This window comes from Lutjanus erythropterus, chromosome 9, assembly GCF_056507025.1.
Source record: "Lutjanus erythropterus isolate fLutEry1 chromosome 9, fLutEry1.hap2, whole genome shotgun sequence".
Lineage (NCBI taxonomy): Eukaryota > Metazoa > Chordata > Actinopteri > Lutjaniformes > Lutjanidae > Lutjanus > Lutjanus erythropterus.
The window spans coordinates 38,970,113-39,042,201 of record NC_139325.1 but is presented as its reverse complement, the minus strand read 5'-3'; the positions used below and the strand labels follow the sequence as shown (position 1 = coordinate 39,042,201).

Here is a 72,089-nt window from a genome sequence, read left to right as displayed (position 1 = left end):
TTTTACTCGCAGAACAAAAGTGCTTCCAGTATCAAACAGACACTTTTTTTTCCCGCATGACCTTGTGAGGTGAGCTACATCATGTGTCGCTGCGATGAATGTCAGAGAGCTCCACAGCTGCCTCACCATGTGCTGTTTTCTGCAATTGTTTGCTTGCGTTTGATGGATATGATGCCGTAATCCTTGTGACAAAACAACTGCTGCGGTGGGCCCCAGGGGGGTTAGCTCCTCACGCACCCTGGCTCGTTTTCATGGCCGAGTGATGTAAGTGGTTAAGACAAAGCCCTGATGACGAACACATGACGAGGTCACTGGACAACAATGTCTAGACATGCTCCTTAACTGACAGGCAATATGAATGAGAACCTTTGTTGTAGTTACATAAGAGAAACCACTGCCTGAAGAGTTGTGTTTTCTCCCGTATCAAACAAAAAGTCCTCATTATGATTGTGAGGATCAGACTAGGAGCAAAGCAGCTGAGATAAAAATAAAAGTCCAGGGCTGGAGATCATCAAAGTCAGGGGACTCGTCACAAGTGCAGATCACAAATGTCATAACAGAGTTGTCTCTAATCTTGATGGAGCAGACTGAGGGCCTTTTCACACTTGATAGTCCAAACCAAAGTCTGAGCCAAGGTTTACGGTTTTCTTACATTGTAAACATCTGATCTGGTTAGGTTTGGAATCACACTGCAATTACGCAAGAGCACTAAAGAACTATCCACGACATACCTACATCCTATCACTGTGTGAGCTGCATCCATGGTTCATTTTGTTTTACATTGTTTTTCCTTTATCCTGGTTCTTATGATAGCCTTCCTAAACTTCCTATAATTGGCCCAGAAGTCCGAACCACCAAAAAAATGATTTCACACTGGAGACAAACTGAATCATGGTTCAATTTAAGACCACCTCTTTTGATCAGACCAAGGTTTCAGCTAATCTGTGGGATGTTTCACACCTGTAATTTCTGAAAGTCCAGACTGAACGAGAGGTGTAAAAGGGCCCAAATAGCTCATTTATGCCCCCTTACGGAAAGAGATACATCAGTTTCAAATGATCTAACAGTCACTGCTCACATGCTTCCATGCATCCTTTACGCTGGCATGGATGTCAAGCAATTCATCTTTTCATTCAGAAAAGTTTTTGACAACAACAAGGAGGCAGCATTGGAGGAGGTTGACTATGGTTAATAATGTCTCTTGACAAAAAGGCAAACACAGAGGCAGTGTTGTAGACGGGCGTGGCGTGTGTTGCCATCAAATACGTTGAGACATTTGAACAGATAATTCTTTTCGCTAATTGATTATGACTGTCGTTTTCAGTGTTTGTCTGTTGTTCAAACTATTGGCTACACTGCTTCCCTGCCTCCATGATTACTGGTCTTGCTGTTCTGTTTTCTCCGTACTTGTAAAGTTTCAGAAAACTTGACGAAATACTGACAAAATGGATGCAAAGTATAGACAGAAGGCTGCGTCATATATGTATAACATAACTTTAAGCATAAATGACCCTTAAGTCACCAGTTGCAACAAATATTTGACAAAATGACAAAATTAGCAAAATGGTTTTATGGTTTTGACTTGCACTTTTAATTAGCAAAACAGCCTCTCCACATGGTACACTAACTTTCGTCTGAGCCACTGAAGGACTTCTCCTCCATGTTGACTTTAACTCTGAGACTGAAAGTTCATTCTTGACCTTGGAAACAGCCTTTGGCAGAACATTCTCGCCACAGGGTCCACTCAGTAGCTGTTAAGTAGCTGTTCTGGAGCTTTTGATTGTATCACACAAGCGACTGAAACTTGTGGTGTGACTTCTTTTCTAACTGCTGTTTCCAAGTTCGAGACTTGCCAAGATCTTTCAACTTGCAGTTTATCTTGTTAAAGAGACGGGGGCCAAGGCTGAGGTCGCAAAATCCTCGCTGTTGTGTGTCTGTAAAGCCAATGGAGACATTGACTGTGATATAAAGCCAGAGGCACAAAATCAGGAGAGGCAAACCATCCCGGCAGGTTTGGGGACCCCCTAAAAAATTGAGAAAAGGGGCTGTAAGTGGCCACTCATATAGTCACCTTTTACACTGACGACAAATCCCCTTAAACCTCCCCTAAAGGCACTACGCAGCGCCATGAGGCCCCTAGGAGCACTGGCAGGGAGAAAGGAGGTGAAAGCAGGACTCGGCTCGTCTACCTAATTTATTGACAGCTGACACAAGTCAGTGACTGGACTGGCAGTCAGCTGTACACTTGGCATTATTGTTATGCCAGCACTGGAGAAACCATACCGTATCATACACACAGATATTTTTGCCATTGCTCTCCTGTCCATCGGAGCAATGGGTCGATGCTGCCGCCCTGCTGTGTGAGTGAAGGGAAGCTCCTGATGTATATTGTGGAGACAAGAGGTCTATCCATGATTAAAGCCATCATAAGTCTGTTAATTATCAACCAGTTTAAAGTTGTTTGGTTTGTTACAAATACAAGAACTGTATTTATGATGTAGGATACTTAAAGGAGCAATATGTACCAATTGCAAGTGCAAACGAGTGCAGCAGTTCAAATAGTGAGACTGAATGAGTCCTGTTTAATATACGATCTGAGCAGTGTTGGAAAGACACAAGTATTTCAACTTCCTTGATCTCTGATTACATATCGTTGTCATTTTATGATTTATTGCTGCAAATATATTACATATTTCTCCTTTAAATTAAAAATTCTGGTTTTCATAGCAACATTCTTTGTCCCATAGTAACAGTAATATTTCTACAATATAATATTTGTTTCTAAACAATTTTAACTTAGGTTTTATGTGATATAAATGTAGAAATACACAATTTCCTTGGAAGAAAACCAGTTTTTATTGTTCACTGTCAGTGTCTTCTGACTTGAAATGCAGATGTTGGCTGTGTCGCGTTAGTGTCACAATCAAAGAGTTGCAGGTTTGGACCCAAATGCAGACACCGGAGACAGACGGGAGCAGTTCAGTGATTTATAATGAACAAAAACCAACACTATAAAAAGGCTTACCTGGGTGTAATGCAGGGAGAGTCCTCAAAAATAAAGCAAGGTAAAACCAAACAATAAATCCAAAATATGAGGAGCGGAAAAAGTACAAAAATGCAAAAATCCAAAAAAAAAAAAGAGCACAGAGGGGAACCAACAGTGTGGCAAAAGCCTAAAAGGGAAATTTGAGGAGACTGCATGATGAGACAAGGACGATCAAAAAGAGCAGGAAAACAGACAAAGAAAGGAAGTAGAACCAACAAGGACACACAAGGGAACAGGAAGTGACCATGAAAACCCAAACTATTATAGTTAGTGCCATGAAACAGAAATCAGGATAACTTTAGGTGATATATTAAAAAAATATTGACGTGTTAATCCCTGTTGCTTGGTTTTGGCATCTCTTTGCACAAAAGTCCGAATCTACTGCGGAGTTACTGTGGCCTCAGTGAGCTTCCCCAGAGTTCAGGGTCGCCACCATATGACACTAAGTACATAAAGTTTACTCGAACTTAAACTCTGGAGTTTCCAGTCCAGAATATGTGGTAGTTCAGTGTGTGTTTGTGTGTCTATCTGTGCCTGTGTATGTGTTACATGAAAACTTTCTGCTGTGTGTGCAGGTGACGCGTTTGTGCACAAGATCAGCCCTAAGCTACTGCGAACTCCCCGGCAATTCTCTGAGTAATAATCCCCGAAATCCTGAAAACCATCAGGCAGATCCTCCAGCTCACACAATAAACAGCGGGGATGTGAAGATAGCTGCTCCTCTTCCTCTTCTTCCATCTCCCCTTGCACGCTTGTTTTCTTTCTGATGGGTAATGATGCTATTTGGGAAGACAGCCTTGGTAACTCTGCTGAGATAATCTGGCATTGTAATCCTCTCCTCTGTAAATTGGGCCCTTCGACTGCCAAGGCGACGGTTCTCTGAAGTGCTTTTGAGAAACACTCTCCCACAGATTACCCCACTCGTTTCCCATCTCGTCCCCCATTTCAGCCACTTTCATGTTGTCATTTTTCTGTTTTGTGTATTGCTCTTTTTTACTGAAAAGATTGTGATCTTTTTAAAGCACAGCAGTTTTTTTTTTTCCTCGAAAATCCACTTTGAGTGTTTTTACCCTTATCGTTTCATGGAACGGAAGCTCTGCCAAGAATCGTCTGCAAAGTTAGGGACACTGCATGAGGTGGCTGTTTGGAAGATTATGATTACTCATAATAATCAGTATGCCTTCAAGCAAGACTGTGTCTTTTGATGCTTCATAGGAGACGCAAGGGTGAGGACGGGCTTTAGAAAGAAGTCGTATATTGTATTTTGAGATGATGATGGTGGAATAGCACAAAATTTACTTCATGGGTGGCAGATGTAAGAGGCTACAACCCATATGTTGTTATTATGGGCTCTTGTGCCATATGGTCTAATATTATCTTCAAGACCCGAAAGAAAAATGCACACATAGAGAGGTGCTCATTCAGGTAGACATCAAAGAAATGAGGGGAAAAACTGATGCAATCTTTTTATTTTAAATTCTATCAAGCAATGTCTCTTCAGCGTGGAGAAGGGAGGATGTGCCGAGACTTATCTATCTGTTGAATTTAAAATAATAAGAGCAGCTTCTCCCTTCAGTCTGAGCCCGTTAAAAAAGAGAAAAATCCGAGAAACTCTGAACATTTGTGTTAAAAATATGAAAACATGTTGTGAACTTGAGGGTTTGTTTGTGTCTGGCATCTTGTTTTGTTTTTTTCTTATTTTTTTCAGAGGATTTTCTTCTTGTGCTTTTGGAACTGTAAATATTTTTTTTCAGTGAATACATACCACAAAATGTTGGTGTTAAAATAAACTATGCGGGCAGCCTCAAAATCCAAAACAACTGATTTTACAGCCGTGTTTTCAGAAATCCTTGAAAACACTTCCATATTTTGGATAAAGTGCTCGACACTCTTTGCAATTGTAATTACTTTCTTAATAAATTGCTCTCTGACTGAATAGTTTGAATTTTCGATGAAGAAATATTCTCAGTTGAATTTTTCAGTGAATGGGAGGCAGAACAATGACAAATTTCCGGGAGGTTCCTGTTTCAGCATTTGCTTGAAAATGAAAACTTTTTCATTTTAAATTTAAAATTTTTATTTTTATTATTATTGCATGAACACATTATTATTGTTTTATACTGACTTTACTGATTTTGAAACTTTGTTATGTTTTCCTTTAATCTAAACATAATTTTGGTTGGTTAGAACACAATAATATCTAATTTAATGTGATGAAGAAATTAAATCTGAGCGTATATATATGGCATTTCTGCAATGTGCTGGAAAAACTTGAAGATGCACCTTCAAAAGTTTTTGAATTTGACTTTGTAAAAGCAGGAACCTGTGACGTACGCAGCGGTGACATGAAGTATGCAGATGCGCACGTGAACGTGTTGGCATCAGTGTAACATTTCTCATATCTGCTTTAATTACTACCATGACAGTTTCTTACTTTCCTGTATTTAAAACTCTTAATTTCAAAGTGAAATCACAAGACAACATATATAATATAAAGCTTCTGTACTTTTCTTGTACCACCATTGCACCTCTTTCCTCAGGCTGTGATACTTTTATTTTTATTATTTATTATTTAAAGAAATTAACCTTGCAAAATAATAAAAGCAGACAAAAGTAGTAGGTAGTCATCAGACATTGGTTTAAACTAAGGTCGCACATCTCACTGGACAGATAACCAATCATTCATGAGGATAATGTGGTGGCATTTGGGGTGGCCAATCAGATTTCAGCGGTGGCCAGTAACCCTCCATGCTCCAATAAATCATCACTGACATCTATCTATCTATCATCTTCTTTGATAAAATAATCTTTCTTGGCAGGAGATTCCAAAAAAAGCTACAGACTCGGTCATGAACTCCACTTTTTAGTCTTGGTTTTATTAAGAGTGTATGGAGCCTTAAAGAAAGCCCTTACTTTGATTGACAGGCCTCTCATACAGTCCATCACCTTGAGCTCCAAATTTAGATTTGACACATTTACATATAGACAAGAAATAGCAGGTGAGCATAAACAAACTCCAGGCTCCATAATGTGCAGCATCTAACATGACTCAGGCAGAAATTATGTTCAGTGGCAAGGTAATATTATTATTTAGTCACATTTTCAGCCTGATGTAGGTGATGTATCTCATGTTTTCCAGGATGTTATAGCAACTAGCAGCTAGCTAGCAAAGGCTACCAGGAAACACAAAGTTACTTTGAATGAAAACAATTACAGATTTCTCTGCATTTGAACATTGCTGGAAACACTTAGGGTATTGTAAATACACAACTCAACAAAATATTTAAAATCTGTGTTTTTAGACATTTTAATACAGAATTGTTGCATATTACAACTTTAAGTAAAGGTTTTTAAACCTAAAATCTTTGTTGATCTTCCCTGATCATCACCTCTATCATTTTGATGCTACATCTAGTTTTGTTTCTGCACTCCTTTTTTAGTCAGTGCCAGTTTTGGCTGCTGTTCAAGGTGCACACATGCTGCTGTTAATGCAGTCAAAATTAAACAGTGAATGTTGTCAGATCATGGACAATCTCAATGGGCTGCAAGTGTCTGATACAGATTTTGGACGGAGATACATGGCAACACGTCAGGATCTGGCTGTTGTTCGGTTGTTGACATCCCTTGATTATTCATGTTCGGCTAATTTGTGCACGCAAATTATCATTTCAAGGGTATGAATGGCCAATTTGCGTGCACAAATTGTCGCTCCGATGCCTGGTTAGGATTTGCACCTACCCCCAGCCCACGCACCCCAACCTTTCAGCTTCTGGTGCGAGCCAACACCCGATCCATGTTCTGTATTCTGCCTGTCCTTTCCTGCACCTCCACAGTCATCGATCCACACAGGGTCGACTGCCTAATGGTGGAATGACCTTCCTCTTCTCGTCATAATAGAAGAGTCACTCCCTGCTCTCCTTTGTAAGAATGAAAACTCATCTCCTCGAGCAGCGCCACACACAGACCCCTCCTCCAAACTCTAAATCTTATCTCCTCTCCACATCTCCCTCCTTTGCTTATTCTCATATGTTCTCATCGGAAATCCCTCCTCTTGTTCCCGCCACCTTTCTTCATTCTGTCACAGTGGTGTTCTGCGGGCGCCATGGTTGTAACCCTTGACCTTCTTAGTATTGACTTCTTGTAATGATCCTGATCTGCTGAAGTCGAGTTCATTCTACCGCGGGGTTTCCTGGAGTTTGTAAGCTACAGGCCTGTACTGTAAATGAAAGTGGATGACTGAAAAAAAAACCTGCAGGGTGAAGTATACTGTACCATATAGTATTTTATAAGGTGGAACTTGCAGCACAATAACTGATGTATAATGCAGGAGCACTTTAGAATGAGGGATGTGCAGAGTAGACTGTATTCCTTTTAATGGAATTAAGAAATACTAAATGAATAAAGTCTGCACAGTATATCCGTCATTCTAATGTGCTCCTGCTTTTTACATCAAGTTATAGTACTTTGTCACTACCCAGTGAAAACCATATATCTCTAAATCTCCTTTTACTCCAGAGCAATCTGTAAGTTACATTATGGATTACTGTTTTGCCTGGTGCCACCGACCATTAGGGACCTTGAAAGCCACATAAAAAAATAACAATGTTTTTTCTCTTTTCACCAAGAATATGAGCCTGTGCAGGTCAAATCAGAAATAAAACGGGCCAGAAACCTACTGAAACAAACAAGGACCCCAGTTCAAGAAATATACAAGACTTCAGATAAATGCAGCTATTAATCTGGGTTCATTTTTTCACTTCCGAAGGCCTCTGCATGCCTTAAACATTGAATGCCCGGAGTATTAATGCCAAGCGGCAACTTCCAGGGCTGAAAAATGAAACTAGTGCAAAGTGCCAAAATCTGCAGTCCCTCGAATGGCCACTTGAGGCTGTAGAATTCTATATTAAAAAAGCAAAGTTTACAGCCGAAATAAATATATTTAAGGGGCTCTAGAGATCGCAGTAAAACACCATCTGAGACCAAAACAAATGCACTCAGTAAAGTTGGGGGCAAAACATTTTATCTGCTCATGAGACTCAGATCAAACTGTCAAACTAGACAGTGGTGATGATCAAATATGGATTAAAATTCTGTTAATACATTGCCTATTTCTCACTTGAAATGTTTTCAGAAACGTAAGATGAGGAAGATTGTAATGAGGCTATAATTTTGGCTCATGTGACTAGAAGGAAACCTGCAAAAGTTCTGAAGAGTGAACTATGATCTTTCCCTAACTCTAACCAAGTCTTTCTGTCCCTAAACACGCCTCGATCTTCAACAAAGTGTTGTCACATTATTAAAACTTATTCATTTGTATAATGAAGAACCAACACATACAGTTCTCATGAGAGTTTCACACATCTTGGAAACACTAGATTTCTGAAACGAATCAACTGTTTCCAGTGGAGACTGTTAAAAACTCAAATTAAACTGTCAAACTTAGCCATGTTGCTCAGGAAATGCTCAATATTTTCTTACTCTATCACCTAGTCCTCACCTAAAAAGTTTTCAGAAACATATCTACATGGACCTTGTAGATAAAGTTAGGTAGGTGTGACAGTTTATGGATTAGTTCGATATTTTGTGAATTACCAGACGTGTCGTCCGTTTGTCAGTCTATGATTAATTTCAGGAATTGCCGCACTTGGGAGCTGCAATCATAACTTTCCCGCAGCTGCATCACCTGTTTTATCTGTTTCTTTTGTGTGTCTTTGTAGTCCTGACTCAAATAATAGCACACATGGAGATACTCCAGACTTTGTCCCCTGGAAAACATTCATGTTATTGAACTCAGTTGTATGAATGTGAAAAAGAAGTTGAAACTCTTTGCTTTCACACTTCAACACACCTGGCAAGTCATTGTGTGAAGTGGGCATTATTATCAGATTGTATGATAGGAGACACCCTCAGATCATCCAGCGATTCAGACAATTCAACAAGCACTTCTTTTGAAGCAGCTTTAAAGCTAGAGCTTCTTCTTTGTGGGGTTTTTCCAACCATGCCTTAAAGTATATACCTGTACAACTATTTCATGATGTTTGTACCATTAACTCTGAGCATGGCTGCAGCTAGTTTTATCTATCAGTGCAGCGCGATAGCAGCTGTAGCAGTAAGTTATATCTAAAAAAGCCAGAAAACAGCAACAAAAATAGTGCTCTGGAGCCAAAAGTGCTGCAGATATGACCACTTCTACAGCACAGTAAAATTAAAGCAGTACTTTCTATCATTGTCTTCGCCGTCTGCTTTATGTTGTTGAATTTATGGGCTGCGATGAGGGGCAGGCGGGGACAGCTGAAGAGAGGCAGAGCAGGACAACACATTTCCAGGCTCAAGGTGAAATTTGAGGATGTGCTCAGCGGTATTGAAACCCATTCATCCAGATAATGTCGGTGCCTGTGTGGTGATGGTCAAGAGGCCAACAGCACCCGAGGTCCCTCGGGGCAGAGAGTCACCCTCACACACAATCAAACACTCATATTATCTGCGTTTTTATTAGATGCTCTTGGGCAAACCACAACGCCAAATCCATGTGCTAGAAATGCCATGTGGACATTTCTGTCCTGATTTGACTCATTAATATAATGATTGTCACAAAAAAAATCTTATTGGCATCAGTGGTTTACAGCAGTGGGCAGTTTTGTACACATACTTTGCTCTCTCTCAGCCTGTTGCAGTAGAACCAGGAGCAGGGGTGAAAAAATAAAAAGGCACCAGTTGCACAGGAAACTGGAAGGGCACACTTCAAGGAACTTTATCTGATCTTCTCCACTAGGGGCGTCCTTAGAGCACTTTAAAATGTTTTATCACCTGGAGGGTCACCTCAAAATGAACTTTATCACAGTTTCTCTTCTGTATTGGTATCCCACAAGGCCATTCATCATATTTTTTCCACTAGGAGGATATCTTCAGGGCACTTTAAAATGTTTTCTCCACTAGAGGGGCACCCTACATGGCACTTAACCACATTTTCTCCACTGGAATATCATCCCAAAGTGCACTTTTTCATGTTTATTTCACTGGAAAGGTGCCCTATAGGGCATTTCATTAGGTTTTCCCCAATGTAGGAGCATCTAACAGGACACTTAATCACGTTTTGTCCACTGGAAGGGCACTATAGAAAGTACTTTTTCCTGTTTTCCTGCACACTTGGTCACTGCAGAGGACACTTTATCATGATTTATTTAACATAGGAGTGTCCAAGAGGTTGATGCATTTTTGTTTCCAACACCCCTGAGCCTGTCACACACAATATCACACAGAGTAACAGAAGACTGCAGTTAAGCATAAATCCATCCATGTGTTCTCCACGGGCCAAAAAGAAAAAGAAAAGAAAAGAAAAAAAAAAACATAAACCGCATGCATCAGGCCAGCTACTGGCTGACTGTCATGAGGTTCCTCAAGATGTGTTCACTGACACGAATGTTAACCACATGCTCGGTGTTTTAGCCACAGAGTCGACTAGTGCAATTCAGGGGCCTCGTGGTCAGAGAGTGCGTCCTTCAGCCGGAGTGCAAACCGCAGCGTCAGCAAGTGTCCACTCTGCTGGAGTGTCCTTGTGTCAGACAGTGAAACTCTACCAGCATGAAGCACACTCAGATTCACTGTTAAGACAAAAAAGATAACATGGACTGAATAAAACAAACACTTCTTATGATTCACAAACTAATACTTTTGTGTCGGCTCTAGATTTAATCGTTGATTCCATGTTTGTGAATGCCGTAACAGTTGTGCTGTGGCTTGTATGATGTTGGATATATAATATCCCATTCATAAATAAGAGCAAAATTTGACTGATTTCCAAAACCCACCAGCATGTGGCCTGTTACCTGTTGCTGGAGGCTAAGGCTAACTAATTTTCCTGGCAGCGATAGTGACAAGACAAGATCCCGAATGAAACTGCTCCGGTTCTGACTCAATAACAACAAACAAACATATTTTGTGTTTCATGCTTTACTGTTATTTGTACATATTTTATGATAAATCTTCTCTTGTATACAATATGAGATGGAAGCTGTTGTGTGTTTGGCTCTTTTTTATGAATTTAAAATGTATCTGTTTCTTTTGGTTAGAACTTAATTTAGGATGAATTTAATTTTGGAGGAACTTTTGGACAGTAAAATAATCTATAAACCCAACACTGATAATATAACCTGAAGTTGTTATGGTGAACCTGTTGGCAAAAAGTCATTTATACTTCCGACAGATGGCGAGCATCATTAGCATTCATCCTGAGTTGTGTTTCTGGCCACCTGGCAAACTTGAAACTAATTTTCACTCTCCATTTACCTCTGCTTCACCGGCTTCGCCAGCTCTTGAGACAAATATTATGCTCTACAGCTGCTAAATGCTCCACTACGTTCACCGGCATAAAGCATAATGTAGCTCACTCAAAATGGCAGCCTGCTGCTGCTGTTGTAAACGAAGTTGGTAAGAAAAGTAAGTCTGAACCAAAACAGTCAAACTGAAAGATGCTAAAATGCTCCGTAGAGCTGAGGAGAACTGCAGAGTGAAGTGATTCTTTTCTCTTTCACATCATTTGCTCCACATTATTCATATAAAAATATGAATCAGTGTAGCCTTAAAGTTTTGGGGGTGTTTATATTCAGTTTTTATTGTTTCTTATTGTATCATTTTGCATTAAAGAGAGAGTTTAGATTTTTGAAGTGGGGTTATATCAGCCGGTTCTCATTTCAGAAGTCATAACAACATTTTGTCACCACCCCTCTGAGACGCATTAGTGGCTTTAAGGGATAGTTCACCAAAAAATGAAAAGTTAGTCATTATTTACTCACCCTCATGCCGATTGAAGGTCGAGTTTATTTCGTTGGTTCGCAAAACACTGCTGGAGTTTCACAGGCAAACAGCATTGCAGATGCTCCCAAACAATGGAAGTGAATGGTGGCCGGTTTTCCAACATGCCATTTGCAGTTCAGACATGTGTAAGTGAACATAGCTCCAAGCTAAGGATCTACAGTGAAGATTCAGCCTAAAGACATGGAGTAAATCATGTATTTCATGTCAACTTGGGATGTCTTGGCTTTTGGAGGCTTGGATTACACCAGATGAGCAATATGGAGGCATTTTATGCTTTTGTTTTGTTATTTTTTTTACATTTGAAAACCATTCACCTCCATCGTTTGGGAGATTCTGCAATGCTGTGAAGGATGATATTTGTCTTATATCACAGTGACTTCCCATCGGAAAAGACTGTCTGATGTTAAAGGTGAAGCAGTGAAAATATTCTAAACATAGCGTACACTTAAGCTGCCATTAAGTTTTTTAGGTGGCTAAAATATGTTTTGCTGTTGACCCTGTCCACAGCAGCACACCGCTTAGCTTCCTACTCCTGCTGCCATCATGTCATGCACAGGTCTTTATGATGTCGGTATCAAAGGATAATGAGAGGCGGTTGTAATATTATATGCATATAAACTGTTTCCTCTGAGATGTATTTCTCTGTCAGGGCTGAGAGGAATCACTCCACAGTGACTTTCATAATCCATGAACGAACAATATGAGCCTGATGTGACATTTAAAGTTATGATCACCACAAAACAATATTTGATACTAAATATCATCATAATTAAATTGTTATCTTGAGATGCCAGGCTTTGGAAACAAACACGGGCATCATTTGTAATGTTGGGATAATAGAATAATGATGATGTGCTAACAGCTCGATGTCTGGAGATGATGAGATAACTGAGTCATAACCTCCACATCATGGACATAAAACATTATTAGCAACAGCTACTACAGATTCTCTCGGGATGAATATGTTTTTTAGCCTATTACTAAGATTATCAAAGTATTACTAGTAGTATCAGCGGGAGTATTGCTGAAACAGAAGGAGCTTAACGGCCATCTCTTTCAGCCATATGCTACTGTTTGATGGCTTAACACAAAATCATTGGTATGCAACAGTGGATACATACACTGGAAGGGTGTCACATGTGTGCGCCGAAGCCCGTGTGAGTTGCTGAAGTGCGTCAAGTTGAGATTTTGTGACAGCAGAAGATGTCTGTCTGAGGCTTAGTGTTGTGGCAGTGATGGAAGACAGGAAAGAGAATTAAATCTCCATTTCTTCTGCTTCCATTTGTCCTGGAGCTGACCTTTCGACATTCATTCGGATGATAAACAAACAACCAAAGCTCTCTAAGCTTTGTTTAGTTGAGAAACCTGCTGGGGATTATGAATCCCAGTATTGGATTAAGATCACACAGACACCAGATACACACGGCGTATCGCTAATACAGCCAAATGGCTAGACATGTTTCCAGCCTCTCCTTATGGCTGCTCGTGTTGTGAAGTCACCGCTCCTTCTCTGCTCTCTGAGTCATAAATACATTAAAATAGATATTTAAATCAGGAGCCTGAGGTATTTATTTTACACTCACTCTGTGTGGAAATGTAGCTTTGACATTAGTGCTGCCTAATCTCTACATGATGTGATTACTATAAGATGTGATCTGAATACAGTGCAGCCGGATGTGTTTCAGTTTCTCTTCTGCACATTTGTCATTTGATTTGAAATGAAACGATGACTATGAGGTGTGTGTGGACTTTAAGGCAAAACACTAGAGGTTATCAGGATATAAAACTAATTAACTTCGTCAGCTGATCACTTGAAAAGGCTGCTGTGTAGGATTTAGTGGCATTTAGTGGTGAGCTTGCAGATTGCAGACACGTTGTTTCACCCTCCCTTTCTTAGCAGCCAGGAGAACCTGCGATGGTCATATCTAGAATCAGTGTTAAGTCTGTTCTGCAGTGATGGAGAACTGTTATATTACTGAACTGTTGCAGTACATAATCACATTTGCGTATCTGTACTTTACTTGAGTATTTAATTTTTTTATTTATTTTTTTTTTGGAAACTTCTGACTGTCACTCCACTACATTTTAATGACAAATATTGTATTTTTTGACTTTTCTAGGATGGTTTTCTAGGATGGCTTTAAAGTCAGCTGTTGCTGTTTTTCCTTTTCTAAAATGCAGTTGGCCACACACAGAAGGAAATCAATCACAGCACCCGCTCGCAACTGGGACTGATGTAAAGCAGAAATACGTCATCCAGACGCTCTGTAACAAGAACAAGCAAATTCTCCCTCCTTCATTCAAATCTCAAGTTGTTATTACCAGAAAAATAGAAATAATTCCAGGTAGGTTTTTAGTATTGGATTGTTTTTATTTTTTATGCTTGATTGCATTTCTATGCTGAAGTTTTTATTGGTGTTTCTATAGGCTTTGTGTAGCAGAGTGGTTCTACAGCAGGTCAGTGCATCATTGGTTTCAGAGAGTTACAAGGTTTTGTAAATGCATCGTGGATGTACTGATATTAGAAAATGTACTTTGTAATTTGTACTTTTGAATACTTAAATGTTTTGAAAAGCAAGTACTCTAGTACTTTGACTGTACTTTGAAAGTTTGACTGAGCAACTTTCACTTGTAGTTGAGTAATATTTGACCAGGAGGTTCTATACTTTAACTCAAGTACTGGGGTTGGGTACTTTTAATTTTGAAATTGAAGCGTGCGTTGAACTGTAAAAACAATGTTTTTGCCTGTCATATCTTTACGGTATGTTCAAACATTCAATCCCAATGCAAGAATAAGTGTGTTCTTATTGTAGGAAAGTGCAAAATAAAAGTGATGGAGACGCTAGAGATGACCCATGAGACTGGGGTTTTCATCCGACCATAAAGCCATCATTAAGTTATTCCACTCTGTCTGACAGTATTATATTCTGTAAAAATGTGTTTCAGCTCTTTAGATTTTCATTTGGTGAAATAGTGCAGCAATAAAAACGTGGAGTCTTTGTTGTGAAGACTGTAAACATCATATAGCTTTAATACTCACTGTCTTCTGCATCATTTCTTCTTCTGCAGATTTCCTCCCCAAAAAATTCACCCTGATATATTTGATATCTGTGGAAACTTTGAGATTTCCACTATAATTTGAAATAAACCTCTGGGAGTCTGAACAATGTGAAAGATTAAAAAAAAAAATCTTGGGACTGAAGTTTTTTACAATGTTGTCACTGAAAAAATATGCAAGCTCATGTTTTCATTTGCTCTGGCAGATACCTCCTCCCTCCCCTCCCCGCCAGTAGCAGAAGTTACATTTGGTGTTTAAATAAATTGGACGGTGTATTATCTCTAAAAAGAAAGAACTTTAGTTAAAGCTTGTTAAGAAATGTGTTTGTTGTACCCCCGGCAGGATTTGGTAAATTTAATTTGCCAACAACACTGTGTCACTGGTTTTGATGTTTTTATTTGTCAGCCTATCCAATTGCTTCCAGAGGCATTTTGGTCTGTGCCTGTTGTTCTCATCCCTTTTTAACTGAAAATGAACTGAGAGGTTGCAGACTAATTTACATTTGCAAATTGGTCTGGCGATGCTATGCTTGTCGAGACCAGGCCAAAGGTGAGCATCACCTGGGAAGATACCAACTGAGTGATGATGCCTGTGGGTTACAGATTTCACACATTCATAAACTGAAATAAGTTATGACCAAATATTAAATATGATGACTCTATAGGTTAAACTTAAAATAGTGAATTTAAATTTATTTTTAATTGCATGCATTTTATCCCTTGTCCCACATACTGAGACCATGTCCTACATTTTTATTGGCTCAAACCACTGCAGGACAGACACTAACTAAACTCTGGCTTGCGTCCAATGGCTGTGAAGAAAAGCAGGGAAGGCTGTCATCACAGGCTGTGATTGATGTCAATCAAACTGTGCACTCGTGGGTCAAGTGCATAGCCTGTCACCAACATCAAGACTATTTTTACAGACGAGCACAGAGGACAGATAGAGAGCTGAACATTATGACGTCACAGTGAAGCTGACCGTTGACCTTTTGGATATAAAATGTCATCACCTCATCTTTCTACCCTATGAGATATTTCTGTGAAATTCATTCATATTTCATAATTATCTTATGAAATTCATTATGAGCTTATGAAATCTTGAGTTATGTGTTTACGTGTTTAGTGAGGTCACCATGACTGTGACCTCTGACCTTTGAGCACCAAAATCTAATCAGTTCATCTTTGAGTCGGAGTGAACATTTATGTCAGGTTTGAAGAAATTCCCTTAAAGGGATAATCCATCCAAAAATGAAAATTTAGTCATTGTTTACTCACCCTCATGCTGACTGAAAGTTTTGTGGTCCATAATTCTCTGCTGAAGTTTCACAGGATAACTGCGCTGCAAAATATCCCAAACAGTGTAAGTGAATGGTGACCAGTTTTCAAACGGAAAAACCCAACCAGCCATGTGAACGAAGCTCCAAGCTAAGAATTAAAATACAGTGAAGATTTAGGCTAAAAACATACAAACAATGGTGTAAATGACATCTTCCAAGTCAACTTGACTTGTTGGGGCTTTAGGAGACTTGGATACATTTAAAAACTAGTCACCATTCACTTCCATTGTCCTGGAGATTCTGCAACATTTCTCAACATTTAAACTGAGTTTCAAAACCAGTTAAAACCTCCTTGTAGCAGCTTTAACATTTCAACGCCGTGGTCATTTTTAAATCAATCACGCTGATGTTCTGAGCTAATGGCAAAAAATGTGTTGCTGTCTTCACAGACTAGTCAGATCAGTCCATAATATGGACATTTCAAAATGGCTTAAAACTCCCTACATGATTCACTCCATTGTACTGTAAGAGAATAACACTGTCACTCTGTTCAGCTCCAGTAAAAGACACAAACAGTATGCATTACCATACAGTATATGCATACCCTTCACTCACATACACATATTCAAAAGATCCAGAGTGGAAAAAGACAAATTGCACATAATTTTAGTCCATTTGCACACACCATCAATCCAAGCTACCTCATATTGTATTCTCCCAGTGGAATAGCATTAATACATTTACATATATTAATGATTGTTGACAGGCAGGGATATGCACAGCTTCCTGGTAAATACAGGTAGGTATTCTCTCTGGTTTACACTCTGTCTTTGTATCTCTGCAAGAGGAGGACACTAAAGCCTCGTGGAACATTGTCATCATTATGCTGGATTCGCAGCCCACAGCTCTCCCTTTCTGTTCTTCAGATTTCAGTGCTTTTGCTTCCTCAAAGAGACCCATGGGACCAAACACAAAATATATAGCTTGTGTGTGTTTCTCATAATTGGCTCTAAGGTGACGCAAGTTTTCGAGTCGTTCCAGCGGACTCTAAAACAGGCTGTTTGAATTCAGCCATTGTGCTCACGCGCTCCTCCCTCAGCACAGGCATGTGGGGATGTACTGCAGAGTGATTGTCAGTCCCAACTCAAACTATAGGTTGCAGAGTCTTTTCTTGAGAATCTTCTCAGGGTCACTAGAACATCTTGTATTTGTTAACTTGTTTGGTATTTGGGTTACAGGCTCTGTGCATGAGGGTGGATTGCAGAAGAGTGGATGCAAGCATTTCAGAAAAACATGTAGTGGTTTGACCAGTGATTGCATCATCAGTATATGGCACGTTCATCATTGTAATAATAAAGTCATAAAAACAGCAATGATCATTTACGAACAGTTAAAGACAATCGGGAAAAATACTCACAATAATACATGAAATAAGCACGACATTTGTACCATACTAAATCCAACTGTATTTATAGGAAGAAATCTTGTCTTTTGACATGTCTGTCCATATTTAGTTGTTTTATGCTGTGTTTTTCCTACTCATGTGCATAATGAAGACACTTGTCAATGGCAAAATGACCTATATAAGCATCTTCTGATCTGAGGTAGGCTTTCAAAGGGACAGTTCTCCCCAAAATGCATATTTTTCTGCTTAGTGCTGTTTATTCATCTAGATAGTTTGGGTTTTAACTGTAGAGTTTTTGAGATGTCAGCTGTAGAGATGTCCACCTTCTCTCTAATATAATAAGACTAGTTGGCACTCGGCTTGTGGTGCTCGAGGCACCAAAAAATATATTTGAAAAATTCAAAAACAGTTTCTCTTTCCAGAAATAATGACCCGGTTACTCAAGAAAATCCACAGACCTTGTTAAGAGCAGTTTCATGTGGATTCTACTGCAGAGAGAAAGAAGGTCCTGTAGACTCTATCGTAGAAAGAAAGAAGTTCTTACATGAAATTGCTCACAACAAGGTTTGTGGATTATCTTGACAAATTAAAAGTTTTTCTAGGGTATAGAAGTTGCCTCTGTACTCAGAAAAGAGCGCATACAAGTTACTCCTGGTAGCTTAAAAATCCATTTATAACTTACTGTATAGTTGTATATTGCAATATAAATATATGGTTGTCATGAAATTCCACAGCACACTGTTTGGGAACCACTGAGTTAAGATACAACTAAGTATAAATATTTTAATTGAACTGTACATTTGCTTTTGTTCAATTCACCGGAGGGGGGTCTCAGTGTTGTTTGTGCCATCACACAAGTTTTCCGTCTCGCTCTGCAAACAATTGAGCAGCAGTTTGAACGTTGATGACAGCCCACAGCGTCGCCACCCTTTTTTTTTTACCAATTATTGTGTTCAGATTTTCTCCTGTACCTCTGTTGTTTTTGCAGGGTGTGTGGTTTCGTGAGATAAGACGGCGAGAGGCAACGAGTTCAATCCCCTCTGTATGCGGATGGTGATGAATAACAGGTTGGAAGTAAAATAGAAATCTTCACCAAATAACACCTGGTTTCACAGATTGAGAGATCGGTGATCAGAAAAATATTAAACGTCTTAACAGTTGTGTTTTTTTCAGTTAAGGGTTTTATTATTGGAAGAGTATTTCACAATTTTGGGGAAGTTTGATGATAAATTTGAATCTATCTATCTATCTATCTATCTATCTATCTATCTATCTATCTATCTATCTATCTATCTATCTATCATCTCCTGGCTGTAGCTTGATATTTTTATATTCACCACACAGACATGAGAGTGGCATAAATCATCTCAGTACTGTTGTAGTGGACCTACTTGAAATCGGTCTTGCTCTCAAAACCACTTTTTGAAGGTCTCAGCCTCGTCTCTGGATCAATTGCATTTCTTACTTGGTTTTTTCTCCGTCTCAGTCAAAATCCAAGACTGCAGCTGCGGGGATATCACCTTTTCTGTGCATTGTCTAGATTTATTTGTTAACACCATTGCTGTGATTGGATGTAAAACATCTTGCTTCAAACGCAACCGATAACTTGACTCTATTTTGAAATTCTTGTTATGGTTAAAGGCTGTCACCCTTTTTTTTTACTTTGCAAGAAAGACCAGGCCTATAGATTTATGCCTCAGCTGCTGTGAGCATGTTTGGGCCAACAGAAGTTGCTGTTCACTATAGCAGCTTCATAACGCTCTTCTATACCTAACTTGCTTACGCTCTTTTTAAAACTGCTGCGGGAGAACTGCAGGTAAAGACAGTCCACAACAAATGGTTTAGTATGCTGCACTAACCAGTTGTAGTTTATCATAGCTCCTCTCACTATGGTAATGTAAACTATGATGTTCTGGCACGGCTACGCAGTAATAGTACTCAGTTTTATCAGTCTGTTTGCCCCATAGTTTATTACAGTACAACAGTTACTATGGTCAAATGAAACCAGAACTGGTCATCAAACTGCATCCAAAAGTTCTGCAATGCAATGTTTTCTGAAGTGACTGAGACTTGTAGGAACTTTTAGCAGCACTTCAAAAAGAAGCATTAAGAAAGGTAAGCTACGTGTGAGTGATGCTAGCAATGCTAGTCATGCTTTTGCTTGTGATAAACGAGAGAGGCCAGCGCCAGCTAATGTCAGCTCCGCCTTGGCACTGCTCTCTACGTTTGAGTACGAGAGCCAGAGGTTTGACAGCTCTTAGTCTTGATTTGGTCTCACTGGTCCTGGTCATGCTTTGGTCCCAGTTCAGGTGGTCTTGACTACAACACTGCTTCTCATATCTCTCAGGAAGAAACGTATTTCCAAAAACATTTCACACATTTCTGGATCATTTTTTGAAACTGTATAATTGTCACAACCTTTTAATAGGACGTCACAAGTCCATTGAACGTCTGCAAAAGGTACTAAATCACCCAAAACATTTCACTCATGCCTGAAAATGTAGCTACTGTGTCAGTAAATTTTCCAATGCCACCAAAATGAAAAGAGGTTTTGTCATCGTGTGAGCTGTACTGTTTTTTTTCACCATGGCAGTAAACCCTGGAAATATTTCTTCACACAAATCTGTCTTTTGTTCTACATTTTGTTGACCATGAATACTTTCTGCACTATACTAGAATGTCAGTTTTGTCTTGCTGAATGCTTGCATGTTACACTGAGTTTTTTAGATTCAGACTTCAACAGGAGGCTTACTGGGAAAAGTCCATACTGTACAATAGTACACAGAAAAATGATATGCATGTTTATATACAGTGCAGGTTTGTGCAGAAACCGAAAATTATAGAAGATTGTGTAAAATCATATTTGCATTTTCTTAAAAAAATAAGTGCAATTGTCATAACTAACTACCACATGATTGCAAAAGGTGGTAACTCACCCAAAACATTTCATTCTTGCTTCAAAACCTAGTTATTGTGTCAGTGAATTGGACAAAACCACCAAAATGAAAAGTTGTTTTGTCATTGTGTAAGCTGTGTGGGTCAAAATGACAACAATGGAAACGTTTCTTCAGTAAAAATCTCTGTTTTGCTCTTTTTTTGTGTTGCTGAATGTGCTATACAAGAATGTCACTTTTATGTAGCAGACTGCTGTGGTAGATCACACTGCGCTTTTTAGATTCAGATTCCAACAGTAGGTAAAAGTTTACAGAGTAGAGGCAATACTGTACAATACTGTTGTGCACAGAAAACGGATATGCATGTGTGTTACATGCAGGGGTGTGATGGCAAACACAGAGGCGGGTGAACTGTAGTTTCCCCTTTGAAACTCAGATTCATCTTTGATCTTCCATTTAAAGTCATATACAGAAAATTAACCGCAAAACAACGTCCGTGTGATTCCTAGTTCATTACAGGCACCTGCCAGCTCATTCGCCAATTCAGCAGAAGTCACAAACATCCCATGTCATAGATCTTTATGATATGTATATACTGTATGTCTGACGGATTTTGATAGTTAAGTGGATCATTTTGCACGTGATGGCTCAAACGATGAAAGGATGTTTAGAAGGTGTAAAGAGTTTTAGTGAGAATCAACTCATCAGTTTTCATCACCAAGCCATGTGCAAGTGATTATTTTGCAAATTGTAGATAATTGTATTTAGGCTTTTGTACATCTTTGCCAAAACCTGGGCAATTTGCTCAAATGAATGAGAAATCCAAACCTTTTGTGAACAACAAAGTGATTGTTCTGAAATTTTAACTTACTGTGTTGAAAAATTAAATTTTTATTTCAGAACTGAGCCAGATGGAATGAACTGTTAAGTAATATGTAGTGAACAGAAAATTATTCACACACATCTATGCTAAAAACAAACAAACAAACAAGCAAAAAATGGAGAATGACCTCATCGGTTTTGGTCAGCAAGCCATGTGCAAATTTTAAATGTGCAAATTGTTGATAATTGTTCTTTTTCTTTTGCACACATCTGCCAAAAAATGCACAATTTGCTTGAATGAATGAGAAATTCAGTTGTGATCAAGACTTGAACCTAATGTTTTGGGAAAGAAAAGTAATTCTCACTTGAGAGCTGAGTCAAATCAAATTAGAAAACTGTAAAAAAAAAAAAATAAAAATAACCTAGAAATCTCTTCATCAGAGGAGCTTTGTTTGTAGAGGTCTACAAGCATTGGACCCCCGGGCTCTAAAGGTGTTTGTATTCAGGATACAATTACTGCTTTGTTACTCTGAAGGAAAGAAAGGGAATTATAAAAACTCAAAGGGAGAACAGCTTGTCAATATATCAAGTATGTTTTCTGCCAAAACCCCTACTGGCAGGGTGCTGCGGCGAACTGAGGGTCGCCAAAGATTCAGCGAGTCCACGCGAATCACGGCCCTCTGAGTTTGTGTCCTCTTCCTCCCCTCGAAAGAGCCTCACCACAACAGGCAGCATCGCACTGCCAAGAGAAATGACTAGAGTAAATCTACCAGTGTTGAGTCAGAGCCGACCAAAAACTCACAACCATTTTCCTGCGGCTTGAGGCCAAAGAGGAATGCAGTGAACAAGCATGACCTGAAAGGAGGCCATCTTATTTATCAGACTACCAAAGTGGCTAACAGTATCATAACCAGTGCAGACAATCGCTGCAGGAGCCACTTGAACTGTTGTCCTTTTCTTTATAACTCGGGAGCATTTTGACAAGAAAGACTGACTGAAATGGAAATGCAGTAGATGAAGGCTAAAGATGAATGAGGCACAGAGTCCATGGCCATCTATTAGATTATCATCAAACACTGACGCAGAGTCAGACCGAATGCTTCCGCGCTGCCATCTCTGCACAGGTGTCTTATTAGTCTTTTTTATTATTGTTTCTGGGAATGTACTGCACATCATCATCACCAGCTGATTAACTGTTGTTGGTACACTTTGTCCTTGCTTTTCAAATTGTACTCAGCTTTTACTCTGCATGGGTCATTCAGACTATGTGCACTTTGTACAGTAAATAGCAGCTTCATAAAATAATGTGATTTATTTGAAAGATGTGGATAATGTGTATATGCATTAAAGTATTTATTTAGTGTCACGTTGTTTGGAGTGGCCTGGCTGGCTGGGGAGTTTTTGGCTGGGGCAGGGTCTCAGTCTTCATCCACAGTCCAAAGACACACAGGTTAAGATGACTGTTGAATTTCCCGTAGGTGTGAATGTGAGTGGTGAGTGGTTGTTTGTCTCTGTGTGTCAGCCCTGCTGATCTGTCCAGGCTGGACCCTGCCTCTCACCCAGGGTCAGGTTGATGTGGTGCAGATGGATCCCCTATCATAGTGCATCGAATATTTTCAGATATTTTCTGCAAAATCAGCAGCAGTAGCATTGCTAATGTTAGCTGCGTTAGCCTCACCCTCTGGACTTTCCCTGTGGTCTCTGATGTGTACAGTATGTCACAAGTCTCTCACTGGTGAAGCTACAAAATGATCCATTTTGGTTCACAAAAGTATTTGAGGTAAAAAATAAGCAAATTGTTTTTTACAATACATAGCCTGGTAGTTTGCCATTCTGGATAGGTGCTACACAGTGATGTAGTAGGTTAGCTAGCTCACATGATAGTGCAAGGATTCATGGATAGCCTGTCAGTGCAGTTTAAATTAAACAAATTAATTAATCTTTGCTTATAATATGTTAATATGTATTTTCAGACATATTTCATTTTTTTGGGGAAAAAAACTCTCAAAAAACTACCTAAATGTTAATTTGACTGCTCCCCTGCTGTGATCTCTCTGTTTTCTAACATTTTATACAACAAACAATTAACAACTGGCCAAAAATAATGTCAATTTTACTGATGACATAATGATGAAAATAACTGTTAGTGGCAGTCCAAAAGTAATAATATTCAGAAGAAAAGTTGGTTGCATTGCAAATTGTTCTATTCTTCCTGTCTCACACTGAAATATAGAGAAATTGAAAATCATCTGTAACATCTGCACATTAACTCAAGGTAGACCTATGCATAAAGAAACCCAACTCAATAACTGTTATTTAACAAAGAATATGATTGTATAAACAGTATAATACTATTGTAAAACAATGCATATTTTCAGAATACTATGCTTATTGAGACAAAAATCAAAAGTTACCTTGTGAAATGTTATGTATTTTTAACATGTTGCAATTGTCCCTGCTCATGCTGCAATTACCCCTGGGGTTGGGGTCAGTTGCAGGATCTGAGTCCTTCCATTTAAATAATTATCCTGAAAGAGATGTCACATGTAATCGTCTTAAAATGGTGTGGATCATTTGCAGACAGATGTTAAGTTTGATTGAGATTCATTTGGTCTGGTTCAAATGGTCTCTGAGTAGCTGAGAGAAATTGCAAAAAAAGTGACACAACCGTCCCCAGTCCCCCCCCCTTTCATGACCATGATGGATAATTGCACACAAAAACAATATTGTGTAATGCAATATTACAAAAGAATAATGTGGTTAATGTAGTTTCAAACAGCTCCGCCCATAAAGTCAAACTATGTGTGCGTTTAAATCCCCCGTTCTGTGCTCTCATTGGCTGGCGGGGCAACAGGGGCCCTGATGTTCTGGCATTCAACATCTGGGAGAAAAGTGAAGCGACCTGGGAGGGGCTGCAACACAAAAACTCGAACGATGAACCAATCGGAGGCGACGCAATCCTAACGGCGCTCTGTGATTGGTTGAAACGCCCGTCAAACTGGAGCTCGGGGGCGTGGCCTGAGCGGCTGCCCGTCTGTTGTGATTTCAGTGTAGCTCCAGTCTTGTCACAGTAGTGAGGGGCGCCTTTTCGCTGCCCTGGCGCTCTGGGATTATTAACCGCCTGACGAAGAAAAAAAAACAAAAAAACAAAAACTAACAACTCTGCCTTCTTCACCGCGACTTTAGCGCTTCTTCTCCGCTCCCGTGTCCGCTCTGAGAGACACCCACGGTTATTTTTCTCACTCTGGGAGGCACGAAGGAAACAATAAGGTAAGAAGTGGTTCGCTTTGCTAGTTGAGGACTTTAACGATGCTGCTGCTGCAGCTGCAGCTGCGCTTACTTTCCTCATTAGAAGATGCTCCAAGTTTGCCTCGGCGGAGAAATTATATCACCATGTTAAGGGCGTGCAAACGTCTGCATACATTTTTTTTTATCACGTAAACGCAACGTTTTCAACACGTTTTAAAAGCCTTAAACTGTTCATTGACTCTCCCCAAGTTGCGTTTAAGGTCCGTGAGAAGCCGCTTGGTTTTCTCCTTTTCCTCGGCTGTGTTTTTGAGTCAGGAGCAGCAGAAATTAAAGACCGTATCAGCTGACGTTTTTTTTTTGCAAGCTATTAGTCATTTTGTTGTGTTCGGTGCTGTGCTCGGGCTTTGACGCAGATTTATATGTGATTTATGTAAATAAATGCCTCAATATATCAAAACTGCAACACTGAAAACGTTTTTTTTCTCTCTTGTTGACTGTTGCTGCAAGAGTTAGTACTGAAAACGTGCCTCTTTGCCTGAGACGCTAATTGAATTTGGACACCCTGGTTTATTTTCCAAAGGGAGCAGGCCATATTTGTTTATCCTGCGAAGCAAAGCAACATATAATTTGCTCTCTTTTACTTGCAGATGTGATTATTAGATGGATTCGAGCTTGCGAGTGCCCGCAAAAGAAAGCAATGTTTGCGTAGCTGTTTGATTTTTTTTTTTATTGGATGTGCGTCTTTCCCTCTCACTTTGCACTGATTTTCACCTGCCAAATCATGCTTACTTCATCTGCAGTTTTGTCTTAATGCCAAACTCGGGGAGGGAAAGCGATGAGCTCATTGTTCTAACAGGTTTCTGCTTTTGCACGCAGAGTTTCAGCAGCAGCAGCAGTCGGTATTGGACTTCAGTATTGCCTACGATGCACAAAAAGCGATTAGAAACCTGTGTTTTTCCCCTCACAAGATTCCCAGGAGCCGCTGGTGGTTGTTTATGTTGGAATATGTGTCGTTGAGCCATCCTCAGCTGAAGAGGGACCATGATTTGTCTCAGCCTGTTGTGCATTAGTCCTCTCATCGCCCTCAGCGGGTGTTCAGTTTCAGTTGAGGCTAAGAACATTTCAACAATAAATAAATCTCTCCTATGCATAAACAGAGACAGACTACACCACTACTTTTTCGATCCTGCCCTGTTGCAAGCCAATATTGTGCCTGAGTCAAAGGCAGCCTGGTCCCCTTTTATTTTCCTCTGATCTCTTTCTAGCCTTGGAAAAGTTTTGCAGGCATTTTAAAAAATGTATGTTCAGCTTAAGGGTTTACATTGTGTTGACTGAAACAGCAGAGGCAACTTTTGCTCATTCAGAATGTGCCTCTTGTGTTTTTTTTTTTTTTTGGCCGTTGTGGAGTAAACATCATGCACGCCTTGTTCCAGCCAGTCAGATGTTTAAGTGGAGGCAGTGTGGTGGGATCTTGTGATTTTCTTTAGTTTTTCCTTGTCCCTGCACGTCTCAGCTGCTGCAGTGATATCACAGGATGGGGAGGCCACTGTCTGATGGCTTGCGGTTTCCTACCGCAGTTGCACAGTGACTTAGCACTCTGTGCTGCTCAGAGGACATTGCAATGTGGTTTCAGGTTATTCTATTTGACATGTTACTGGTCTGCTGACAAGGAGAGGTGCTGCTGCCCTGCAGGAGATGTGAGATGCTCCTGTGGCTCAGTCTGTCTGATACTTAGCAGCGTGTCTGCCTGTACTCCTACTTATACTATATATAGTGCATACAAATCTATATTCAACCCCTGTTTGTGGTGGTCTCCCACGCGCACAAACAATCAACTCCCTCCCTCTGTTTTTTTATCACAACACCATTAGGAAAGTCACATTCTGCTGACGGGTGAGTTACAGTCGTAAATACGTGTGTGTGTGTGTGTGTGTGAGAGAGAGAGAGAGAGCAAAGTACCAGCGGTGCATTCATTTCCACGTCCCCTCTGAAAATTGCTTGCTCTTCGTCCAGCTCTCATTTCCAGGCCCTGATAGGTCCGTCGCTCAGTTAGCATGGTTAATGGTGCATTTAGCCCAGTTTGTAATTTTATTTCCGATTTCCATTTCAGCACTTGCTTTTAGTTTGAAATGACAAGAGGCCCCAATGGAGGGGCCCCCGTGTGTGCAGATGGCATCTTCCTAATGGGTCCTCAGGGTAATGATGGTTGAAATAGGCTCCTAACCAGGGGCTGAGGACTGTGGCCCTTGGGGGACGTTCAGCAGGCCTATTTCCATTTTCATCACCAAGATAAAGTGCTCAGTATCGGAACATAGCTACATATAACACTCATACTCACACACACACACACAGTTATTCTGCAGTTTGGATTGGTCAGAAGAAAAAAAACCCTGAATTTCAGTGGGAAATACGAAGACACGTTACATTAAATCCCCCAGCGAACTTGCAGTCACTGAATTGCTGCACTTACGCTCCTTCCTCCACCCATTTCAAGCTCAGTAGAACTTGAGAGCGTTGGATAATATTTTTGGGGCTATTGTTGTGGCACCTCGACAACAGTGATTTGTCTGAAGTGTCTCAGAGCTCAAGCACATGGCGGCATTGTGCAACCGCCGATGTCTGAAGAATGGGCCGGTGCCGCGCCGTGCTTCAGGAAGCAACAGTTAATCTCAGCCCCTCATCCGCGACATATGGGACTTTGTTTGGCCCTGCACCTGAGAGAGGCACCGGCCTGTGGCACCTCATATTTCATTTTGATAATGGCCGGTTACCCGTGGCAACCGGGCAGCCATGAGAGCCGGGTTTCTTGAGGTGGATAGTGAGGGAGAAAAAAGGAAGAGGGCGGGTTGCAAGGATGTGAGCTCCAAGGCTGCGTCCCTCCAACCCCCACCCACCGCCCCAACCCTTTCCCGGCTGGTTGTGTGGTGTCCAGTGAAGGGTGTGGGACCCCTGGGGAGTGAATTATTACCTGTCAGCCCCGCAGGCTCCCCGTCATCCATAATCCAGGGCTGACACAGCACAGGCTGATCCAGGCTATCTGCTGAGACCACCGGGCCTTGGCCTCCAGGTCCGGCCTCGTTTGGCCGCAGCTGGCAAGAAATCACATTAACATGTTGCATCAAGCGTTGCAAATGCACAGGTTAAGAATAGCAGGCAGACCTGCTCCATGCCTTCTGCAGCGTGGCTGAAGTGGGTCCTCCATCACTGTCCGGACTGGATGTGGCTTTTTTTTTTTTTCCCACTAGTTTTCATCCGCTCTTCCAACTGAGCAGAAATAACTTCTTTAATGTGCTTCGAGGAAAAGTTTCCCTCATCTTTTTGCTGATTCAGTGCACAGTATCTCCCAGGTACATTAGCCTGAATTATATTTAAAGCTAATTTACAGATTGCCTATGGCACAGACATAATGTATACTGCCAATTTAGTTACATCTGTTTCCCTGTTATTATTATTGCAGCCTCCTGGAAGTAAAGGTGAATACAGTGGATGCTTTCAGTGCTGACAACCTTTTTCTCCCCCTGGTCCAATCATCAGCTATTAGATTCAAATCCTTGGCAGGCTTGTAATTACTTTTGATTCCAAAAGCAGGCGTGCAGTGGCTTTCCTCCTGTGGTCCTGGTGTGGTTGGTGCAGGGCTGGAAATTATAGCCAAGCTGATGAGTGTGTAAATTTTGGGAGGAAAAGCTTCGAGTTCAGTGAAAGGCTAGAGGGAAGGAGAGGGAGAAGAAGAAAAAGATGGCGGGAGGCGGCAGACCGCAAACCTGGACGAGCGACAGGCCTCGGTCCGTCTGTCCAGACTGGCTGTCTTCCTGTGGTTTTGTCGAGCTGTTCTTCAGAAACGTTAACCCCTTGTCGAACATGGGCTCGGGCTCCGCTCGCCAACCCGCCACGGCCACAAGCAGCGCAGCAGGAACACTGGATGACTGTCTGGTTACGCTTCATGAGGCACAGTGGATGGAGTCCAGCAATTACGGGGAAAAATATAACCTGTATGTTGCAATTTTGAATTTATGATTTTAGACCGGATAGAATCTCACGAAAGAATCTTTGTTAAGAAACCTCAGTTGTTTTCAAGACTTTAATTCTCCTTTGTTTCATTTCTATGTAAAGTCATGCACCAAGGTTTCTCTTTTTTGTTCGTGGTTTTGTTATAGAAACAAGTTCAGAATTCTGGAGTAATAATACTTGTAGATTCATGCTTTGTGTCTCCCTCACTCCTGTATTAGTTGCCCTTTAGATGAAGGACAGAGTAGATATTCTGTCTATAGTATCATAGAGAGACACACACACTCTCTCTTTGCCTTGTGTAACAAGGAGGCTGTGCGTGCTACCCACAGGGCAGCTTGGAACCAGCAAGCACAACAAAGAGGATCTCTTGAAAGGGAAGAAAATGAATCATCCAAAAAATGAATCCCTGTCATTTTTCATGCATATTTCATGTGAAGAAGTAGCTAATGCGGCTTCATATGTGCATGGATTTTCTTCGTTTTAAGGGATTATTAGCTGATGACTAAGCGCAAAGATCCTCCAAAACTCCCATTCAGCTGCGTCACCCACAATCCCCAGAATCCTGTTTATTTTAAAAAACCTTAGGGCTCAGTAGCATAATATGAACTCCCGAAAGATTAAGATAATACAGACATCACAGCACTTTTGCTCTCGCCATCGTGGAGAGAACAGGGACATAACTTCCCCTCTAAATCCACTTCGATTCTCGACGCTCCTGTGTTTAATGGGTGGAAGCGGCTGAAATAAGGAAACAAGTGTCTCTGTAAATAGCCCCTGGCCATACATACCGGTTATTGATCGTTGAACTCTTAGTTGGTTGGGCTTGGGGGGGGGTGGTGGCGGCAAAAGTGCATTGGGTTGTTGCTCCAAATGATCTCTTAATCACTTCATAATGAGGGCAGACCTCCCGCATCATTGATTAGCCAGCCAGGCTGAAAGTGGAGCAAATCACCCCCCTGACTTCCCAGTCTCCCGTCCTTCTCGCTGGTAGTGGAGAAATTAGACTCTAAAGCGAAAGTTTAAGACTCTTCATAAACACCACGAGACGCAACAAATCAGAGAGCTTTTGGCACATCGTTTACGCCCATAACCGCAATAAAAAGGGAATTTACTGAAACTGACTGCATCGATCTTCTCACCGGCCTGATTTGAGTCCTGCGTGCGTGTTTGGTAAATTAATTTCAATAAATGTATTTTAAACCAGCCTGTCCTGGTGGGGGGGGGGGGGGGCGCTGGCAAAGATGAGAAAGCTCTGACACAGAAAAAAAAGAGATGCTGTGTTGGTTGTGTGAGGTCGCTGTGGCTTCAGTAAAAACATGATACAGAACAGCGTGAAGCTAAACGTATATGCTGTCAGGAAAAATGGTCGTTGCTTTGGGAGGGAACACAAGCAATTTGTTCTATCAGCTGAAACACAGCCATGTCAAACACTTCAAGTGACAAACACATGACCAAGAAAAAGGCAGAAAAACACACATTGGAGCAAAGCAGCAGTATTTACAGAAGCTTTGATGGAACACATGTCATAAAAATGTTCTTTAAATCCATTTACACTCTTAAGGTATTTTGATAGGCACACACAAAGCCTATTTTTGCATTTTTACTTTGATTTTCTATTTTAGCAAATAAATACCCCACACCCTCCTAAATAAATACCACTCAGTCATAATCCACGATCAGTACAAACAATTAATATGGGCTTATTATCGCCCAGCCCTAATCACTGTGTCGAAGCTATTTATTATTTGTTTTGAGTAATTAATTTGGTATTTTCTTTCTTTAGATAACATTGTCTTTGGCTTACTGTATTTTGAATTATAACAATTATTCAGTGCTATAGGCATCTCATGTTTATAGAGGTATAAGGCTGTTTATTTATTTATTTATTTATTTTCTCACCAGTGCATCAGAGGCGACCATGTTTGCTCTGTGCTGTATTCGCTTGCTTGTCAAGAATAGGCTAAGTGAGCAAAGAAAAACTGAAGAGACAACAGGCTTCTCATCTTCTCATCAGCTGCATTTTAATCTCAAGTCTTTTTTTTAATCTTAGTTATAACAAATGCAGGGCTGCAACTAACGATTATTTTTATTATCAATTAATCAGATGGGTATTTCTTGATTACTCGATTAGTTATTTGGTCGATAAAATATCGGAGAACGGTGAAAAATGTTGATCAGCGTTTCACAAAGCCAAAAGTGACATCATCAAACGTCTTGTTTTATCCACAAATCCAAAGATATTCAGTTTACTGTCGTATAGGAGTAAAGAAACCAGAAAATAATTGGGGTATCACTTTTTTTTTTTTCAATTTTGCACCGATAGCTTTGGCATTGTTCCGCTATTAAGTCTTGATTTGTAAAGATCAACAGATTTGTGTTTTTTTTATGCCCTGACAACTGCTTTAAAAACACCTATATGGTATCAAGAGTGACATAATGGCTGTAAGCTAAACTGTGTCACCTTTGAAGTGTTCAGCTGATTCAGCCTTTGGATTCTTGAAATTGAAAGCTCATTTCGATTGATTATGGATTTTTAATATTGAAATTTTGACACCCCAAGAAAATATTCAGATTTAAGAAGCTGGATTTTTTTTTCATTTAAAAAAAATACTCAAACTGATGAGCTAATTATCAAATAGTTGCTGATTAATTCAATAAATGATTAATCGTTGCAGCTTTCAACAAATTAACACTATAGTTTTTATGTGAATGTTGTGGGCAGTGTTTCTAATCGGCTTTGTTGGATTTACAAGACTTTGGTGTCAATATGATTAAGACTGCAACTAACGATTATTTTTATAGCTGATTAATTGGTCGATTGTTTTCTCGATTAAAAGTTGTTTGCCTGTAAAATGTCAGAAAACGGTGAAGAAAGTTGATCAATGTTTCCCAAAGCCCAAGGTGACGTCCTCAAATGTCTTGTTTTGCCCTCAATTGAAAAATATTCAGTTTGCTGTCAAAGAGACCTGAAGAAACCAGAAAATAATTATATTTAAGAAGCTGGAATTAGAGAATTTTGACTTTTTTTTCTCAGAAAATTACCCAAACGATCAATCAATTATCAACATAGTTGAAAGAAAAAATAATTTATTAATAATTGATTAATTGTTGCAGCTTTAAATGTAAATACCTCGTGTTTTTCCAGTATTTGTTTTCTATCCATCTGGCTTTTATCTGTATTTAAGAACTGCATTTCCATGAAGTACATAAGTGCTTTATCACAATATATTGGTAATATTTTGGTAACCGTTACAACTATTGCCCACCTCTACCACAACATCACCTTCCTCCATCTTCATCTTCAAGTGTGGGTTTTCTGTGCTTCGTTTCCCAGAGATTGGCTCTCAATCAAGCGGTGTGGGCGGCACCCTAACGTCCTTCTCCTTGGATTTTCAATTTGTGAAGTTTTCGTTTCTGTTAGTGGAGTGATTTTCTTTGCCTGTTCAGCCATGGTGGCTATCACAGCTTGTACTAACAGTCCAGTTACTCTCCCATTTCCTCCAAACAAACGGCTGTTGTTGCTGCAGGAAATGTAACCATCCATCTTTGTGCCAGAGGTTATTTCCCTGGAAAGACCTACCAGACACCCAGAGCCTCTCGCCACCTCTCTCTGATTTGGTGCACACTCTCACAAAGAACGTTAGGTGCATCAGACATTTGTCTTGTTTTCAACGCAGTAAGTTGTTACTGACACGTGTCGCCTTGAATCAGCGCACGTCTCGTCCCACAGATCTGTTGAAAATATCCTGTTTTTAATGGGATCCGCTGTCCTGACGTGACAGTTTGCCTGCATATCATGAATAAAAACAACACATGTCCTTCCTCCAGTGACACAGATTGGAATCTCACAAGTGATGAAACTGCGAGAAAAGACGGATGAGCCAGACACGATAGAAAAAACAGGTTGGCCTCCTTTAATTTGGCCGATGATGCCTCTGAATCTGCTGTCAGCCGTGTCTATTTTGGCACAACTCTGTTTTTAGGCTGTTCGTTAGTCTGTTGTTTCAACGCAAGTGAGTTGGACAAACTTCTCTGCCAGACTGTTTTAATTTAGGTTTGATTTAGGAGTCAGCTGCATGCCTAAGCTCCTGCTTTGTGCAATTTTAAGATAAGAAAAGTTTTTTTTTAATGTAGTTTTAATGCAGGTAATCTTGTGAGGGCTGTCTGTTAAGAGAGTTGTGAGTGTGAATGAACAGCAGTCAAGTTGTGACACTGACCGATATGCTGAAGTTTAGACTAGAATTAGAGCCGTGAGCGTTGATTGTTTTCATTATTAATCGATGAATCTGCAACTTTGACTTATTGTTTAGTGTATGAAATGTCAAAAACTATGACGGATTTCTATCGCAAGTTTCTGGAGCCCAAAGTGTTGTGTGAATTACTAAATGACTTGTTTTAATCATCCTGAAGCTGAAGCAACTAGTCAGTTTAATTGATTAGATGATCTGCAGGAAATTAATAGCGGTTTAAAACATTACCTTGGGCTTAAGGAAACTGTGGCATTTTTCATCACTTTCTGATGTTTTGTAGACCAACCGATTAGTTCGATAATCTCTAAATTAATCATTAGTTTAGAGCTGCCTTATTTTTAGGATTAATCCAGGGTTCAACAATAAGGATTGTCATGTTGAGGTTGTATATCTTGTAACTCACTTGGCATGAATGATTAAAGTATTTTTTCATGCATTAATGGCAAAAAATGCTGTTTTCAGCCTGTAAAATATGGAGAGTTTATTATCCCATAACACTGAATATCTTTGGGTTTTGGACTGACAGTACAAGATATTTAGATGCATCACCTTGGGCTCTGAGAAACTGGATTTTTTAAACTATTTTTTGACATTTTATGGACCTTGCAGCCCAAGATTAAACATGACAATTAACTAAATACAAGAAAAATTGACTTTAGGCAAGTATATTCTTAGTAGAGAAACCCATTAAGGTTGAGCCCTGCAATTGATTTATTATTTAGTCAAGTTTGCAGAAATTGTCAAAAGTGCTCGTCACAATTTCCCACAGCATGAACCGGTGTCTTCACATCGCTTCTTTTGTCCAACCAGCAGTCTAAAACCTAAAGTCTCTTCATTTACTATCAGAAGTAACAAAGAAAAGCAGCAAATCCTAACATTTAGGAAGCTGGAACCAGTAAAATTTTGACTTTTTTGTTTGAAAAATGACTGAAACAATTTTTTTTTCAATCAACTAATGGTTGTAGCTCTGCATTAGTTGCAGCCCCAGCGTGACCTCAGCCATGTACCATGTGTTTTTTAACTGTGTCCTTGTAGAGTGAAATCCAGGACAAATGCAATGCTCCGAGTTCATGTAAAGAAGTGTTGTTTCTGGGAAAGAAGTCTCCATTCCTGCGGCTGTGGAGCAGATCTACACAACAGCGGGAGATGCAAAGTAATGTGCCATAAGAGTTTTTTTGGCAGAGTGAGACTGAGGCACTGAATATCTGATCAGATTTTTTTTTAGGTTTCTCTTTTGATAATCCGTTGCACAGCAATTGTCTGGCTTGTCACATCTTGGCTAAAGCAATTAGGCTGACTGCAGGAGGGAGGGGGTCTGCTGCTTAGATACTATAGAAGTAATTCTGAGTTATGATCATGTCTCATTGTTGCCTATTGCAGTTTTTCGAAATGAGAATTTTTATGGTCCTGAAACGTGAAATGAAGCAGGAAATTAAAAACCTAAGATAAGCCCTTTTTTCTGTCCTCTTCATCCAAAGTTGCTGCCTTCACGCAGTAATGCCCTATCATATCCCATTCCTGCTCTGCACGCGCTTGGAAGGTGACAGGTATTCACATATTTAATTTATTTAAGTGTTCAGAGAAAGTATGCAATGTTTTTTTTTTTCAGAATTATCGCACGGCTTTTCAGCAGGAAATGGTCTCTCTTCTCAGTGGTGTAATTTGACATGCGTACCTTCAACGGGGGACCTAACTGCATCTAATTTCCAAACTTTCCAAATATAGCAGCGCTGTTTGACCTTGTTCCTTCAAAAGTTGGCCAAGTCCCGTCGCACCTCCTGCACCGTGCCCACTTTGAATGGACGGCGTGAAGTTAAACTTAAAAAACCACCTAATTTTAGGTCAAAAGGTTCATTGATGGTTTATAAAACTCAGATTGGATTCCCAACTCGCCTGCTCCCTCAGGCTCTTTATCCGATTTCTTATGCATGCACCCTGTGCTCTGCTGATAGGAATTGTGGCTGATTTTCCACAAACAACACTCTGCGTACCCTTGTGCTTAAATCTGGAATGTGTTAAATTTAGAACGCGCAGTGCTTCTTTTAAGATTTAACTCTGAATCCCTGTGCCTGAATGTGTATGAAGTGTTTTACCTGCGTGCAAGCATTAGGAGGCCGGCTGCTGGCTGTTTATAATCTATACTTCAGCTCTCACGCTATTATTTGTGTATATTTTAGTGGTCACCATATGTGCAGTGGATATTTGGCTTGGACGTGGTGTAAGATAAGTCTGCTCGCCCACACTTAGCTTGGTCATTTTCCTCCGTTTCTCAGAACTCCAGGCTCGTTTCCATCGAACCGAGGCTATTTTTAAACTGGTCTTTAGGGGGGAGAGCGCAGGGGTTTATCGGGGGGTTTCAGTTAGTGTCATATGAATCCAAACCGGGCAGCGGTCCAGGGTGAGTAAAACACACCTCCTCCTCCCCTACAGTGCCCTGAACTCTTCCCATTCCAAGAGAGATAGTGTGTGTGTGTCTCACTTTATTAACCATGTGTTGACTCACTCCTGCAGCTGTGTGTGTGTGTGTGTGTGTGTGTGTGTGTGTGTGTGTGTGTGAGTGTGAGTGGGAGGGAGGGAGGGAGGGTGCATGGATGTGGTCAGGAAAAAGTAATTGATTCCTCACAGATGCATCATGAGTCTGTCTTGAATGCTTCAGCACTGATGCAAAAAAAGTTTTATTTGGGATTTTAAAATAGCGCTTTCTTATTTCAGCCTGTTTATTTTTAATTGAAATGAATGCACGGTACAAACAGCTCAACTGAAATTAATGTTTTTTTTTTATCTACCAATAAAAGTACAGATTATTTTTAGATTAATTTGAGAAAAAAATCTGAAAAAAGGTAAAAAATGTTTTTGAGAAGCTAATAGAGCAGCAGCGATTTGTCATTTGTCACTTTAAGAAAATAAATGCTTTTTGAAAACAGATTATTCATTTGAGTAATTCTTGAAGCAAACACACAAAAAAAGAAACATTTGCTGGTTCCAGCTCCTTAATTAAGGATTTGCTGTTTTTCTTTGTAAATTATTACAGCAAATGAAAAATCTTTGGGTTTTAGACTGTTGGTTAGACAAAAGAAGAAGCTTAAAACGCATTAATCAGTAGTCTAGAAATGGCAGTTATTGCGCCTCATTTGGAGGAAGTATTTATTCAATAAGGACACTTAAAATGAGAAAAACTGATTTATCAATTGTTAGTATTTTCAACAGTTAGTTAAGGAAAATGTGCAAATGAATTGTTAGCTGCAGCCCTAGAAGCAAAGTTAATTTCTCAAAATGCTTCTTTTAAAATCAGATAAAACCATCAGATCCTCACCGAACCGGAATAAGAAATGAATAATGACTTGTTTCATATCTATAGACTAAATATTAATTGACTAATTGTTTCAGCACAAAAACTAACACATGTAAAACACATTGAGGACGATGAGGCATGCTGTAAACAAACTGTTACCTCAACCTGCCGGTTTTCGTACATCTGCTGTTTTCAAAAATGATTTTAGAAATTAATAAATAGGACATTTCGTGGATGTATATAATTATGTCACTGTGAATGTGGTCGGTAAGAAAGCAGATTGAAATGAAACATGTCTTGTTGGGCTGAGGGATACGGCTTATAAATAATACCTCAATATTTTGTGATGCAATATTTATCTCGATATACACATGGTGTACCTTTAATGGTGCAAACACAAAGGAAATCTTCCATCACAATATTGATATAACATTGGCATATTGCCCATTCCTAATTTTTTAGCATGCTGAATCAAAGTCAACATGTGAATTAACTTGAGATTCTGAGCCCAAGTGTTGACTGTATGTGCCTGTCTTTATGTTGTGATACACAGCAACCAGATCAATACTGACTCGTCTGAAGCCTGTTATTGTACATCAAATATGTGCTGCAGATGAAAAGGGTCAAATTGTCAGAAAATTGGATTAGAGTCCAACTGTGATCCTCCAAACATGAGCACAATCTCAGAGTAATCGCCGATGATAATTTTAGCCGTAATTGTGCAGCTGTGTGTGCGTCTGACTGCAGAGATGTGGATGGCTGCTTCGGGGCTGGAAAACATTTTCATTAATTTACTGTGAGGCTGTTAACTTATTTCCGCCAAAAAGAGAGACACAAACACAACAAAACACCTCCCACTCAGTCACACAGGCCTCTCTTCTCTGGTCCGGCGGATGAATCCTCGTCTGCCGCTTGATCTCTCCTCGTTGCTTTTCCTGCTTTTCCTCCTCGCCTTCGCTGGTTCTCCCCCGAGGGGCAGTTTCTGGTGACTGACGGCGCGAAAACGGACTCGGGGTAAACAGTGCACCCACTACCAAACCATGCTATTGCTTTAATGTCACAACTCAATGACAGCTGGGTGAAAGAAATAAGGGGGCAACACACACACTTTCACTTCAGGACGTGTCTGAAGCTGACAGTAGCCCTCCAGCAAAACACAGACTGTCTGCATTGGTGGGCCTGCTGCCACAGGTACCAACAGGATGAAATGTCAGGAAGTCCAGTTTGAAGGTTATCAGACACAAAGACACACAAAGCTGTTCATACACCTCTGAGGCAGGATTTTACAACTTAACAGACGGCAATAATTCACTTTTGTGCTGCGTGGAAAGTCACAAAGAGTTCAGCTAGTATAGACCCCTGCATATATCTGCTTGATAAGTGTTGCAACCCGGTTCAATATGGCAGATTGCTCTCTGAGTAAGTCAGCAGCGAAAGCCTGGAGTCCAGCTGGTCTGCGGTGCGTTTACTTACTACGTAGTGAGTTATGCACGGCCCTCCCAGCGCGTTGCTGGATGATGTTGCTCTGTGCTGTGGCAAAAGTTATGAGAGGACCAACTTTTTTTTTTCTCGATGACTCATCGTGTCACAGAAATCCAGCCAGGTTCACAAACTCATTCATGTGTAGTTCAAGTTATTGTAAAAATAGGTTTAACACTCAGTGGCCAGAAGTGTACGACAGAGTTCAACATTAACCACAAGAAGTTGCTCTGTGGCCACCAAATACTCCATGTAGGTGGCAAAGTGTCATTCCCATACCGGGAGACTTTGCCAACACGACGTAACAGTTCCACAAACATACCGACTCCTCTGTGTCTTTTAGTTTTACATTGTACGAAAACAGTAACAGTACTCGTTGGCTAGCTACCAATATGTTTGGGCCACTGAAGTATGGGTTTACTAAGTCTACTCAAACTGCTAACAGAAGAGCCAGAAAAAGGACCAAACGACAATTAAAAGTTTAATAGTGAATGAAAGCAGGAGTTTAAGTGGGAAGAATATAACGAGGGCTGTGACTAATGATTCTTTCCATAAACTATTAATCTGTCAATGATTTTTTCATTCAGTCGACTAATAGTTGTTAGTTTTAAAATGTCAGAAAATTATGAAAAATGTCATTTAGTGTTTCCCAAAGCCTAAGATGATGTTCTCAGATGTCTCGTTTTACTCACAACTCAAAGATATTCAGTTTACAGTTGTAGAGGAGTAAAATATAAAATGAAAATCTAAAAATATTCACATTTAAGGAGCTGAAATCAGAAAGTTTTGACTCAAACCAATTAACAAAATAGTTGTTGATTAATTTAATAATCAATTAATATTCAACTATTTGTTGCAGCTTTAAATATAGGAGGATATAATGTACTGTGGTGCGTGCCAACAGTTTATTCTGCTCGCTGACAAGTCGAGCTTGTTTTTCAAGAGAAACAATGTCTTCAGGAATTCAAGAGGAAATCGGACAACACAAGTGTCTCAGTAAAGAAGGCTTCAGTTCTGTATCGTTTTTACATAACTTTACATTTTGCCATCAGATTTAGGGGCTTGGTGCTTGACGATATTTGTGTCTACCCTTGTATGATCTTCTGAAAGTGAATGTTTTTACATAAGTTGAATATCATAAACATCAGACTTATTGTTCCTTCCCCCACTAAACCATGAAGAAAGTGATGTGAAAACTCCCAGTGTTGTCAACAATGAATTCTTTGTATAGTCCAGCATGAAGTCCAGCTCTTATTTATTTACGCACGTCACTCATTTACAGTCAGATATTTTCTTTACTGGCAATAACAGAAAGCTGTAAAATGAAGTGTAACAAGCAAGATATATGACCACCAATATGCCCGCAGAATTAAAAGAAATATTATTAAAATCACAATCAATATGGCCAAATGCAACATTATAATGAAGTGCTGTGGTGCTTCAATAATGCCCTGGCCTACAAATATTTTTCTCTAGATGTAAGAAAACATGTTCCCACTAATTGTCAATCATATTGAAATATCTGGATGAATGGCGTGGTTAAAAAGGCGCATTACAATGATTTTTAAAGTGTAGTGGAACAAAGAGAGTTATAATATGGTTACCAATAAACTTAATTTCCAGTTATTATCAGTAGTACAATAGATACTGTCACTCACTCAGCCATCACCATAAAGCTCCTGTAATACATATGTAAAAATCTAATTATGAACAGCCCATACATTAACATCGTTGAGCGATGAATCCTGCCTGTCCTTGAATTTCCAATTTCCAAAACTGTACTTACTGAATAATTGGACGCACAGATATTTCAGAGAGAAAAAAAAAGTTTTGTGCAAGAGATGTGGAATTACATTTAATCAAATCTCTTGTGCAGGTTTCATTGACTGTTTAATGGAAATCATGAGTCATTTAACAAGCACCAGCACCCCCGCCATGATCTGGTGCACTTCCCGCAGCGAGCTCCACTTCGGTGTTTGCTGCTCGTCAGTCAAAGCTCCTCTGATGTGAAAATTAAATGCGTAAAGAAGAGGGGAGACTGACTGCTCTGTGCCCAACATGTGCCGGAGACACAGGTCAGCTACTGTGTCGAGGCGGTCCATTCACCAGGAAGATCTTTTTAATTAGGCTATGTTCTTTTAATTAACCAGCCAGCATAATGTCTGTGTCCATTTGTCACCCCTGCTTTGCTCAGGCGGAGCTGGGTGAATATACCCTCTTTTGTCTCCTCGCGGTTCCAGAGGTCCCTGCTTCCTATTATACTTCCTCATTCACTGAAATGTATTTTTCTTCTTCTCTTTTAGATTAGCATGATAATACCCCATGGAGGGGAGGGAAAGTGGTGAAGAGCTATTGCGGGACTGCTCATCAGATTCACTGTGTGCAAGACCGTGGTTATTATCATACTGAATGCACCATCAGTTAAACTAACAGCCTGAATTCCGACATTTATCTCCAATATCATAGACCGACTGTCAATTGCACAGGGAGCACAATGGCAAATTATGGGTTATGTCTTGCTCCTTGGAGTCTGGATCTTTCCCCAGTGTAATTACGCTATGCTAATCCCCCCCCCCCCCACCCCCACCATGCACCTCCCATGACAGAAACAAGGCTTCCCAACTGTTTGAATGTTACAGACTTGCGTGAAGTGAAATATGAGTGAATAAATGTGTTGGTTTGCGTACTGGCGGCGCCCACGAAACCTGAGCACTTCCTCTGTGTCTCCCTTTGGCTTTGGGGCATTGAGAAGGGGTGGTGGTTGGTGGAGGGGGGGGGGGTGGAGAAAAGGCTCAGCTGGAGCTTGTCGCTGTGTTTCCAGAGACGGGGTCGGATGCAGGTCAGGCCACCTTGAACTCCTCAGCTGGATTTATTGTGTCGGAGGTGGACAGGGTCAAGCCGCGCTCCTCCCCTGACTCCCCCCCCTCAGCACGAGGACTTTGTTAGCGTCGGACATGGGGCACAGACAAATCCCTGTCACGCTCTCTGAGGAGAACCCTGCAGGGGTCAGAGGTCATGAGTTAAGGGGGTGGGGGTGGGCGGGCGTCCCTGTGGCACGACTTGAATACTGATTGATTTTCTCGAGTGTGTGTCGAGGGAGGGAGAGGGGGGTCAAGCCACTTACCCCTACCCCGTGTGGCGATGTGGAGTGAGGGAACGCGGTACAAAGGAAGAGGAAAGACACTCGGAGTCACAACATGCCTGACTCCTCTGCCCGCCTGTGTCTCTCAGCGGGTGTGTGTTTTCACTTTCCCTGAAACAAGACACTCGACCACATGTTTTCCTTTAATAGACAGCTGAGTGGAGAAAAGGGCAGGAGTGTGGTCTGTTTGCCAGATGATCACTGGGTTGTTGGCATTTGGTGGAAGACAGAAGAGGCCACACTCCACAGTTCCTCTGCTAGATTTATTAGTTGTTGTTCAAAAATGCGCGACCGTGGTGGCCAATGACGGTTATATCAATCACTCAATTAGCGCGGTTCAAAGTGCTTTACAGGTGACTTATGAGCTAAAAGGAAATTCAATAGTCACACAACCAGAGTCTGGTTTTTTGTATTTTTGGCCATCGTTCCCATCTGAAATTACAATGTTACAGTTAACCTGGTTAATTTTAGTGAATTGATAAGATTAGGGAAGAAGTAGCATTGCTTAAAAAGAGTCACACTGATCACACAAGTTTTTAAATAAAACCTGTATTTGGGAGAGAAAATAAAGGCCAGGGGTAGAATTACTACCTAAGCTGGATGCTTAAATCAGGGCTCAACTGATACTGGATTTTCAGAGCCAATACCAATATAAGGGAGTAAAAAAGCCAATATTCTTTATTCAAAGTATAATACACAAAATATTGAATATGTACAAAAACACATTTTTTGCAATGATACTTCCAAGGTGGTTAACACTTTGTGACAAAGAGACGTATGTAGGATATTTTACTGTTTAACCATAAACTTTATTGTCCAGAATGATAACAAATAGAAGACAGTAAGATATGGTTATCATTTTTTTCTTCCTGATACTGATTGCGACACCTGAACTACGGATACAGATCTGATACCGGTGTGTTTTAAACAAAACAAAAACCCTGTATGATGTTTGGGGTTAATAAATCCTGTGGTGTTGGTTTGGTTCATGGACACTTTGATGCCAGAACCAGCATTTTAGCATCTACACTGCAGAACAACCCAAATGTATTAACCCTAAAACGATCAAATATACACAGAAAACTGCCTATAAATAAAAAAATATCTGCCTTATATTCTGTTTAAAAAGTTTTCATATTGGTCCAGTTGCTATAACCGTGACAGTTTACAGACCCAACTCTGGGGCTGAGCTCTAAAATACTAACTGTGGTGCATTTTTGCTGAACAATGAGAGGTTGTGACCAACATTTTGAGTGCCACATGATGTGGTTTATATAATCCATCTGTTCACACCTTATTGTGGCGATTGTTGCTGTGCTCTTAGATCTAGGTATTACTTTGAATACATGATAGGTATGATGGTCAAGACTATGAAAAAAGACTCAGAATAGCAATAAAATATGATTTTCCTTGAAACCAATTCCACTGATAAGACAATAGAAAATTTATAAATATATATGTAAAACAGTGGCAGACTTAAGTACACAAAAAGAAGAAATATTGAAATAAAAGGTCAAGATGTGATTAAAAGCAAAAAAAAATCCTATATAAGGAGTAAAAAAAAGAAGATTTTGCAGTAAGTCAGACATTGTACTGTATGTTACTGGCTTCACTCTTATTTCTTCTGTATTTAATTAAAATTTAATCACCCTCTTTCAGGGTAATTTTTCACCTTCAGCCAATTAGACATTAAATTATATATGGTGTGTTTTTTTTCCCATTAGTGCTCAGAGGTTTGACTTTTTCAGAACTTCTGACATATTATGATATTTGAGCAGCGGCCTATAGTTCACGTGCGTCTAATTCTGATTAATTTCCAGAGGACAACTGTAACTATGAATAAAAAGTTCGTCCTTATCCAGTATCTGCAATGCCATGATGCCATTTAAATGTCTCTCGTCTCCTCAAGTAAAACAGAAAAAGGTCACAAAGAAGACTGAAACCGTGAACTCATCATCACATTAAAACCTGAATTTTTCCCTATCAGGGTGGCGGTGATATTTGAAGGCCGACTTTCTGCATGAAGAAGCACCAAACTTCACAGGATCGTCGTGTCCCTTCGTTGAACCTCTGATTAAAGACATTTAGAAATCTGATATTAAATGGAGCTCTGATTGAGACTGACTTGGAGTGAATCCATACAGTAGCCAAACTTGTTGGTTGATCAAGTTGTTGATCTCAGCCTTTAAGCTTTGAGAGCTTATTTTCCAGCAGTTAATCCATTTTGGACTGTTCCCCCTGTGGCGCTGCAATATTTTCTGTTCTCAAGCCAAAAAAAGAAGCGTGAGACCTATTCGGTTGTTTGTTTTGTTTCTGGGTTACAAATGATACAAGTCATGGATGTGAATTACGTTGATTAAACAGTAAAGAAATCTACTCATTTAAAAACATATTTGAAATTAAAACCTCTTTCAATTTCCACATCGTCAGCTACACGTAGAAAAGAGACCAATAATGAGGAGGTAATATTCCCATGGCCACAGATTGAAATTGTTTAGTTAAGGTTTGCTGGGAGAGAAAAATAAGAAATAAGAGCTAAAAAGAAAGGAAGCAAGTATGAAAGTTTTTGTAAACAGGGCTGTGATGATAACTGCATTACCACAGTGCTGCGGCCATGTGACGCCTCCTTCCAGTTTAATTTAATTACGGTCATCACCACAAATTTTATTTTGAAGGGTTAATCTCATATTGAGATCAGTGCATTGATCTATTAATACACCCAAGAATCAGAGTCATCCTCCGATTTGTTGACAGATGCAACCCAAGGCATTTTGGGATTGCCAGTGGGTGGCTAAGACCGATTCGGTGCTGGATTTCTCATTATGGATTTGTTTTACTGCATCTCTAAAAAAAGACACTGCAGTTCAACGCTGCATCACAAAGCTTCTGAAAGAGATGAGATTGCACAGGTGCTGCTAACATTAAGCTAACATTATCTTAATGTTAGCCTTTCCTGCTCAGCTTACTTTTGGAGAAACACCTTGCAACCTCTAGTGTTCATTTACTTGACTAAGAACTCGCTGCTGAGTTTAAGTTTTCTGTTTTCCGAGCAGCATCGACAGTCTCCCGTTTCAACAAAGTCCACTAAAACGGAATTATTAAGGCAGCTGCAGTAAACCTCCAGTAAGAAAAAATCCATACCATCACAGCCTTATTTATAAAGTGGCTGACCAGTATATCTTAATGGTATTGAGCTCTGGATGATCCAGTGCAGCTGATCCTCAGATCAGATCAGGCACCCTGGAGTTTTGATCTGGGATGATGAGCGACTAAATCTTCCTACAGTGGACTCAGTTGATTAATCAAACTGCGGCCAGGGAAGTATTAACAGGGCGGGGAAGTATGGGCTGAGAGTTTTTTCTGAAGATATTGGCCGCTTTAGCCCTCTATTTGTCATGTAAACCACACCCTGCTGGTTCTTGTAGTATGTTCAAATAAACAGTCATCAACAAGTGCTAATCATTCCTTCCCTGCATTCCTCTGAACACATGTTGTGTATTCTCACCTTGTTAATAGGAGCTGACATAATCAGAGAGGTTGTGGAATCATCTCTTATCCAAGCATTGTGTATCCATTTGTCGATGGAGTCGTTCCGCAAGTGTGAGGTTTGAAGAATCAATGCATCCGTAAACAATTCTGCAGGTTACGTAGGCTAAGAGCTTGAGGTAGCCCAAGCAAGCAAACAAGCAAAACAAACATCCGGTCCAACGGTTCCGAGGCCAAGGATTGATTGGATTATGCTCTCAGTTGCAGCTCCAAGTTGAGGTTTGGAAATTGTTCACATTGAAGGGTAGTGTTTTTGCATTTCGTCAGGAGTTGAGTCTGAGCCCGGGCCTGGACCGGAGTGCTTTGGTCAGGGAGTCGTTCCTCCTTTTTCATTCTCTTCACTTGGTCAGAATAGATTAATGCTTCACTGTTAAATGCAAACCTCCCTCAGTAATTTGTTTTGGTCAGGATTTTCCATTTGTGCATAATTAAAAATATAACTTAGTCTGTTTGGCTCTTCAGTTTTGTTTTTCTGTGTTGGCACCAATCCCCGCACAATAGTATTGACTCGTGAGGCTTGCAAAATCTAACTTCACCCTCCTCTGTCCTCCGTTTTGTGCCCTCTAGCTGCTAAATTACAAGAGGATGATGATGATGATGGAAGACATGTTGGCACGATTCTAGCAGATGGCCAGCTGATCTACGTTACTGAAATCCTTCTCGGTTCTGCTATAAAGCACAAATGCACTCTGCTAAATTAATCAAGATGCATTTAGGGGCAATTTGTAGTCTGGGAACTTTAAGTGCTTCAGAGATAGTCTGGAACCTTTGTTGAGCCTGCACTGGAATTTGTTTTCCCACAAGGCCTTATCTGCCTTTTTGATGTTTTTGTGTGTTTTTTTTCCCAGGCAGCACTGTAAGTTCAGAGCTGATCTGTTAGTTCCCGCAAATGGTGAGCACAGACCCTCGTCCGTCAACGTTTCACTCTAACCACTGAAACAAGAAAATAATGACAATGTGCCCAGTGGTATCACGCTACCCAGGATAGGCTGTTATTGATACACAAAACAGCAGTAGTACTTTCCATCCGGGGCTTGTGGTCCTTCTGTCAAAACAAAGAACTTGAGAGCACGGAGGAGAAAAATAAGCGGGCGAGCTGGCTTTGCCTTAACCTTAACTGAACTATCATCAGCATGTGGCTGCCAGCTGGTGTGCTCACTAATCCAGAGGCTGCTGCCTCTGCAAGTCTTCCTGGGCTCCGCTACTTGAAATGTGCTCGGCTTGAGGTCAAAACCTTCATCATCACCATTTGTCAGAATTAGTCTTTGTGCTGATCAGGATCCAACTAGGTCATTGCATTTCAGAGCAGTCAGAGCTTAATAGACAGCTGTCTTCAGGTTCAGGTATGAAGATGTTGCACAGAAAGTTGCTAACAGAGATTTTCTCAAACAATAGCAAGATAAATGATTTTCTAAAATTCCAAAAACTATGACTGCTTATTCTGATGTCTTTTACAATTTGAATTTGGCACATAGCCGAAAGTCCTCTGTGGTTGCGCATAAGATTGAACCCCTGATTGCTTTTTTTATGCTTAATGTTCAATTGAAAACTAATCAGCGGCCTGTATGGAGCAGGAAATTAAATACATTTGCTATATGTTCAGGACTCGGTTTATTCACAAGCAGAGAAAATTGCTTATCAAGCTCAGTGAGGTTGTCACTTACTCACAAATGTACCAAACTTTTTTTTTCCATTAGTTTGCAGATGAAATGTGGGTATTTTTTTATTATTAATATTGTGTCAAGTTTAGTTTAGGTTTGTGCACTGGCAAGGTGAAGAAGAAGTTTTTCTTGGAGCAGACTGCGAGAGCAGATTGTGAGCTGAGATGCCATCATCAGATTTGGCTAGTTGGAGCTCTGGGATTTGTCAAAAGATTTTGTTCACTTATTGCAACCTGTTGTCATGCAGACATCACCAAGCGAGTCTCTTCCCTGGAGTTCAAAGCAAATTGGTTCAGAGTTTTATGTCACCTTTTGGCATTTTCCCTGATGAAAGTGAATCGTATCTATTGTATAAATAGTATATAATAGTCTGTCATCGTTATTCGTATTTTAAACTTGGGGCTCTTTGAAGAAAAACACATGGAGGCTTAGGCTGCATCGCTGTAAGCTGTCCTGCATTATGTCACAGACAGACACAGATGTAATAGTGATCTCTTATTTTTCCTTCACAGATACACTGACAGCTGCTGTCTCAACCAGCCTGCTATACTTACCTGCTTGGCGGATCGCTGTTTGAAGGCTAAGGTACAGTACAAATGCAGTTCCCTTCTAAAGTTGAAGATGATTTGATTTGGGGAGGCTTTGAGTCTTTTCACTGATCTTTCAAATGCAGTGTTTAGATTGAATTGGAAGAAATCTGAGGTCTACTTTCAGGAGACGTCCACAGGGGCCGCTTAATTAATGGTTGCTTTGTGGAAATAGTGCTAACGAAGCGGCTTTTTAAATTAGATATCGTCTACTCAATTACTTATCTACTCATTTTGATCAAATGTCAGGAATTAGCTTTTAAATATTTGGCACACATTTGTGAAGTGTTGTCTTCAACCAAGGACAAACTTGAGAGAGTGAGTGTCACAGTGCTTTGCTCACTGTTCATTACACTGAGTTGATTACCATTTTAAAGGCCCTGAAAACATATTTTCTCAATCAGTTTATTACTAGGTGTGATGGTGTCCTACATAAACACACTTTCTGCTGCCAAAGTTGGATCGGTTATTGCACATGGGAAATTTTTGTGTTTATGTTTCTGCCTGAGCTCTTTTTGCTGGCTTGAAGTTGGTGAGGCTCAGTTTATCTCAGTTTATGAATCTGATGACAATGTTGGGGTTGATTGCAAATCTTGGCAGGTTGCTGTCAATTAAATCTTATTAATCGACTTGATGAAGTGGATTAATTTTGTTTTTTTAAACTCTTAATAATAAATAACACCTAAAGATGTGTTATTCTAAACTTTAACTTTCACTGTTACTTATTATATCATGATAATTTCATGTTACAGAGAACTACTTTATTAGATTTTATGATGAACAACCATGAGGGGGAAAACTGGCCTCAGATAGTGTCTTTCTGTTTCTCCACAATGGAATTCAGCCAATGGGCGGTGGTGATAAGGCCCTAACACAATATCACAATATTTCAGGGTGTTATGCGATAATGATCTTCTAGATGATATGACAATATACTGAAAGATGTTCTTGTTTTAGAAGAGCTGATGAGCTCTCCTTGCAGGATTTTTGTCTCTCCTCGCACTCAACCAGCTGCTCCTGCGTGAGATGCTGTATTGTTTCTGCATTTATCGCAATATATATTTGTTATATTGCAATATTGCATGAGTTTTCTTTGGAGTTTGGGAAAAAACGTTATTTTGCCATGACTTAACGAGGAAATTAAGCTCATCTTAGCTCTTGGATTTGAAGGTGTATGGTTGTATCTTTGTGTTTAATAAGGAAAATAGATGAAAGAATGGTTAAGTTTATTTTGTTAATTGAACCCAGTGAGCATTTGTTGCGTACATGACATAGCAAACTTTGCGCTCGGATGCATCTCCGAGCTCGTGCTTGGGAGGATGAGAGGTGGTGACAGTGGCCAGTTGGAAAATTTGAACATATCGCCCAACCTTAAGGGACACGAACCCTACTTTTGTGGAGTTTTCCTTTATGCAACCCAATGATCCAAGGCTATATGCCTCACAGATGGTAGTCCAAGACAGAACTGTTATTTTGGGGTTCATAAACAAACTTAACTACCTACAATAGTGAATGGTTGGTGAGTACACTGCATGCTAATGAAGTGCACACAGCTGGTTGAGGTTTTCCAGTGAGGTGGCCTCTGTTGTGAGGTTGTCAGGTACTTGAAGCGGAAACAACTGCAGAAATGTGTTGAGAAACTTGTAGAATCACCGAGACGCTATTGTGTCTGGCCGGCCATTTCCCCAGTGAGCTTGAATGTGGACAGTAGAGGACAGGGCCAAGGAGCGCCGATGACAGGACGCCTCATGGGACGGCTGGAAACAGATGGCTGGCCAGATGCAGGCCTGCTGTGACCTTGAATGCATCTGAAGGTAAAACCAGCAAAAATGTCTCAAATACTGGTGACAACAGACAATACAGCAGGAGTGGCAGCGCTGTGTTTTGTAATGTGCCGTTTGACTCTTTAGTATGCCAGGAGATGTTACTGTGTTGTATCAGTGTGTGATCACGCATACAGTTAATTTTCCTTGGTTTGTACCTCATCAGAGAAGTTAACCTTTTTAGGCTCGTTCTAATTCGGTTTGTTTTGGTTCACGCTGTTCGACTGCAAGTGAACCATAGCTTGTAAACACAAGATTCATGGACAGAGCTTTTAGTAATTGGGAAAAGTTCTGGTAGCCTCTCACCCTGCAAAGTTTGAGGATTTGTTGTTGCAGAAAAGTCAAATTGTGCAACTTTCTGAGCATGACAGACTCAGCTCTTTCCCATAGTTTATTTTTATTATCAAGTAATCTGATGATCATATTCTTTGCTAATCAGTTAATGCTTTGTGGTGACCATGCATTCAGAGGCAGGTGTTGATTTGATGATCACGGGAGAGGAGTTGTCAGACCTGATCTTCTGATCATTTTGAAGTGTTTTCAGGCAGTGTGTTAGGCATGCCTCTGCAGGTTCGCACCTCACTGTGTGTGGGTTGTATTTGTTTATTGGGTTAGGCCAGTGGCTCCCAAGCGTTGTAAATCCAGGTGTGCCGTGGGATTTTGTGACAGCCAGACATTATTGTTGCGATCACCAAATGTGAAAAACATGAAAAATGTTATTAATGATTTTTTTATTTGCTATATCGGTGCTTCATACACACTCATTCCCCAGAACAGAAGCAAATTCTATACCCTTAAAAATTTATTAAAATTAAATTCAAAATTAAAATTATTTAAAAAAAAAAGTGAACACCAGTTTTCATTATTTGCACAGTTGCTGGATGGTGGGAGTTACTAGAGTGTGACAGATCAAAGGCTCTGATTGATTGACACCTTTTTTTCCCCTGCTCTCTGGTAACTCTGCCTCTGATTGGCCAGTTCTCATAACCTCTTTTGGTTAGGTTCAGTATACTGGTGTGACTTGGAAGTTTGGCTCGGTCTGTGGTGTGTCTTCAGCAGTAAATGTTTGACAACTACTGGGTTAAATGTAGATTTGGTTGTTGTATGTATTTTTTCCCGATACCAGTGCAAAAAACGATGCTTGTAAAACCGTACTGGTTCCTGAACAGATATTTAAAAAAACAAAGAATTGAGCAATATATTATCTGTTAACAGTTTACTTAAATATTTAAATGAAAAACCCTTAAGAAATTTGCATAACAAAGTCACATAATTAATAAAGCCCAACTGAAACTACACTAACTAAAAGCTACCAAGGCACATTCATATTTAGTTAATTTTGGAGCCCCCACCTCGGACAAGAGTGAGGGTTTCCACTGTAGTAACCACAAAATGGTTACTGTCATCACCACATCTACTTTTTCATATCAATGCTTCCCATCTACAGGACCTGGGAAGCAGGTCTGCTTCCAAGTGTGTCGCCAGATGCTTCCCACCTTTATATGCAATGTTCTTAATGCCTTTTTTTTGCACGTCCCACCCACTGCTGGAATCTGTTAAAGTGGAACACAGCCACAGCCGGCCACGGTAGCAACAATCTAAAGGAAGGCCACCTGTTGCCAGAGCCGTGTAAAGAGAGTGCTGCTGTAATGTTGACGAGTGGTCTGTTGATGTGGCAGCTATTTCAATTAGCATCTCTGGCATGTGGCACTGGAACAAGCACTGTAGTCTGTGTTATGATTCGGTCCATTAGGTACTAGTTGTATAGGAATAGTTTTAAGCAGTTTTTGTTACCCAACCCCAGTTAGATGACATTTACAGTCGACAGTTTTGATTCGAAGCTGTAGAAGAAGAAGTAATATCGTGATTAAATATTACAAAGTGAAATGCTAATAAAAACACCTGGTCAGACGGGGTTCTGTGGTCGATTGTTGCAAGAAATTGCACTGTTCTTTTAAGTTAGTGAAGTTTACACAGTCACTGACTGAACAGTAGTGATCTTTTTGTCAATACCAGAAGAGATACATTCCTAATGCAATTCAGGCAGCAGACTGTGAAGCAAACGCCACCAGCAGCCTGATATTGTGCGGGCCTCTGGGGCTTTGAGCCCAGCAAAGGGAGAGGCATGATCAGAGCTGGGAACTGGATGGTGGGGTGGGATGGTGGGGGGGGGGGGGGGCGCTGTGAGAAATAAGAGGAGATGGAGGAGGGTAGAGGTGTCAGGCGTATAATTGGGGTGAGGAGATCTCTGGGGTGGATAGAGGGAAGCTTTATTAAGACCGCTCAAGTCTGATGTGCTTGCACGGCCGCCTAGCTCCTCTTCGCACACCCACGCCTATGGGCCAATCTTCCATTTCCACAAGAGACTCTGTAACAACAAAGGGATGAAGGGCACAGTCCTCAAGCTCCTTTCAGTCACAGATAAGACAAAAGACCCCATTACTTGAAAAGCACTGATGGGGAGGCAGCAGTGTAACAGTGTTTTTTAAAATCAAGGCCTATTGTTCCTGCTTCCTCACTGGTAGCTAAGTTGCTATTACTTATTGATTGCGCTGTCGTATTGTATCCTGAGATGCTGTAGATTTTGTGACTCGGTTGCACTTCAATGAGGCACGCCAGCAGCGTGTTCAATAGTCTATCTAAATGATGACTGCGTGATAACCTCCCTGAATGAACTCTTTGTAAAAGAAGATGCTAAGAAAAGCCTATTCTCCTTGCCTGTTTGCTAAAACAACAGATTTTTTGTATTAGCCGTTCCATCGACACATTTAGACAGTGTACACTTGATAAGCACGTTCTGCTTTTATTATGTTTTGGTTGAGAGCCAACAAATGCATGGCTCAAATGTATTGAGAGCAGAGCATTTATGAAATATTTACAGCCCCAAGTGCAGGCAAATATTGGAGCTCAGAACGGATAAAAGAGGAATAATCTCTCCTGTTTTGACTCACAAGGGAAAACAAACTTTCCAGGGTGACTTCCCCCGTGACTGATCGTATCAAGTGTGATGGCGAGATTAAGAGCTTAACCGCTTAGTTTTCCCAACTCCGTGACAATTGAAATGTCACTTTTGGAGTTTAACGAAGTTTCTCGTATCAATAATTGAGACCTTTTGCAGGCGCATGCTTCCTTGACTTGGGAATCTTGCAAATGTCTGCCATCTCACAAAAGCAGATTTTGTGAGCACAACACAGCAAAGATTTTGAGTTGAAACAGGAGGCGGTTATGGGAAGAATTAGCGGCCCCCCTCAGTTCTCGGGCTGTAAATTGGTTTCTTCGGAACTCATGAAAAAGGGGCTGGAGGTCTGTTCTCTGCTTCCTTAGTAGCTTGTTAATCCCCCACAGCTCTGGCCAGAGGGAGAGCTGCTCGCACATACACGGCCCTTGTGGAAATGGCGCTACTCCTCCTCCAGCCCTCTTCCGTCCTCTTTCCACTCTGTCCTGCAGGGCTTGGCTAATCCTCTGCCTGGTCATGGTGGGGAGATTGCAGGCTTTTTCAAAGCCCTTTGCTGGCCTGACTTCAAAGTTACAGGGATACAGGGACTTGAGGAGGTGGGAGAAAATGAGGTCCACCGCAAGCAAAGACTGTGAGGGGTTCACCTCAGCTTTCTGTTGTGCCATTCCTGAGGTGTTTTTTTTTTGTGGTCTCAAGAGAAAGGCTTTGTTGATTGGAAAGACAGAGCCATGGACAAAGTCTTTTAAGATCACTTGGTGGTCATGTAGGCAGAGCTTTTGGGCCTAGCTGTGAATTACCTTTGTTTTATTCTGACAAAAACTACACGGCGTACGCACAAATATACAAAAGACACTGCAGGGAAAAAAACATGAAACACAAATGAGATGCTACAGATAAAACTGAGGCATGACTCAGGGTCAACAAAAACTTACACATCTTCATAGTTTTCCTTCCTGTTTAAACACTAACAGGTCTGCAGCCATGGTAGGGTTTTGCAAGTCTTTTTCTCTACAAACTGCTGCCAAAATCCACAGTGCAAAGAGAGGTCGATCTCACTGTCAGAAAACTTCATTCACTCTGAAAGAAGACGGCACAGTGGATTCTGAACTCTCTTCTCTCTCTTATCTTTTGTCAGGGACTAATCTTATCAGCATCTCATCAGTTGAACGTTGTTCAGCTGGCTTCGCTGGATATCTGGACGCCCAAGATTTGGGCTCTGTCACCAAATTTGATCAGCAAATCAATCCAGAATTTTGGTGTAGCCCAATTATATATTTTATTTTTTTGCCACAGATTTCTCTAATTTGATGGCAGTGTCTTTGGAACTAATCCCCTGTTATATTTTCAGATAGCACTGAATAAGATTAGAGCAAGTTCATCCCAGACGAAGAAAATTTTGATATTAAAATCTTGTGTGCATAATAATGTAGTGTTGTTGGCTGGGCTGGCGGTTTACTTTATGCCATGTTTATAAGCACTCAGCATGTTCTGACTCTGGAAAGTAAAATAGAAACTTCATTTGCATGTAAGGGTTTATTTATTAATGGACCTTGTGTTGTGAATTTCAACTTTCATCTGATGCTAGTCTCAGTTTTATGTTCTGAAACGCTGCAGGATTGGCTGAAGGGGAGGGAATCTCTTGGCATCCTCTGATTCAGAGGGCTACGATGTGATTATAAATTATTATGGATGCCTCAAAATTTTATTCTACACATCATTATTTATTTTTTTTATTTTTAATTAACATTGATTTTTCTCACTGCACACTTGTTCCCTTTAAAACACAGTGTATTTGTAATGATCTATAGTCTAATTAGTTTATTAGACACAACTTCCATACAGTGTCCAAGACAAAGTGCCTCCTTTGGCGAGCTTTTAAGCCATGGGGTGAGGTCGGAATGGCATCACAAAAACTAAAAAGGTAGTCTAGAACATAAATTCAACGCACACGTTTCCATCTGTCTTTTAATGACTGCACAACCTGGTCTCACAAATTGTTACAGGTGATCACAGTGTTGAGATTTGTGTTTTAATTTCCAGTTATTTACTTTTCTGCATCAGTTCATAATCGTGATGCATCTAAGAATCCATTCTTTTTTCTTTTTTTTTCTTTTTTTTACCCCCCACTGCTAACTGGCTTTTACATGTAGCTCATGGATGTGATTATAAATGCTACCACAGAGACCAGGGCCTTAATTAAGTTCAAGTGCCTTTCTTTTCCCCGCTAGCAAGTTTCTGCTTTGCGGGGTTGTATACTTTCCAAAAGTACAGGAACTTTGGGAGCTTGCATCACTGAATATTTCGGACTCATTGAGCGTCCACAGAATTTTTTTTTTTTTTTTTTTTACATCAGTTGACTAATTTTCCTGATCTTTGTGGGCATTTACACAGCGATAGAAATGCAGACAACAACGGGCTGAAGGAACTTATTAGTGGTGCCAGGGACTCAAAGTTCCGGGTGCTTTGGGTGGAAACGTGGCTTATGGTACTTGAAAATCCTTAACGCCTGATTGCTGCCATTTGCATCAAAAGTCAGTCAAGTTACCAGTGTGACGGCCACTTTCCGAGAAAATCAGTGTAGCTGATACTCATGGTGACTTATCGCCCATAAATGCACAGTCAAAAATACCCTTCTTGCCTGAAAATGTACCTGAGAATAATCACATTTTAAAATTTTCTCAGGTTTCTTTCTTACTATTTTGGCATACCAGTGCCAGTTAGAGATAGGGGACATGGACAAAATTAAATTTTCCAGTATTTTTAACAAAATACCTCTATTGATATCGCAACAATATTGTAGGCATGGCTGTTGGACAAAATATAAACATAATTAGATTTTTGATAATCATCAGAAATGTGGATGTAATTGGGTAAACCAGGAAAAGACTATTACTAATATTGATATACAGCAACATTTTACTTCCTATTTACGTGTTTGACAGCGTTTTGGGAACTTTTGTCCGGAGTGTACACCACCTCTTGCCCAGTGTCAGCTGGGTTGGGCACCAGCCCTCCTGCAACCAATCAGGATAAACAGTTACGGACAATGGATGGTTCCAGACGTTAGCGTATGATTATCCCCTAAATTGAAGTAAGACAAAGAATCATAATAATAGGAGTGATCACATCTGTTAATATTACCTTTTTCACAAGTTCACATTTTCACAGTAATTTGTGCTCTTAAATAAGTGATTGTGTCTCTTTGCTTTATTTATTTATTTTGTTCAAGAGGCAGTTGAGCCCTTTTGCCCAGTGTGTTTCTCTTTTTATATTTCGTCTCGCCATTTACTGTAAGTACAGCTAATCAAGTGGCTTAATTGCTTTAACAATTCAAAAGGTCCACTCATCGAAGGCCCTGATTACCATGAAGTATGATTGCAAATTTCTTTCGAGCTTTCGAACTCACCATTTCACTCGTTCAACAGATTCATCTGCATGCGCACCACGGTAATTACTTTAAAGTGGACTCCTGGGGTTTGGGATTGTACATTATTCCTGTTCTTGACGTTCAGAAAGTGTGTGTGCAGTCGATATACAGGGACTTAATCAGACCTCAATGCGCGCACACACACATGTGAGCGTGAGATGTCAATAAGCCGTTTAAAGCTTCACCCTGGGGTAACCCTTCGTAAAGGTTAGTTAGCTTTAGCTCAAAAAGGAGGATTATGTCATTAACTTATTCCATTCAACTTATGTCATTAGTGCCGCTTACTTAAATGGATTGCAGATAATATCAGTATGCTCAGGGTGTAATCAGACCTGCAGTTTGTTTACTTTATTCTGAACCGTAGCGGAAAAGTTTACCCTGTTGTTACCACTGACCAGCGGCTTGTAAACAAAAGACGCAAACCTGCCTGTGAGCGCGAGTCTTAGAAATGGGCTTTGATGTGCTTTCTCCATTCGTGTTTTTCGTTTTGAAAATTGGAATTAGGGGCTGCAACTGACAAATCTCTTTAGTTTTTCAATTTAGGAAAAAAAAAGTCAAAACAATACTGATCACAGGTTCCCAATGCTCATATTGAGGTCTTTGAGCTGCTTATTTGTCTCAACAGTGTAAAATCCAAAGGTATTAAACTTTAAAGTTATATAAAATACAGAAAGGCTACAGCTGAAACGATGAGACAATTAATTGAGTAACTTTTAAGTCACTTTTTAAGCACAAATGCCAAACATTTGGTGATTCCATCTTCTCAAATGTGAGAATTTAAAAGAGAAATATGTAATATTTTCCATAATAAATCATAAATGTCCATGATAAGTCGTCAGAGGTGAAAGAAAGATGCTAAGTTGAAATACTTGCTTCTCTGACAACAACACTACAGCGGCATCCTTTGAAATATCTGTTCTGTCCTATAACTTGTGTTGCTTTTTGCCAATTCACAATAATAAGAGCGCAAATTAATTCTGAATGTTTGCCAAATGAGTAAGTGTCTGTTTATGAGTTGTAATAAGGAGTGAATGTTTATAATGGTTAAACTGAGCAATGTGTTAGTGGAGTCTGGCAGCCAGTCACTAAACACAGACTCCAGACTGCGGTTTTTTTTTTCAGAGTAGTTGGCTTTTATTTTCAGAATAAGGGGCTTAACTTGACTTTGACAGACAATTAACAGTTGACAGCTGATCAATTCACAGTTGAGAACTTGTCATTATCAAATTATAATGCTGCACTCGTCCTGCGCTCCTGCAGTGTTCCTGCAGCCTTTTACTTGACTCTGGGGATAAATTAACCTATTTATTATGGCTCCAACTCACCTATGGCTCGACTGCAGTTCTCATTTTTGGATGCCTTTAATGCTTTTCTTTGTCATATATGATAATAAACTTAATATCTCAACAACATCTCCTATTTGCTGACATTTTAAAGACAAAATCATTACCGGAGCAAATAATTGGCAGATTAATCAATAACTGTTAGCTGCAGCTCTACAACAAATTGAGTATTTTCTGTCCAGGCTTTCAGTCCACTTGTCTCATCCCCCACAGGGCAGCGAAGACGATGTTGAAGACTGACTCTATTGACTGTGAAAGCCGCCAGTTTATGGGTGCAGCTGATGCAGTATGTGGTTATTGATCAGAAGCTGTTGGCATAATATGGACAGACCAGTTTTAGTCATATTGACAGCGGTGGAGGGGAGCTGGGTGATTTGCTTTTACCTCATTCCTTTTAAAGTTTTTCCCCTCACATCGGTCAGATCGAGACGGGCTGATTTTTGTTGCAAAGGCTCATGTAGTTTTCACACCCACCATCACAAATTTTTCACTCTGGTAGTGATTTGGTTGCGGTGGTTGATTTGGAGAGGTAACATTAGCTTCCACTGGGATTTTTAAAATGTTTTACTGCCAGAATCATGCTGTGCCTGCTGCCGAGCGTGAGCCTGTTCATCTGACAGGGTCTCTTATTTCTTATAATAAAATTGATGTTTACAAATTCCCTAGGTGGGGCATTAAAGAAGATTGCTGTATTAATTGCCAACGTATGCCATCTAAACGCGTAATTGGAAGCTGTTTGCTGGAATGTAAATGCGCTCGGCTTCCATTAAATAGAGTTTGTTTATTGAGGTGCCGGCCGCTGACAAGTTAAGATGCTTAAATTGATGCCCTCTGCTTTTAAGGAATCAATGTGCACTTTTGTGATTGTCGCAGGTGTTTCAGTCACAGACGTTTGTCTGGCCATTTACTACAGTTACAATGACAAACAGCACCGGGGTGAGATCTCATGCTGAGTGAAAATTTAAAAACACAGTTTTGTGTGCTACACTGATTATTTTAATTATTAATTACTCTGCAATTTTTTTAGATTAATTGTTTGGATCGCATTCATTCTGTGATAACTTACCTAATCAATTATCAAAATTGTTTTGAATGTGCTATCAGACAACTAACAATTAATTGACTCAGTGTTTCATGACTAATTTTGTGTCTGCAGGTGTGTGTGCAGCCTGGCATGTAAATAGTTTTTAGCCATAGATGAGAGTTCAGTAGTAAATAGTAAAAAATGCAATCAGCTGGCATTTATAGGATTTAAATGCAGTGAAATACATTTTCAGCCTTAAGGGCCCCTTTTCACAGTAAAGGTGTATATTTATACCCATATGAACCTATAAATAACCACCTGGTTTTTCATTTCTGCTCTTGCAATGAATGCAATTATCTTGATGCCTTCTCAGAGCAGCCTGACTTGAATTAAGTGGCCCTTTATCATGGCCACCCGCAGCCCACACCTCTGCACTGTGTGACTGACCCATGATAGATGACTTCTCCATGGTAGCCGACACAGGTGGACACGTTCACTAAATCTCCCTCTGTACCAAGACACCGCCCCCCCCAATCCACCCCAACTCCCACCATTTTCAATAATATCGACCATGTCATACCACTACATGTGTGTGGGTGTTTGAAATTTGTTCATCTTCATTCATGCCTTCTCAGCGGGCTTCGCCCCTGCACTCAATATCCAATTTCTGCCCAAATGTGGGATGAAGAAAGAAACCAAGCACTCTCTTCACGGCTGCCGTCGGTACCCTGAGTTTCTCCACACACACACACACACACACACACACACACACACACACACACACACACACACACACACACACACACACACACACACACCTTCGGCGGGGCCGCTCCATGGAGAGGAGGGTTAAGCGCTCTCCTCATAAGCACATGTGTGTCTCGGAGATCAGGGGGATGAGAGTGGGCGGATGGGATGAGAACAGGAGGCGAGGATGAAGCAGTTGAGAGGGTGAAGAAGGTGATTACTGAGGGCCCGCTTCACAGAAAGTGACACAGGGGAAGACAGATGATAGATTTTTTTTCTTTGTGGTACAGCAGAGGCTTTTCAGATGCACACACACTTATCAGTCCTTTCTTCCTGTTTGCGGTTATTTTCAATCACTCCTTCTCCTGCCTCTTGGAGCCCATCGTCCTCCCCCATTATTTGTTCTGTCCTCTCTTGTATTCCTTTTCACCTGTCTTATCACTTCACTCTCCACCTTCCTCAACAGAGCTGTGATTGGAGAACACTGAGCACCAATGATCCAATCTCATCCCTATTCATAGACTTCATAGCACTTTCCCTCTCCTCCCCTCCCCTTGGCCGAGCCTCCACATCACTCAGCACCGAGCCTGCCGCCTCTGCTTTTTACCTCTTTGTTTCGCACATTTTGTTTAGCTTTTAAGTCCCCTTTTTACTTATCCGACTGACTTGCCTACTGTAAAAAAGTTGACATGGCATCACAAGCAAAAGGCTTGGTAAGCTTTTTAGAGCCAGTCACGGTGCACCATTCCCCCATCGTAATTACTGCTGAAACAAGCAGCTCTGGGAAGTTTCAGCGCTGGTGGACCCGTCATTACTGACAATCTCCCAGCCTTTATCTGCCATAGCTAAGACGCTCTCGCACCGCGGGGCTGTGATGATTGCCTTACTGAGCTGGGGGAGGAAGAAGGGAAGAAAAGAGGATGATCAGAGAAAGGGAGCGGCGTGCAATCGGAGGGTTTTCATAACCGTGAGAGAAGTAGCGCCGCAGCTGAAGCCGCTAAACTGAAGAAGTGTTTCAAACTGAAAGCCACTCAAACTTGCCAAACAGCCATCTCGGTTTCCATGGCGATTCGACACTCTCCACAGCTCCGAGTGGAGAACTTCAAATCTATTACACTCACACTGCCCTGTCAAGCATGCTTTTGCTGAGGTGGTGTCCGGTGCTTGGCTCCCAGCCTCCTGTCAACACCGAGGGCTGGACAACACTGGATTGTTCATACCCTTAGGATCAAGTCGTCAACGCGCCAGCCTTTTCTGCTCAGGAGGTGTCACAAGTCATTTGCTTTCCTCAAAGAGTGTTTGCATCGGCTAGCACCGTTTTCCTGCTAAAACGTGTACACCTGGCCACACCTGGTTTACCGGTCACAAACCAGTCTTTCAGAAGTCGCACCTTGTGTGCAGGACTGAAACTGTGACACTATTTTGATACTGTGGTCACATGTTTGAGCTTAATTGTGCAGAATGATGTATGTGCATGGTTTAACACATGTACTCACCTGATGGGTGGTCAGTGACATCACTGTCACCAGTGTCACATTAACCACATTGATTTTGCGATACTGTCATTCCAGAAATAAATGATTTAGCATGTTAAAACTAATATGCTTCACTGTGGCTGTGATAACATGCAGATTTGAGGGCTGCACGGGAGTTTTTAATCCAATAACTACTATTTTCCTTCCAAATGCAAACTCTAGTACGACATGCAAACTGTTTAATAGGAATATGTGTAAGATAAAGTTATTAGCAATTTCTCTGTTAGCTGCAAAAACTGACATAAGACGTCTTTTGTGTGCACGACTTTAGTTCGACTTATTTTCTTAACGAGGGCCAGCATGAAGCAAGCTTTGCTTCAAAACTACAGCGCAAGGATCAATTGATTCGGACTTAACAAAATTTTATGTTACTTTTGCAGGTTAGCCTGTTGCACTTGGTGTTAGCATGTTGCAGGGCTGTGGCTAATATCTGTTGTGCTCCCACAAGCTGGGACAGTGTTGAACTAAAGCTGTAATACTGAGGGACGGTTGAGTGATTGTGTTAACATTAAGTATAATTTGAAGCCAATTAAATAACCAGAGCAGTAGGTTGGATATGATACATCATGTTGCTCATTGTGGAACTTAATACTGCAATGCAAGCTCAGCTGGTTTTGTTGTGACACGTGATCCGCACCAGTATGTGTGTCTGTTGCTGCTGGATGTAAATGTGCACTTAGACCTGCCCTGTGGTACGCTAATTTATTATTATAGTTATTTAAAAATGTTTTTTGTTTTCAAAGGGTTTTTCAAATGCTGTTGAGATGCCTAACTCTGAGAATGAATCACATTATCTGTTCTTATTAACCCTCATTATGGAAACATATGACCATTTGGAGCTGACAAACACAGTTACTTACACGTGACATATTGTATTTAAACTTTCGAAATGAAGAATACTTGCACATGAATAGATTCTGGATCCTTCATTATTTAAAGCAGAGTATTTTTATGCCTTAAAAATGTCTGGAGGAAGCCTCTAAAGGCTTTTCATATTCCTGTACATCTTTCTTTACAGTTTGAAAAAGATGGGTGACTCATACTGCTTTAAAAGGCTGTTAACATAAATGCGGGGGCCCGTTTGTGGTCAAAATTCTGTTTCAAAAGGCTCTTCTGTCATTCCGAGGAAATATTTAATTTATTTCTGACTCATTGAAATGAGTCACCAAATGTTAGCATAGTGGCTACCAATCTGTAGTAGTCACCCAAAGGCTCCGGAAATGTTCTCCGCTGTCGACCAACCAACTGTTATCACTAGCCACTCCGCAGCATATACTCCACCTTCTGTGCCCAGTGTTTGTGCTTCAGCGTTCCATGAAATAGCTTGGCTAAATTTACAGGCTTGTGTGTGTGTGTGTGTGTGTGTGTGTGTGTGTGTGTGTGTGTGTGTGTGTGTGTGTGTGTGTGTGTGTGTGTGTGTGTGTGTGTGTAGCTTCACTCGGTTCCAAATGGGTGTGGAACCGTGCTAAAAAGGGAAAAGGGAGGAAACTGCTGGCAGGGAGCAACTCTGACCCAGCAGGTGGAAACAGGTGTCATAACCTACCTGCCTGCCCCAGGGTGGGAACAAACTGGTTCTTGAGAAGCCAACGCTGGGGGAGAGCACAGTTTGATTTTTTCCATTCCCTCACTTTGGGGATGGTTCTCTGCCTCTCAAAAGTACAAATTTTTAGTCATTTTGCCTCCATAAAAGCGCAGAATTCAATTTGTGCCAGAGTTTCAGCACAATTGTCACAGACGGAGGTTTGGAAATGACCCTTCATTGTAGTTCCTCCACTGGCAGCGGGACTGCAGGTGCACCTGAGACTTTGTATGAAGAGAATAATCAAAAGTGGGAGAAAGTTGATGTTCTCTGTCCCTGAATAGTAGTGTGTGAAGTACACTGTCTCAGGTCATGGACAAACCTCATGAATGGTGTGTGTGCGGGTGGGTTTTTTTGTTTTGTTTTTTTTTGTCTTGTAAATAAACACATATTTTGACCACAGTTTATCGCATACACATTGTAATTCAAATGTAGCTATTCATTGCCTCCGAACTTTTAAAAGGCAGACTTGCATTAGGGCTGGGCAATTTATCGATATCGTATTGATATCATGACATGAGACTTGATATTATCTTAGATTTCAATATTGTATGATGTGTTGTCTTTTCCTGTTTTTTAAAGGCTGCATTACAGTATATTGATATATATAATTTTCTGAAATCACCACACTGTTCTAGCTGTTCTATTATTTTCCTTCACCCACTTCATTACGTCCACATTACTTTAGATTATTCATGAAAAACCTTGTGTTAATATTAGTGAAAGCACCAATACTCACCCTACAATATTGTTCCAGTATTTGGTCAAAAATAGGGATGCACCAGTACCACTTTTTTTCCAGGCCAAGTTTGAGTAGAAGTGCTTTCATTTGGGTACCAACGTGAGTGTTAAATAATGCCATTACAGTTCATACAATGACTTTAAAAAGCATGTTTTACTTTCATCAGAAATTTAAAAAATGTTGCTGCTGTTTCCATGTGCTAGCATTAGCAAACTCCTTGAACTCTGCATCGTGTTGGTTCTTCAGATGCTTTGTCAAATTGCTTGTGTTGAAGGAGCTATTGGTATCGGATGTGGTGGTATGAGAGAGGTTTCATGAGTTCATCATTGGTTAAAAATATTGTGCTTTTGATTTTGTCCATATTAACCAGCCTTAACTTGCATCCACACAAGATGAGCAGCAAAGTAATTTTAGTCCTTTTTATGCAGTTTTCCAATAATACAGGCTTAAAACAAGTAAACTAAATGTAATTAAAGTCATCATAGTGGCATTTGGTTGTAAATCACAAGTGTCCAACCCACACATGACAGCAGACACTTGTGTCTTCTTTGGTGATGCTCTGATGGACCTGTATTCTTCACTTCTGGGTTGTTTTTTGGGGACTTTTTGGTCTTCAGTCTGGTCTTTCAGAAGTAAAACACATGGCCAGCGACCAAAGTCCAAATGAAATTAGCATTTTCAGAGTAGATAGTTTCTTCATCTTGATGAATATTGAAGTGAAACAGGACAGACAGGACATGATGCTGAGAGGGATTTGATTTAAACATTGAAAATTAGGAGTGTCATAACCCAACATAGCATGCTGTTGCTAATCAATCTTAGCTTTGTGCTCCTTAAAGTTGATTGATTGATTGAAAGCCTGATTAAGCACTCGTCATATTTTGTTTAAGAGGAAGTAGACATGATTGGATTTTGATATAGGAATACAAAGTATTTTTTGAGCATATATTGTTAAATAGGTGCACAGTAGGACCAGGGATAAGGTTACAAAGACATTTTTCCATTTTGTCTTGACTTAAAGTTTAGGATCATTGTCTAAAGTTGGATTAGTCTTTCAAAAAGGGCAACGAATCCTCCACTGTTCACCTAAGATGGATGTACACCCTCAAGTTAAAGCTGAAAGTCAGCACTTTAACCTCAAAGCCATTTTTTTTATTTCAAATCTATTTATTTTCTGGTTTACTGAGCCGTACAATGAAAAACATATCACTGTCCTACTACTTTCTGACTGCACTCTGTACCCTCATACAGTATATGTTTGTAGCTTCGTATTCCTTTGGGCCTTGTTACCAGTTTTAACATCCCTGGTATTCTGCTACCCCATAATCTCATAAATTAGTCATCACTTTATTTCTACCCAGAGGTTATGTGCATAATTCAGAAAATCGACGCAGCAGCAATAAAGGTATATTTTAAAATCAACACTTTATTGGCGTTTTGTCTGATTTTACTGTTGGGTATCAGTATGTAAAAGTGCAGCATGGGAGCTTGTTTTTATGACTTTGGCACAGTGGGAGGATTATTTTTCCTGAAGTTGTTACAGTCTCCCCTCAGTTCTCCGCACGAGCTCAGATGTGCTCTCCAACTGCACAATACTGACTCCGACCGGGCCAACGCTGTCTCAAGGGCAAAACCTGAACAGGGGAGTGGATGTAGTGCTCTGTTGACGAATGAAGCTCATCCATGCGCCAAGTTCAACAAGTCAGCCGCTCTTCCCCTGCCACACTCCCCATCAGCCTTTCTTTCTGCACGCTGGTCTATCTCCCCCCTGCTACTGCACTCATCTTCTCCCCTTTCAAATGGTAATGGCACTGAACCATGCTGGAGCTCTTCAGCTAGAAGTGAACTCTCTTCTTAGAAGAGAATTTATGGATTGTCATGCAGTGTTTTTAAGGTTTGGCCCAGCAGGCACTGAGAATTTTTCCTTGTGGCCGAATCATTTTGGCCACAGCAGCTTACCGCAATACACCACGGGTCTCTGGCTTTTGTTATGCATAATGGAACAAAATCCAGTTTCAGTGCCCTGTCTGCCCCAACAACCCCCCCTCCCCCAAACTTATTGCTCCGCAAAAACCACTGATGATATGTGGGGGATGTTGACTTGCTTCTGCGTGCTAGACGGCTGTCCAAACTGCTGCAAAGTGAGCTAATGAAATTTGCCTCTTGAGCAACGTAAACAACTCACATCCTCAGTCGTTCCCCCCACCGGTCACATCAAAGCTCGTTTAGCCGAAGAACAGACAACGACGATCAAAAGCTGAGCTCCGCTCTCTTGACGTGTTTGCTATGTGGGAAACGTGCACATGATCACACGTAGACTACAGAAGGAGAAAAGTCATAAATTCGCAGGCAACTGTCTTCTGTTGTTTCATAGCTCCTCACCCATTCATCCCACAACCACTGGCTGTCAGTGCAGCTGCCAGAAAATAAACAGGTAATATTTCTTCAGATGCTGCACTAGTTTCAAATTGGCACTGATTTGTTCATTTAATTGCAGGAAAGCAAATACTTGAGAGTGCTCATTATCGAAGATCACAATATGTACTCCACAGATTATCTGTAACATTTATATAATTGTTGTTTTTGTGATATTTTTCCTTCCATACTTCAATGTAAATATTTATTGCTTAAAAAAGAGGAGATAGAGTTGATGTACATCATACTGAGAAACCGGATAACCTTTTTGGGGAATGCACAGGAGTCGTAAGGATACGCAGACGCTACTTTAAAGGACCAGTGTGTAGGATTTTAAAGTGTCAAGCTGTAAGCTTGCAGACCGCAAACACCAAGGCTTCCAAGGCTGTGGGAGAAACAACAGTGGCTACAAAACACGCGAAATGTGAAAGCCAGTTTTTGGTTTGTTCGTTCTAGGCTACTGTGGAAAAATGTCAGTGCAACATGGCGGCGTCCTGTTCTCCAGATGTAAGAAAAGAAGTTTGTTTGGTACAGACCAAAACAGAATTCTTAATTTCAGGTGATTATGAACTAATGAAAACATACTTATGAATTTTATATTCCATTTCTGCCATATTCTACCATTACATCACCCTACATCTTACACAGTTGACCTGTAATGGTGCTAAATCTGATGATTGTTAGACTAGCCTTCTTCAAAACAAATGTATTGTGAATTTTAAAAGAAGAAGATAGAAAAAGAAAATGTGAATAAATGCTTCTTTACACTCACGACTGTTATGTGAGTTGGTTCAAGGAGATCAGCAGTAGGTGATGCCAGTTCTCTAAACAGAAAACCATAATACCATTTCAGTAGAAGAGGGCGCCAGCCGTGGTGTAATTAAAAGAGCACCGTTCAAAAACAATGTAGAAAATCAGATGGAAATAAGGCCTTATTTGTTTGTTTGATGTATTAATATGAGGAATGTTACATCTGATCTGTGGAGTGATCATGGATGTATTATAGAGCCATGAGGAGTGAAAAACAGCTGATTAGACATGTTTGCTGTGTCAGAACTTATTTGGAAAAAAGTGTTTTCCTGTTACCCATTAAGCACATTAACTCTTTTTCCAAAAAAACAAATGAGCTTAAAAAGTTTTGTGAAATTGAGGAAATGCACCTAAAAAATAAATGGATGGAAAACAGCTATTCTGACTGATCATTAATCCGATTGAATGAAAGAAAGCATTTTACCAGAGCTTACAGTTAAAAATGATGCCGTGCACATGGAGCGTAAAGCCTCATAACACTGTTTTAAGCACACCTAATGGCTTTTTGCGTATCACAGTTATTAAATATTTGTGTGTGTACTTGGTGGTTGAGGTTGTAAATCACTTCCAGGTGCTCGGAGATTTTCAATGAGGCAGCAGAATCTTTGGCTTCTGTCTGTCGCCTTAAATTCTTGCCATACAGGAAAACAAATTTATAGGACGCTGTCTGAGATGCATCGACTGCGTGTTAGCTGCCAGGTTTTATTAAATGTTTAAATGGCAAAGGATTACAACAATAAAAAACACGTACAAACAACACTGGTCAGCAAAAGAAAGTGATGTCTCTCTCTGTTGGCACAATCTTGGCAACACTGACTCTGAAAACAGCCAGACCAGTTTATGAGGGTGTGGGCCCACTCTATTAACATTAAAGTGAAACCTTGTATTCAGTTGTTGTCGAGCATAAATAACATGTTAAGGCTTGCGTTGTGAGCCAGCAGTTAAAGCATTTCTTGGCTGATTATCAAACCTGTTCTTATATCCAGCACATGATAATGACTGTCAGTTGACGGGTTAGTTTCTGTTCAGATTATTCTATTGATGAACGTTGGTTTCAGGGTTTTCTCGTAAGCAGCATTGTGTGCAACAAAACTCCTAATTTGTTTACTTGTTCTCGGGGTGTGAGAGAGGCCAAGGCAGCGAAGAGTTCATGTGGAGGAAATGTAAAGTACAACAATCCAGCACTTATTCTTGGAAATGGCACTGAACAAATTGGGTACAGAGGCAGAAGCTGTTGAGAGAGGACAAGCCAGACTAGATGACCATCTGGCCCTCGCTGTGTCACTGACCCCAACTGATACGCTGTCAAATTTTTCCTTTAAATAACTCCCCTCTTTATTGCCAGATCCTTTCCAGAGCCTCAGATCTTGGAAGAAAAATGCTCAGTTGTAAACACTGGGTTGTGCGCTTGATTACGGTTGCATACTTGTGCACGCATGTGCATGAGTGGAATGCATCTCTGTTGATTGTGTGCACGAGCTGATTGGTGGTGATTTGTGTGAATTAGCGAGGGATGAATAGAGCGACGCAGCAAATTGAGGCCGAGAGCGGAATCATTGACTGCCAAGTCATAGAGTAACACAGTATTTAAAGACTGGACTGAAGCTTTCTACTTTACTCATCTTTTCTCGGGGCCTTTCGCTGCACAAAAACAGGACGGGGGCAGACGAGCATCAACACAGATCCTCTCAACACAGATCTACCCCAGTTTGGCACCTCTCTAAAATGATCCCCTCTCGCTCCAAACCTCTTCATTACTCTCTAACAAGCCTCTTGAGTTGAGAGTGTTGTGCGTTCTGGCAATTTCAGGCATTTCTCAATAATTAAAGCACAGGGTTAAGCAGCTCTAGCTTGCCTCTTAGCTATTTATTTCTTCCTGTTGGGGGAGCCTGTTGGGGCAGTGGCATTTACAGCCTCGGCCTCGCCTCTCAGGGCGTTGAGGCTGCTGCTGCTGCAGCGTCTCACCGCCGCTGCATCTCAACATGGCAAACACGGCTGCTCCTGCAAAGCTCCAGGCGGGTGATCAAAAAACCTGGCAGCTGCACCATGCATCATGCCTGAATAATTTTTTCTTACCAGTACTTTCCTCTTTTTTTTTCATATTCACCGTTCATTAGTGGTGTATAAATAAGTAATTCAGGATCAATCAGCTGAAACATGGCCAGGAGGGAGGCTCTAGGACTTATAATGGACTCATTTAAATAAGAGGGCGGGAGGGTTTGTTTTTTAAGGTTTTATCAGAAAACATCCTCGCTCACACTCCCGGTGGATTCGACTCTTAATTGAATGCTGCCTTTAAGCAAATTGTTCATAATTCATGACTGCATGGTGACGGGAATGGAAGAAATCCTGTCTCTGCAGCAGATGATGTTTGCACGTCTGACTGTGCAACACTGTATTCATCCGAATGTTGTCTTCTGCACCCGCTCCAACCCGTCTGTTTGTTCTCAGATGCCTTATTTCATTTTTTCCCTTTGCCTCTCTCCTTTGTATCCCTTCTTTTCCCCTTTGTTCTCCGCTCCCCCTCTGTCATTACATTGGCAAAAAAAAACCCGTTTGCAGCCCCTGAAACACTTAATTGACTTTTCATTGACACGAGCTGTAATTGGCTTTTAATCACCGTTTTACATCATGTTTTGATATTCAAATCGGCGGTGTCAGCTCTGAGAAAAGGGCCTCTTCAGTGCCTCGCTGTCATTCACTGTGGCTGTAGGGAAACTGCAACAAGCTGTGTTGGTGCACAAGGCCACCTCTGGAGGCACAAATCTAAAGACTGATTGACACTCGAGAGAGAAACATTTGGGCTGTTTGTGACAGCCACCAGTTATGAGATGTTCACACCTTTTTGCTTAAGGTGAATCAAACTGATTTGCAATCACTTGGATGCACCCTGCATTGACCCCGTGCCTCGTATGATGCACTTCAAAAATCAAAACCTAAATCTGAACAGCCCAAATAAGTGAGACGTATTCCTTTCAATGATATCAGTTTCTCTGATGCCTACTGAGGAGGAATGTTCACAGATGTGTGCATAAATAAATCACAGAAACAAGGCACAACCTCAGATCTTGTTTCATAATTAATAATTACATTTTCATCAGTATCAAAGTTTACAAGATTCTTTCACACCAGAAAGTCGTAAAAACAGTTGTGCTGGATCAAAAACTCTGACTGTGAAAGAACCAAGAGTCTGCTGTACTTATTTTATTTAGGATTTTTCAATCCTCAGACCTTCATCTGCTCGCTCCATTTCTTATTCTTCCTTATAAAAAATAATACGGTTGATTGCTGTCTGTATCCATGGTTACAGTAGAAGGAGGAACTGCCAGTGGCTTAAACAGATTCATCAAAATAAAGTAACAAGGGCAAAAAAAAAAAAAAACATGTCATGGGGCTCAGGTGTTCAGTCACTTACTCCATAGCAACATGGACACAAGCATGATGGGAGCTGCCAGAATTCATGACACATTCATCCCAAATGGAAAGAAGAAAAAAGAAATTGCATAAAATATTATTATCTTCATAAAAACCCTCCCAGCACATGAAAAGGACCACTTCTATGCTAAATGGTGGACGACTGTGAGTAAGATTTAGGGGGAAACAGAATATAACATTTAATTTATAAGTATGTTTTTATTAGTGAATGAGCCTTTCATATCTACAGAATAGGGATGTTATGGTACCAGAAATTTAGTAGATGATGCCACTACCAGTGAAATTCTACAATTCTTCATATCCATTTTGATACCAAAATAAAAAACATTAAATCCCACGTACATGTTTTGATGACAGATGACACAGACTGAATGGTAAGGCTAAGTTAGCTTGTTGCTATGGATGCATTATTAATGCAACGTTAAGGTGAACTGAAACAAACTCTACTCATGTTAAGTGTTTCCTCATGTCGTCTGAAAAGTTTGATGGCACTGTTTGCAACCTGTTTTTTGTGAATTTATGACTAATCACTGATGATCCTCTTCAAACACAAGAGACTTCCATACATGGTGGAAGTGGCTATGTGAAAAAATAGGTTTGTTGTATTACCAATAGTGGTTGTGATGGTATACCTGCAGTTTACATACAACGCTGTTCTTGTAGTCATCCATCCATGTTTATTCAGGGGGGTGGCAGCATACTGAGCATGATGTCTCGCTCTCCAGCAACGCTTTCCAGCTCCTTCACTTCAGCTTCGACGCAAAGGGGGAGCAGTTCTTCTCTGAGCTCCCTCTAAGTGTCCGAGCCCCTCGACCTCTGACAGACCTGTCCTGTTTTATCTGCGCTCATTTTGTCGCCGTTGCCTCGTGTGTCAGTCACGCTGTTTGTTGTTTCGTGTGTGACTTCATGCTGTTTCTCATGTGTGGATGTGGCAACTGAAAAACACACCCGTTAAACGATTAACTGTTTGCGTATCACTCGTAGCAGCTACAGATACGATATGCTGTTTATGAGCTCACAGCTGGGATGTATTCATTATGTGTTTTAATAATGCATTTTGCATTTAATTCACCTAACTGTCTAAAATTTTAGCAAACTGCTTTCTTATTAATATTAACGACGTGTCAATAGCAAATACGGATTGCTATCATTGTATTGCTGAAGGCCTATTCTGCCCCCATCACGTCTGCAAGAATTGCATCCCTTTTACTTTTGGTACTGCAGAAAAATGACTTGCATCACGTCATCAGAATTTTTGCATGGACTCGGTACCAAAGTATAACATCCCTGCCACTGAAGGCGCAGGTCCTCACAGATGCTGGTGCACTGCCTTGTTTCTACAGTTGCTGAGAATGAAAACTAAACTCTGGTTCTGTATCTCATTTTTCATGGCCATTGTAGCTTCTCCTGCACACAAAGGAGGAAAAAGTGAGGCAACGTCTTTACAATCTGCAAGCTCGCTGCTCAGTGCTGCTAAATTCAATACACTGTTCCTTTCAAATTGAAAATAAGCATGTGTTCTTGCATACTTAGCATTGCCTTTGGGCATATAGCGACTATGCTATCGGTGTCTGATGGAGTGAGAGCTGAGCAAGAACAGCTTGGTGTCCAAAAGATCAAGATTAATACCTGTGGTCTAATTTAGGAATGCATTGTGTTATGTAAACATTGGTTTTGCTCTTACAGTTTCACTACTGGTGGGGAGAAATATGTATATAGGTTCATCTCAATCAATAGGTTTTTTTAAACACGCTGTGTATTTGGCAGGTAGCCACATCAGGCATGAAGATGTGCGTTGCGAGCGCTGGTCGATAAGTCGGGGTCAGTCTTCCGCCTCCGCTGAATGCTCTGAAAGCAGTTCCCACGCTCTTTGCTACCAGCGGAGGAAAGATGAGAGTAGGCATGGATCCTGTAGACGGCATCAGTTTGACAGAAACCAACTTTTCCTTTTTCTTTCTTTGTTTCAACATGGCAGCAAAACCTGGGCACTGCTGTAAGATGCCCATAAACTCGCAGACTTCTGGATGGCCTGTTGTTGTTTGTGCTTTGCTTGGATAGCAAACATGTCCAATCCCTTGACGGTTCCAAGCTCTGCAGCTCAGTAGCCTTTTCTCACATTAGACAGAGCGCCACAGGAGACGAGGATTAGCATGCATGAGTATTTTTTCACTTTCTGCCACTCTTTCTACTTTTTACTCCCTTTTCTTATTTTTTTTGTCATCTCACCACCAACCTCCTCGCCTTCCTCCCCCTCTTCGTCAGTTTCTGTCACTGTCTCTCTATTTATTTCTTTCATTTTGTCCTTTTTCCCCCTCTCCTTTCTCTTCTCTGTTTACTCTCTCTCCTCTCCCCAGTGGCTGAGTGATCGTGAGTGACGTTTAGCAAGTCTTCAGCCGCCGGGGAGGCTTTGGGAGAGAGCCCGCTCCTTTTAGAGCGTCCGTGATGCTCCCCAACAAATTGTGACACTAAGACGAAACGTAAGCTGGCAGCCAGCATGTAAACCATTCAACTCCCTAGACCTTGGACAGGTTTTTTTTCCACTGCTCCATAAGACTCATTCCCCTCTGCTTTCACTCTCCCCTGGCATCCAGCTGGAGAATAAATGCATCTCTCTTTTACTCCTGGAAAAGGGAGGCGAGGCAACCTGAAGGCTTGTGAGTTATTGCGCTGACAACGCCTACTACAACCCCTCCACCTTCCTCCAATACCTTTCCTTCTTTTAAGTAAGTCGTTTAATTAAAGAATTGCACATAAACTCTTTTTTTCACTCCTGGAATGAATGTGCCCCCACATAGATTATTAAAAAAAACTTTACTGCTTTAGTTTTTAATATTAACCGTCATGACCAAAACCGCCCTGAATCCCTGCTTAAAATCGCAGCTCTCTTCTTACCTTAGCAGGAAGGATTCATTTTCCAATCCACTCATCCTATGTGATTAATTTTGGTTGAATTGTGAGGGAGGCAATTATTATTTCAAGTAATTTTAGGTATTGCTTAATATTCAATGGTTACCCTAGGCCATTCTTTAGACACCATATTAACTATAAATCATGAAAAATAGCAAGGCTATAACAAGCTCAGCCAGAAACCTGATTAAGAAGAGTATCGCTCACAATGGAACTTATTGCGATTCAGGTCAGTGGTAAAAACGCGCTCACTATATACATTTTCATTGTTACATTAACTCATTGCTTGAGCAACCTCTCATATTAAGCTTCAGCAGGTCTTCTGTCCAACCCTTCATTACTGATGCCCCATTATCCGAGTCTGTGCCCCTCTGAGGCGATGAAACCAGGCTGATAACGAGGCCTGCCATTTAAAAGGCCACAGTATTCTCACTGTGTCATGTCTCATTACAAACCATCGCAAAATTTGTTTACACCCCTCTCCTGCCCTCCGAGCCCTCTTATCGAGACCCGCTTCTACGAGAGCCATCGCAGTCTAAAAAGCCTTCATCAAAGAAATGGTTCTGAAAATTTCTACATTAGAGTGAAGTGCTGTTGGAGTCTATATTTTCCTTCCTCCGCTGCCCCCCTCCACAATGTTTTTTAGCGAGATCAATCTTGTTTCCGCACAATTGCACAGATTGTAATCTATTCCAGCTAAAAGAGAGAAAAAAAAAAGCTCAACTTGAAATAGAGCCATTCATCACAGAGTAAACAGCATAACAGAAGGGCAGAGAGAAGCAGGAGAATGTTAAGACAAAATGCTCGGGGTAAA

General features: G+C 40.6%; 1 long non-coding RNA gene across 1 annotated transcript; it reads left to right on the top strand.

Moving 5' to 3' along the window:
- The first annotated feature begins 24,386 nt into the window (after window positions 1-24,386).
- Window positions 24,387-71,149, top strand: LOC146322152 (uncharacterized). Its single transcript, XR_014771428.1, has 3 exons — window positions 24,387-24,588; window positions 46,458-46,530; window positions 70,723-71,149. It is a non-coding gene; the product is annotated as an uncharacterized LOC146322152 (long non-coding RNA).
- The last annotated feature ends 940 nt before the right edge of the window (window positions 71,150-72,089 follow it).